Source organism: Mytilus trossulus, chromosome 14, assembly GCF_036588685.1.
Source record: "Mytilus trossulus isolate FHL-02 chromosome 14, PNRI_Mtr1.1.1.hap1, whole genome shotgun sequence".
Classification (NCBI taxonomy): Eukaryota; Metazoa; Mollusca; class Bivalvia; order Mytilida; family Mytilidae; genus Mytilus; species Mytilus trossulus.
In genome coordinates this window covers 50,864,029-50,936,117 of record NC_086386.1, presented here as the reverse complement: position 1 = coordinate 50,936,117, position 72,089 = coordinate 50,864,029, and the positions used below count along the sequence as shown (strand labels likewise).

Here is a 72,089-nt window from a genome sequence, read left to right as displayed (position 1 = left end):
GCCATGTTTCATTGTTGGCTGTAAGGTAGTTTGAGGTCATCAAATTGAACTTTGTACAAATTTTGATTTTGAGGTGAAGTATTTAAAACGGATGTCAACTTCAAATTTTACTAAATAGGCAAATGACATAATGTTCTAGATATGTACGTGTATTTTAGTTTTAATATAATTATTTACCATTAACAAATAAAAAAGATTCACAAATAGTAAATGATTTTATTGATTATGTTTCAAAAGGTTGGTGATCATTTGATATTCCAGAAGCAAAAATGCTTAGCAACAAATATCTCACATGGGAACTAATCACAGCAAACGATATATTTATATGGTAATCGATGATGATTTATTATAGACTGATTTTTACTAGAAATATTGTTTACACATGTAAAAAGCATAACATAAAACTATGTTGATATTATATTCAAACAGATGATACTTTCAGAAATGAAAACTGTTTGTCAAAGTTAAGGTCCATAGGTCCATAAAAATCATTGTATTAAAATTGAAACGTGCAGTCCTATGTTGATCTATTTCATCGTTGTAATTTGAGGGGGTCTAGCTTCGATGTTGTTTGGTCTTGACCCAACGTAGTTTGGTAGGATTCCACCAATTTGGACATGGTTATACATCTTTTCATCATATATGCTACTGTTCTTCTCGTTATGTATTGTTTCTTCATATGCCGTTGGCGCTGAGTTTACGGCATATTTAGTTTTTGCTTTCTCTGGAACAAAATCGACAGATCGATCTTGTTTGGTGTTTTTCTTGCATATTCTGTTGAAAGTATTAAAAATAACACGTATTTCAAAAAATACAAACGAGATATATTTTTTTAAACATTTGTTGTATTTTAATAGAATTTCTATAATAACTTTAAAGCTTGTTGTTCGGTGTGAGCCAAATCTCCGCATTGAAGGCCGTACATTGACCTATTATGGTTTACTTATATTTAAATTGTTATTTGGATGGAGAGTTGTCTAATTGGCACTCACACCACATCTTCCTATATCTATATTTTGTATTCAAGATTCAAAACTCAAAACTATAAATTCATACATCTATCGCTGACATTATGCGTTATACGTAATGCGATTTGTTTTCTTCCATGCATGCATAATACTGCTCGCCATATGAATTAAATTACCTGTTACAGAATTTCAAGTCATTGGTTTTCTTTTTTCATTTTTGTTTTTAAGTTGTTTCACATTTTGTCATGCTGAAACCTTTAAATTCTTACTTAAAGGTATTAATTTGTTTATTATTGACGGCTGGTCGTACAGTGACCTATACAAAGAATCGAGAAACATGAACTAAAAAATAAAAAACAGATAATAATGGATCGATTATATATGACAAATAGAGAATAACGGGCTATTTATTTTTTAAGAAAACAGAAAAAAAGGACACATTCTATCCCCTTCAACACCCTCACATATGACTAAAAGTTTTGATTGTTCTTAATATAGTGTGAGAGAGTGTCCGCTCTTCAATTATAACTAAGGCAAGCAGTAGTGTTTTCCTATGATGTATTATGAAATAAAATGCAAATATCAGATAGGTAGTAAAAATTCGTTCTTTTACTTTGATTTTCTCTTTTCCTTATTTTTTTATATGGTTCTATAGATTGCACTTTAATTAAAACTTTCTGAAGTACGACGATGATCCCCAATAATACTGAAATAACAGCTAAAATACTAACAACAGCCCATACAGAACTGTTAGATCTTTATCCGTCCTCTAAAATAAACAAGCAGAATATAAATGAAGTATGACTAAAATGATCCGCAAAAACCTTAAATAGTAAAAACTTAAGGGTTTATTTCGTGAAAATAAGTTGATAATGATTTCAGAGGTATACACTAACAGTACACTTAGCAAGTAAATGAAATAAATGTCACAAATAAGCATACACTACATTTTCTATGTAAAGTTTCCCTTTTTTCCCCATGTAAAGTCTTCCTTTTTTTGTCCATTCAAATTCACCCTTTTTTCCATGCACAGTCTCTATATAATTTAATATTTTCGAAAATTATATATTAATTGTGAATGCTGTTGCAATGTGATTTACTAAATGTTAATGCTTTTTGGGAGGAGGAGGAGGAGGAGAGGGTGAATATTTTCATTTACTCCAACCTATTTTGTCGTTTTACTATATTCAATTGAAAACAAATTATACCTTTGTCTGTGGAATCTCGTTCAGGTGGTATTATAGTAGTAGTTGGCGTACGTACTGGTAAGGTGCCTTCTAATATGAAACAAAATGTCGGCTATTTATTAAACACAATAGTTAAATTACAAAAAAATAATCAAATAAGTTGGAAAGAAATTTCAAATAGCCATGGAATAATCATTTTCATTTTTCTGTTAAATTTAAGAAGGTTAGATGTCTCAACCAAAGATTGAGTTGTTCTATTAGTTTTTTGTTGTTTTTAATTTTTCGATTGCTTTGTTATTGAAATCGTCATTATTTTGCAAGCCTTAATTTTATGCTTGATATATGACATTTCGATTTGTTTGTATTCAGCAGTTCTGTCAGTTTAAAATTTAAAAGAATCAGGAGATTCTTAAGAATGAATGCCATTTTTAATCAAAGATGTATACAATTTGATCAACCATATTATCTTTTAAACGGACTCATGTTACAAAAAGTAAACAATGTAATACTACAAGGAATACTTCCTCAATATAATTTTAGGAATACTTCCTTGATTAGTTCTATATAATCTTGTATCATTTTTTGGCAAAAAATCCTTTTATTTTGTAGTCCATCAACAAAATTACAAGAACATTTATTGGCCAATACCAAGATCAGTATTCATTGAATGACAAGCAGCCTCATATCAAGATCTACACAGTGCGAAATAATTAACCATCTAACCCTTCAGCCGTGTGTCCAAATTACGTTTTAAAGTCACAAAAGACTACACATCATTTGGAAATTTAAAGGAGCTTTGTTTTTGTCATGATATATTTCATTATCATACATTTAAATAAACGACATGTCTGCATTCTGTATAAATTATCATTCTTAATAAGATTTAAAAAAAATTAAACGCAATTTTAAAATCAGTAATGTATAATTATGGTGGTCTGAAACTCAGCGGAGGCATACTCATATTTCTAAAACTGATGTTCATTAAAAATGAACAATGCGTTATTTTTGCAAATTAGAACATTATCAATTAGAGCCCCATGGAATAAATGTCAATGATTATAGGTCTCCGGATAATAAATGAGCAAAACCGATACCACATAGTCAAAGGACCCGAAATGACAAATTTGGAACAATTCAAAAGAGAAATCAAACAGCCTGAGTTGATATATACAAATAAATAAACTAAAACAAATATGATAAACAGTAACAAACGATGATCACTGAATTACAGGTTCTTGACTTGGGACAGAACATTCAGAATATATTCAATCTAATTTTGAAAGCTGTACTTATTGTTTGATTTCATACAATCACTTCGTGAAAAATGAATAACGATAACCAATTTATACTGATAAAGATTTTGTTTAAAAGTTTGGTTGGACCTGTAGAAAACTTATTTCAAACGGAATAAAACACACTTGGAGGTGTTGTTAACCTTGCTCCGAATTTAGAAAGAAGTAAAATCACAAACGTACTGAATTCAAGGGAAAATGAAAAAAAGGCCCTCAATCAAATGGCAAAATTAAAAGCTCTAACGCTTAAACCTGGTCTGAAATCTAGCTAAACTTCTCACATGTGTGACAGTCGCATCAAATTCCATTATATTGACAACAATGTGTGAACAAAACAAACAGACATGATAGGTAAACATGTCAGAAAGAGGGGTACAGCAGTCAACTTAGAAACAATTCTGGTAAACTTATCGAACTTTAAAATAACTCATTCTAAAAGATTACAATTTCAAAACATTACTATAATTCGATCTTGAATATTGTTTTTTTTTGTTATTAATATTAGTTTTTGTTTATTAGTAAATTAAGCAAAATATTATTGTTATACACATATACACTTTCGTGGATTTACAGTTTGTCATTTCCTGTATCTGTGCAATGCACAATATCATGTGTTTTTTTACTGTTATAGTCTTTAGACTAAATCTATTGGATGTTGGATGTGTACTTATTCAGTTTTTGTTAATTTATACGTAGTCTTAGATGCTTAGTTTTCTGTATTTGTTGTTAGTGGCTTTGAACTAGCTGTCAATAGCTGTGAGTATTCTCAGATCTGTACTAATTGTTTTGGATTTTTTTTAGGGATGGAGGGGATGTACAAGTACCATAGCCTCGTCCACTCCGTGTTGTTGTTAAATGCATTTCTTTTAGCATCTTTCTGATGAGCTGTATTACACCACTGTCCCAGGTTAGGGGAAAGGTAGAGATCCTGTTTACACGTTTTACCCCGCCACATTATGTGTGTATGTGTATGTCTCAAGTCAGGAGCCTGTAATTCAGTGGTTTGTTTGTTGATGCGCTACATATTAATTTTTCGTTCATTTTTTGTTCATTGATTTGGCTGTTAGTTTTCGTTATTAAATTTTGTAGTTATTATGTAACTAAGATTTCTAGTCCCTTAGACAAAGTTGGCTCTAGATGAATTTGACTATTTATTTAAAGTATTTTTGACATGTACCTCATCAATAATTTTCGGTTCTTATCTATCTTTGGATTTCAAATGATTGGCTTTGAGCGTTCCCGATGAAGGTAAATCATGAAAACCGCTTCGGACGCAAGAAATTATTAAACGTGTTGTTTTCAATTTGTTATCTCTGTTGAATTGTTTTACCTTAAATTCGGGGCCTGTTATAGTTGACTTTGCGGTATGGGCTTGCATTTGAAGGAAGATCGTACATGTACGGTGACCTTTATCTGTTAATTTACGTTTCAGTTGGTCTAGTGTGTAAAGTAATCTCATTGGCAGTATTAGCACCATCTTTAAATTGAAAAAAGAGCCAAGAAAATTGTGTCTATCCAAGTAGTTTTGAATTGTTTTTTAGTTGGCTGTTTTTTTTTATTTTTGCACGGATATCTTACAGCTGTATGTTTAATCTACAAAGATACGATCATCTAATTTCACTGCTTGAATATTTGAATTTTCAAAAAATGAACATTTAACTTGCCACTAGAGTATAAACGACCTTCAGAGCAATCTTCATGTTTATGCTCAATATTCAAAATTGAAAGGGCAATACGTTGCACCATTTGCAAGCCCTTCAGCCTTGTTTCATTGTTGGATGTGAGGGGTAGTTTGAGGTCAGCAAATAGGACTTTGTACATATATTAATTTTGAGGTGAAGTATTTAAAACGGATGTCAATTTTTATTTTACTAAATAATTATGCAAATGACATAATGTTCTAGATACATGTATGTACGTGTATTTTAGTTTTAATATAATTATTTAACATTAACAAATAAAAAAGATTTACAAATAGTAAATGATTTTATTTTGTTTGTTTCACAAGGTTGGTAATCATTTGATATTCCAGAAGCAAACATGCTTAGCAATCAATATCGTACATGGGAGTTTACCACAGCAAACGATATATATATGGTAATCGATGATGATTTATATTGGAAAATGAGAAATATTGTTTACCCATGTAAAAAGCATGATACTTTCACAAATGAAAACTGTTTGTCAACTTAAGTTAAGGTCGTTATGTCCATAAAAATCATTCTATGAACACTGAAACGTGCAGTCCTATTTTGATCTATTTCATCTTTGTACTTTGAGGGGGTCTAGCTTCAATGTAGTTTGGTCTTGACCCAGCGTCGTTCGGTAGAATTCCACCAACAGTGTCAAACTGGCGATGGTTATACATCCTTTCATCATATATGTTACTGTTCTTCTCGTTCTGCATTGTTTCTTCATATGCCGGTGGCTCTGAGTTTACGGCATATTTAGTTTTTGGTTTCTCTGGAACAAAATCGACAGATCGATCTTGTTTGGTGTTTTTCTTGCATATTCTGTTGAAAATACAAAAAATAACACGTATTTTAATAATAAAAACGATAAATATTACTTTTAAACATGCAACTTTGAATTAAATTACGTTTAACTGTTACAGAATTACCAGTCATTGGGTTTTTTTTTCATTTTTTTCTTTTTAAGTTGTTTCACATTTTGTCATGCTGAAGCACTTAAATGCTTACTTAACGGTATAAAAAAAAATATATTGACGGCCGGTCGTACAGTGACCTATACAAGGAATCGAGAAACATGAACTAAAAATTAAAAAATAGAAAATATAAAATAATGGATCGCTTAAATATAACAAATAGAGAATAACGGGCTATTATTTTTTTTTAGAAAACAGAAAAGAAGGACACAGCATATCCCCTTCAACACCCTCACATTTGACTCAAAGTTTTGATTGTTCTTAATATATTGTGAGAGAGTGTCCGCTCTTCAATTATAATTATGGCAAGCAGTAGTGTTTTCCTATGATTTATTATAAAATAAAATGCAAATATCTGATAGGTAATAAAAATTCATTCTTTTACTTTGATTTTCTCTCTTCCTTATTTTTATATGGTCTAAAGATTGCACTTCCATTGAAACTTACTGAAGTACGACGATAATCACCAATAATACTGAAATAACAGGTAAAATACTAACAACGGCCCATACAGAACTGTTAGATCTTTCTCCGTCCTCTAAAATTAACAAGCAGAAGTATGACTAAAATGCTCCGCAAAAACATTAAATAGAGAAAATTAAGGGTTTATTTCGTCAAAATCAATTGATAAGGATTTCAGAGGCATACGAAAACAGTACACTTAGAATTTAAATGAAAAACAAATGTTACAAATAAGCATACACTACATTTCCTTTGTAAAGTTTCCCTTTTTCTCAATGGCATGTAAAGTCTGCCTTTTATTTGTCCATTCAAATTCTCCCTTTTTTCGTGCACAGTCTCTATATATTTTGATATTTTCGAACATTATATGTTTAATGTGAATGCTGTTGCAATGTGTTTTAAATTTGAAGAAACAAAACTAAATGTTTATGCTGTTTGGGAGGAGGAGAGATGAATAATTTCTTTCGCTCCAACCTCTTTTGTCATTTTACTATATTCAATTGAAAACAAATTATACCTTTGTCTGTGGAATCTCGGCCAGGTGGTTTCATAGTAGTAGGTGGCGTAGGTACTGGTAAGCTGCCTTCAAAAATAAAACAAAATGTCGGTTTATTTATAAAACACAATAGTTTATAAATTACAAAAAAAGTTTCAATAAAAATAAAAAATTCAAATAAGTTGAAAAGAAATTCCAAATAGCCATGGAATAATCATTTTCATTTATCTGTTAAATTTAAGAAGGTTAGATGTCTTAACCAACAGTTGAGTTGTTCTGTTAGTTTGTTGTTTTTGATTTTTCGTTTGCTTTGTTCTTGAAATCGTCATTATTTTGCAAGCCTTAGTTTTATGCTTGATGTTTGAGATTTCCGATTTTTTTTTATTCTGAGTAATTTACAAGTCGATGTATACCACAACAGATACAAAAAGCTGTCGTTAGAAAAAGATACTTACTTTTTTTTCAAACTGTAGGTCGATTCTAATTTCAAAAAACAAGCGTTTCCTTATTGACCATTTATGGGAATATATCAGATTTTCCTAACTTCTTTCTTTTGGTACTTAAATAGACTTACCAAAGCAATAACTAGACTTGTCTTCATTTAACTGTTGTAAAAAGTATGTCCTGTAGTTGCCACAGTTACGTACTCTGATATCATACTCAGCTTCACACGTGCTACTCAGCCCAGACTTGCAAACCTTTCTATCTACAGTTTTGTCGCCAATTTCCGGAATATTCCCTGTAAAAGTCATAAATAGTTATCAAAGGCACCAGGATTCTTATGATTATATACACCAAACGCATGTTCTTTCATCAGTGACGCTCAGATCAAAATAGCTAGAAATCCAAACAAATATAAAGTTGAAAAGTATTGAGGACCCAACATCTCAAAATGTTGTGCCAAATGCGGTTAACGTAATCTATGCTTGGGATAAAACAAAATCCTTGGTATTTTGATCCATAGTTTGGCAAACAGTTATTAATCCAACATGTCCAAGTGGCCATATAATTGAAATTCATGTCAACACCAAAGTGGTGACTATTGACCTGGGCTGGTGATAACGTTTTTTAATTGGCTGTTTAATTATCATTGGAAAGTTTCTACCAGAAGATTTTCGCTCTTTTGATAGTATCAGCAGGCCAGTACTTGTTGAGCGACGTTAAGTGTTAAACTTTGTTAAAATCCTCTGTTCTACATTTATATTTAGTTATAAATCATCACACATCAGATAATTTAGAACATGTATTTTATGAGAAAAAGAAATGAAATTGAAATAGCACAAATGAAACGCAGAAAAAAGTAGACGGGTTCCATTAAAATAACTGTTATGCTACTCCCATGGGGTAGAGAGTTTTATGTGTTGACATGAATATCAACAATGTGGTCATTTTTATAAATTTCCTGCTTACAAAACTTTGAATTTTTCGAAAAACTAAGGATTTTCGTATTCCAGGTATAGATTATCTTAGCCGTATTTGGCACAACTTTTTAGAATTTTGGATCCACATTGCTCTTCCACTTTGTACTTGGTTGGCTTTATAAATATTTTGATATGAGCGTCTCTAATGAGTCTTATGTTGACGAAACGCGCGTCTGGAGTACTAAATTATTATCCTTGTACATTTGATAACTTTATATTAGCTCTAATAGTGCAATCCATCACTCATGGTAAGAAAAAACATCGAGATTTCGTTGATGTAGGTAATATTGCAATCGAGATACAATGACAGAATTGTGACTATGACCGATGGAACTGATCTGTTGTCATCTGTTAACAGGTTTATTCAAAATAACGCATAATAAAATTAATAATTGCATCTAAAAAAAGGTTAAGAAATATGACTGTCCATTTTGATACTGTCGCTTACAGGGATATTAAATTAACTGTTTATTAATCATATTTATCGTCAGTAGCTTTATATATAGAAGTTACATATGCATTGTATACTGATATTTTACACATTACATTTACCTTGCATCCATAGCGGGTATACTGTACCACAATGCATCATATAAACACTTTGGTTGACTATGTCATTTCCGGTGACGCTGTCAATTCTGTACCATCCGGTTATCAGTCGACTGTCGTCTATAGCAGTATCATCATCATTAAGACTATAGTTTGAAGACCTCTTCACCTCCATTTGCAATACTTTGTAGTTTACACTTTGACAAGGATCAACTACAATAGATCGAAGAACAAATACAAATTATTACAAAAGGCTTATTTGGTAATGGAATATTGGTTGAATTATGCATGTTGATTGTTGATGGTGATAGTGTGTTAATCATACCGAAGTGTACAATGTTATAAGGTGTGGATAGGATGCAGAGAGAGAAATAATGGGCAAAAGATGCTAAACAAAGGGTCAAAAATATGAGGAATGGGAAAAAAAGAATAACCTTGAGCGATTAGCTTCCAACAGGAACAATAAATATGTTGGTATTGGATTGGCGTGAATCAGGAAATGTTTACAAATGAGTAATGCATTCATTAATAGCATGTTATATTCCTTCATTTTTCACAAGATAACGTTTATTATCATGTCATAACTTACATTCACATCCAGGAGTAAATCCACCATTATCTGAGGTCTCCCCTTTTGGGCATTTGGTTTCTGTCCCTGAATAAAAAGATAATATAGATCTTTAAAGTATGATTTAAGATTAGTAAAAATAAATAGATGTTTAATTTCAGTAGTTCATACTATTATATGGCTAAATACAAAAAAGAAGTATAATCTCAAAGACATATACATTTTTTGGTTCCTATCATTTATGTCACTTGGTACCTGGTTGATAGTTGTCTCAGCGCATGCCAAATCTCCTCTTTTGGATACATTTCATTTATCTACAAATGACTCATCAATGGCACTCAAATAAAAAAGGTAAAAAAAGACAACTATAGAATTTCATTTTGCAATTTTAAAAATGCTATATAGACCTGTGACCTAGAACCTTTTGTTCATTTGTTCGTAGCCAATGTTAGTCCTCAAATCTACATATTTTGTTTAAATGGGGTAAATGTAATTTATACTAGGCTTCAATGGAAAACGAAAATAACATTTAAGGAGATTGAGATGTTCAGACTTATGTGGTTGATTGTCGCTGTGTTATATTTGCCTCTCTTTTACAAGTTGTCAAGTACTTTCTCACTTCGCCCCTCCCCCTCCCCCCCCCGAACACTGCAACCTGTGCATATTAACTGATATTAAAATGCAAATAATAAGTTGAAATATGACAACATTTATACACATAAACAATAATTACCAAAACAGTACGCCTCGTAGAACCCATGTGTGTGCGTAAGATTATAAACATAGTAATCTCCACAGTTCTTAACCTGGATATCATATGAGCTGATACAACATCCTCCGTTGTAGTTACTTGCACAGGCAGTAACATTAGACACATCGCCAACAGAGGGGTATGAACCTATAAATTAACAAGCCAAACTAATACAGCATTTTCTTATACAATTTTCTTTTGAAGTTTCAATTCACTTTTTAAAAGTTTTTAAGATCATCATAATGGAGCAAATTTATTTAAAATCGCTTATTTTAAAAGTTCTACTTCTTTTAACAGGCAGAGGATGCATACATGGTTATTTGGATCTAACGAAACAAAACAAAAATAGGGGATTTATATATAGCCAAGAAGAATGTTATTAATAAAACATATAAAAATGTATCGTAAGTCAACAGATAAGTCTAAATATCAATATATTTTGTAGTATTTGTTTGCCTTTATATTTTCAAGAAGAAGGTTAAGTAAGTAAGTAAGTTTAGAATTTTTACTTTTCCCCTTCTCAATGTCTAACAAAAAGCTAATGTATTATACAGAATGTGTAACAAAATAATTGCTTCATACAAAGTTATCTATAGAATGCACCCATAGTTGTTTAGATTGTAACATACCATTCATCCATAAAGTGGAGGTTGTGCCACATCTAAAGCCGCCTTGTATACACTCTGTTGGCATTGTATTACCTGCCAAGCTTACTGGACGGTACCATCCCGAAGGTAAGAAATTGTCACAAATTCCTTTACGGACGTCATTTGCTACAGATCTTTCCCATTGATTTAGTTCTATGTAGTTTCCTTCTAAGCATGGATCATCTATAATATAAAATATGTTAAAATATCTCATTTGTACTTTAAATTTTATATATTTAATTAAAAAATTAACTGAACATGCGATATAAAGCTGATGTGTGTGTTGAAATCCGAGGCTAAATATGAATTCAAAACGTTTGCATTGACCGTCGTTGAGTAAAAAACAAATATTGAAAATGTATGATATATATATTTGTCAAATAAGAATGTTACATCTTCATCGGTTTAATTGTTGAAAAAAGTAAAATCGCAAAAATACTGATGTATAAAATAATATTGATAATGATGCGTGAAAAAAACAAACAGACACATAATGTAAAAATTTCAAAAATAATGGTAAAAAGTCTAATTCGGAAGGTCACATATGTGAAAAGAGAACGGGAACGGAAAATTAGAGGTATACAGTAAACCACATTTTAAAACTCGGTTAATCATTTGGTTGTATGATGAAGCACCCTCGAAAACTAGTCAGTAGCGGATCCATTACTTTTTTTTTATTAGGGAGGCTCATTAACTGCCTACGAGGGGCCTGCTTCGGACATACTTGAGTTAAATCATCAATTAAATTATTACAGAAAAAGGCTCGGAACACATGCTCCTCTTTAATTCTCCTCTGCTAGTTCAACATATTAACAGAGCTAATGTATTTTAAAACATCTTACCTTGTGAATGAACAACTGTAAAAACAGTAAAAAACGAAAATAATATGAAAGTAGTTATCCACATTATTATAGATGCATTGTGTAACAAATGTCAAATAGATTATATAAATAATGTCTGAAACAAAAAGTCCGACATTTTGTTTTGTTCTATCTTCCTTCTAATTCAATTGGATCGGTAAATTTAACTGAACAATAATTCCTTTAAACAATACATATATTGATTTGAATCATTATTTTTAAATGTTAAACGCATGCGTAGTTGTTAGTACAAATGCAATTTATAAATATGTTTTATTATGTCTTCACGGGTGATAAACATGAATGCGAAGATATGAATAAGATTTGTATAAAGACAAAACGTTTGGCACACTTGATATGATTAATATACAGGGGATATATAACATGATAAAAACGCAAAGCTGTGTATTTTTTTTTTTTTTTTTCGTGTCAACGTTTAAAAAATAAATGTTACATGTTACTGCTACTCAATGCTAATAGTTTATACTAAAACGAGTTGAAAAGGAATATTAACTTTTTTTTGCTTATAGAGGGAACTTATTTTTATCAAAGATATATACTAAAGATGCGAACGGATGTCAGGAATACATTCCGTTTAATGTAATTGTAACATATCTGCGATGTTCCTATGGTAGTTATGTAACATTATATGCTCCATTGTGATATTTTTTAATGATTGATTTATGTTTGATATTCTTAAAGGTTGCAAAGATAACTTCAATGTTTGATATAAGCCTAAAAGGAAGGTTCGAATTTGGGGGTTTACCTTCATATTTTTCTAATTTTTCTAATCTTACTATTAAAAATGCTTATCAAAATTGTGATCTGGGTTTATTTTGAAAAGAGTAGAGTAAAAGACATATATCTTACCCCATTTCTTACATTAACAAAAGCTTTGTATCCTATCGCATTTTAACCAAATATCAAAAAACGTTAATACACAAATTGAATACGACAAACATAGTCGTGTTCAATTACGAACGTATATTGTAATTATTAGTAGGGGCAGATAACGTCAAGTTTAAGTGTTAAATATTTATTTTTCATTCATTTTTCGTATATAAATAAGGCCGTTAGTTTTCTCGTTTGAATTGTTTTACATTGTCATATCGGGGCCTTTTATAGCTGACTATGCGGTATGGGCTTTGCTCGTTTTTAAAGACCGTATGGTGATCTATAGTTGTTAATGTCTGTGTCGTTTTGGTCTCTTGTGGACAGTTGCCTCATTGGCAATCATACCACATCTTCTTTTTTAAAGTTATGTTTGTCCTTTTACGTTTAGTGTATGGTCTTCAGTCTCATGTTCCCCAATGTTGACTTGAAAATAGAATATTTTCACTACAATTCTAAAACTCTTCCAATAGTCATAAAAAGCTTTGCCAGTAGAGAGAGTACCACGCTCTATGTGCAATAAGAACAACTCTTTGAGGGGTCTGTAGGTGGACTGCTGTACGGCAAAATATCATTACCTATCAAATTTAACCACATTTGTCTGTGGCACAAACAAATCCCCGACCAGAAACAATTTAATCAAGCCTACGCATGTTCTTGAAATATCATCATAGACCTCTATCATACATTACTACAACATAGTTATTATATAAACTAGGTAATCCTGTATGTACTTTTAATTTATATGTCAAATGTGCTCCTTTAATAAATGAAAATTACAATGTATGAATTTGGTGTGCGCGTAGTGTTGTTTTTAATAAACTTCACAGAATCCTTTGAAAGTAAATCCTTCAATGTAATAATCACTCAGAAGAAGAGGGGCGCTATATGACCAAAAAAGGATATATAAAGAAAAGCTTAAATCAGTTAAAGTCAACTTTCCCAGAGGCAATTGGGATCTAAGTTCCTTAATTTATCAACGAAAGTTTGCTGTCTTTTTATCATTTCTTTTTTGTGTTAAAAAGAAACTGTCCAAATGTAGCAAGTAACAGTAGTTTTCCGCAATTCATCTATTTCGAATAGACATATCAATGTGATAATAAAAATCTGTTGTTATTTGTGTTTATTCTATAGATCATTTCCATGATCATCGACAAATTATTTAATATGTTATAGCAATCGACTGGAAAGCCTTCCAAAGATATAGTATCCATGGCCAAAGCCGGCGGTAACGAGTACAAGTAGGTCTTTAGTTGGAAAATTATGTAATTATTTGAAATCTGCCAGCTGGCAGATTATATCACATTTGATAAGTTGATCATTTTTCTATTGTACTATCTTATGAAATTTTTCTCTGTTGTTTATTGTGTGTCACAGTGTAAATATGTTTGTGTTGCTATAGCATGTAACTACTGCTTTGCAAATAAAGAATTCATTCATTCAACAGTTTCATTTGAAATGAAAGTGCAATTGAATTGCATAGTTTTACTATGCCACTGCTGGTGAACGGTTCGTCCTCGAGGGTATCACCAGGTCAGTAGTCAGTACTTCAGTGTTGACATGAATATCAATTATATGGTCATTTTTAAAACTTTTCTTATCCAAGGAATAGATTATCTTAGCCGTATTTGACACATTTTTTTTGGAATTCTTGGTCTTCAATGCTCTTCAGCTTTGTTCTTGTTTGGCTTTATAACCTTTCTGATCTGAGCTTCTCTGATTAGTCTTATGTAGACGAAACGCACGTCTGGCTTTTTAGATTATAATCCTGGTACCTTTCTTTAATGACAAAGTAGTGAATCACCCTTCTCGAAACAGAAAACAATGTTTGAAAAACATTATTAAAGTGTTCCTTTGCTTTATTTCATAGTGACCAATTCTACAGAAACGTACTTAAGTTTTCGTCTTAAATTTTTAACAATTAACTTTAAATAAAAATGACACCCACGTATTCCAACATCAATCAAAATTCCGATAGCAAAGAATCTTATTCGGAAGACTCCGTATACATACTAATAGTATTGTATTGTAATTACATTACAAAATATTGATCACATGATGCTAATATTACTAGACTTGCAATTGCTTCACATCAATAACACCTTTCGTGAGTGTAATTTTTTGTGACAATTTCCCAAACAGTTTCAATCCAATTTGATTGTATAACAATCTTTTTTTATTGAACTTTTTATATTTTCTTGAAAAAAGCTGCCTTAAAACAAGCTGTTTTCTTGTAACTGTTCCGTTCATACAAGCCGCGTCGATAATATACTTAAAATCACCGTTATATACATTGAATAATAAAAAAAACTCTTACTTTTCAATACATACATGTTATACATTTAATATATATACTCTTATTTTTGTTATTGTTTTTTATATACAAAATACATAAGCATTGTTTTTCTAAAAATATATATTAATGTTTTTGTTTATTATTAATTTTTACTGGTTTTTTTGGAAACTTTTGATTACAAAAGCAGCAGTAGCATAAAGTCTTGCTTTAGTTAATGTCTTTACTAAGTGTTTTACTCGAACATTTTGTGTTCCCCAGTCATAAATTATAAACTTCCGGGGACTGCCATTTATCCTATTTCCTCTTTCTTCACTTGTACGAACGAGTATCTTTCTTCAAAATTTAGAGAATTCGAATATTTCGGGACGTGAACTATAAACTGTTTCCAAAGTTGATCTGGGTCTAAAAGCGAACTCAAATATGTTACTGTTGAATATGGTAAATCCCTGATATAAGTTTAATTATATATAACAACACGTCTGTTTAATGCCATTTTCTGTGTTCCAATAGTCCTTTCACGTTAAATATTCCACAAATCAGATATGGGATTTACCAGGTGAAAATACCCTAAATTGTGAACTGATAAACTGATTTCTAAATTTAGACTTTATTTCATATAATCTACCAGGGAGTGGTTTTACGAAGCTATCATACGACCTGTTATAAGATATATCAAAGACCTATGTTTTGATCCTATAACTAATTTAGGGCATATATAAAGGCAGCAGAAGTATACCGCTGTTCAGACCTCGCCGCGAGGCTGTCTTAGACAAAACTACAACAACATTGCCCTTTCAGATATCTTGTGATATTTTTTCATTCAATGTTGAAACATTTACACATTCATATAAGGTCTCATTTGTTATAGCGTTTAATATACAGGTCAGATGATCAAACAAATATTTTCACTTTTTTTTTTAATATTATGTGATAACCTCTAAAAGGTTGAAATTCTAATGTTTGTACATCAAATAACTCATTATTATAAACTGAAAAACGTATTGTTTTCCCCATCAACAAAACATTGTTTCTACCTCCTACCAATTGTCCAAATGTTCTTAAAGATGCACTAGCTGTCACCGATTTGACTCAAATCATCATACAATGTGTTTGATTTATTACAATGTTAAACAATTATCCCAATTTAAAAAAGTCTAAAATAAACTGTCAATATGTAAGTGAAATACAGATAAATAGGTACAAAATTTTAACAAAATTTCCTTCTATATACTAGCTTTTGATCATAACCAAGCTTCTGTCCAAGTGTAGTACAAATCAAGGATAGTATAAGAAAGTTATTAAAATAAATAATATATTGTTTCCAGGTAAAAAATTAAAGTCGATTTATAAGTAAAATACGGAAAAACATTACTTTTGAATACTATCTTATGATTAAAGACAAGCTTCTGTCTAAGTTTGGTACAAATCCAGTGGAGTTTAAGACAATTATTAAAATTTAAAAAAAGAACTTCAACCACAGAGTGAATGTAAAGTTTCCCGGTAGAATAACGAAGATCAGTTATAAGTAAAATACGGAAAAAATGGAATTCATATTTTACAAAATTTACTTCTGATTGCTATCTTATGCTCACTAACAAGCTTCTGTTCAAGTTTCGTAGAAATTCATGATAGCTTAAAAGTCAAAGTAATTAAAATTTCAAAAACTTTAACCACAAAGTGAATGTTTGTGGACGCCGACGCCGATGAAATATAGGATTACCTTATCGACTAAACTCTAAGGCTCGACAAAATATATTTTAATAATCGTTTTACCTGTATTTGTGGATCGAACTAGTTAATCCAATGATTTACTTGTTTTTCACTTTCAATGTTGACATTCTTTTCCTTTAAATACTTAAACACCCACAAAGCATGCGGTATCGATCTCTAGCTAAGGGGTTGAATTGAGTTCACATGAATACGGACTCAATGGGGTGGTATTATTCACCTGCAAGTGATATTTAAAACATGACTCAAATTGTAAAAATAAGAATTGTACGTAAAATAAATGAGAGTCATATTCATGTGTAATCTTTTGAAGTCGTAAAACCTAAGACACTCCCAGGAAAATTCAAAATGGAAAGTCCTGAAAATAATGACAAACTAATCCTTTGAAAAAAAGAAAAGCATACTTTTTTCGTTTGAATTGTTTTAAATTGTCTTATCGGGGCCTTCAATAGCTGACTATGCGGTATGGGCTTTGCTCATTGTTGAAGGCCGAACGGTGACCTTTAGTTGTTAATGTTTGTGTCATTTTGGACTTTTGTGGATAGTTGTCTCATTGGCTATCATACCACATCTTCTTTTTTATATTTAAAAAAAAAGGAATGAATCGCTTTTGGGCTATATTGACAATGTGTTTATTAAAAAGATTGAAAATGAAGAGATAAAATTTTAAGAAATTCATATCAAAGGCAATATTGTTTTAAATAACTTAATTTCATAGCAAGCTTTTTGCTGAATCTTTTTAACTTGAACCACTTAAAATAAGACTTCAAATTTTAAATAAATTGCTTCGCTGAGTGCAGCTAAATACGACTGCGGATGTCAAATCCTGCAACATTGATGGTAAAAATGGACATAATATTCACGCTTGATACAGGTCTAAATTTGGATTATAACTAAATTTTTGACACATCACAGGTTTTGGAGACAGAATAACTGTAGTCAAGAAACTTCAAATTGAATGTATAATTTGAATCTATATAGTTTTTTTTATTTTTTGCTATGCTATTGTGAATTGACATCCCCCTCCCATAAATACCCTGTTGTTTTTTTTGTTTGTTTTTTTGCAATACACTACTATGCTGTTGCATATAAAAAAACAAAAAATTGAAGATTTTTTTTTAAATTTGAAATCTGAAATAGTTCCTTACACAATTACATATTCAAACATCCCCTCCTCTAATTTTTTTTAACTCCCCCATTTCCCTTGTTCCCAAAATAAAAGTTTCACCTCAAAATATGGTCAGTATCTCAATTCAAATAATTAGGATTTTTTCAAAAATAATTACCCATTTTAATACATCATAACAGTTCAATAATATAAAATGACATACATAGGCATGGCTAAAATTAATATTAAGTAATAGTAACTGCTAAAAACAAATTGACAGTTTATCATTTCAACATAATCATTATTTCTAAATATAAATTTCAAGCAATGTAATGGAGGTAATCAAACAGTTTTCTTTAAATTGGTGAGGATTACCTCCCTTATACTGCTTCTAATTTGTCTCAAATTGTCCTTTAACCAGAAAAAAAACCTCGTTTTCCCCCTTTCTTTGCCCCCTAATTACTTAAAGTTTTGAACCATAACCTCCAAGGCCAATCCTCACCATTCCTTTGTAGTATGGACACTTGTGGTATAATTCCAGGGAGATTCATACACTCTAACACAAGTTATTGTCTGGAAACTTCAAAAATGTGTATTTGGGCCCTTTATTCCTAAGTAGTTTGGATCATCACCCTCAAAATCAATCCCAACCTTCTTTATGTGTTTATAAACCTTGTGTTAAAATTTTAATTGATTTCTATTTACTTATATTTCACGTGATACCAATATACCACCAACATATTTTTAAATTTTACGGTCAGTCATATAGAAATGTAAATTGCATGGCCCCTGTCATATAAGGAAAAAGAAATTAAAACTTCTTATGAAAATCTAACCCTTAAACAGACGATAAAGACTTATTTAAAACAGATAGGCTATACCACTTATAAATATGATAAGTCTTTTATCAGTGATATAGCCTATCAGGAGTTTTCCATGATATTTTATGATCTACCCAGAATATATTTTGTTATAGTGAGGATAAGATACCATTAAAATTGATCACATATATAGAAAGAACTTCAAGGACTTCCAGAAAACAAACCAGGTATAATGATAAACTTGAATAGTAAAATTAAAAGTCTTATAACAGATAAAACCAATAAGGGGAAGAATTCAGATAAATATCAAATTACAAATGGCATCTTTACACAACAAGACTTAGTGTAGAAAATGCTCATTGCACAGTTAAACAGGGTCAAAGAGTGAATTATTTTTTTGAGGTAGTTAGGAGAGTTTAGAAAACGGGTAATTCAAATCAAATCTTACACCATACATGCATTGTTGAGTGTTTCATGTTTCATTGTTCATATCAAATTATAGCTGCTTTTTAAGAAGACAGTCAGGTCAAGGTGTTGAAAGAGTAAAAACAAAACTATTTAGCAGTGTAAATCGTGATAATAGGATGGCCCGTGTAATGAATCGAAAGTGAAAAAATAACTTGAGTGTGCAAATGTGAGTATATTGCTCAACTAAAGTAACTATATTAAAAAAAAATGCAGATTGACTGGAAAAAAGACATTTCTCAGACTAGATAAAAGAAGAAAAATATTCAAACAGATATTTTAGAAGCTCATTACACTTGTAAAGCAAATGATTTGAATATAGAAAACATCACTGAACTGCGTTATAAGCTTCCTATTATGCTAAAAGAAAAAAAAATTGAAACTGCCAGAAAGAGTAATAAAAGACATGCGTTATTTTTTTTAGATATTGGTTGTGTAAATATTTGTTGATATGACATTGTTGTGATAAAAAAAAATTGTGTTGTTTAGTAAACTAGTCGTGTATATCGTATGCATTTGCTGAGTCAATAACAGGCTTTCGAGTAGTCTAACTCATACGTAAAATCACAAAAATACTGAACTTGGAGGAAAATCAATTCGGAAAGTCCATAATCACATGGCAAAATCAAATAACAAAACGCATCAAAAACGAAACTTCCATTGAAAGTCGAGATATCATTTGAGCAAATTTTGTCAAATTTAGCATATGATTGTAAAAAAAGAGATGATTTCTATCAAAAATGCAAATAATTTTATTGCTTACTTATCAATCATTATCAATGAAAATAATATTTGATGGATAGATCCTCCAATGAAATCACCAGTCATCTTTTTTCGCTGTTCAGATAACTAACATATAAAGAACATTTCAATAAGACATTTAACAAGTGTTTTTTTTATGATTTCAGCATAAATTTAGTCCTATTGATTTTTTTACACTCACTGAAAGGCTTATAATAATATTGTGTAATCTATGTCAAAATAAAATATGATGTTTAATAATTAATGTTATGTAACATTTTATAGGAAATACTGTTCAAAGATTGAAAAATTATACACTTTTAAGGCGATATTGTTATAAAGGAGAGACGAAGGATATCAAAGAAGCATTCAAACTCATAAATCGAAGAACACGACAACGCCATGACTAAAACAGAAAAAGACAAACAATATTACATAAGGCACAACATAGAAAACCAAATAAATGGTGCTTTAAGAAAACTTTAAGATATTATAATTTTGCCTTTATATACATTTGCATACAAAGTTATATATAATGCGTTACTTAAGTAACTTGTGGACTCACATAAGTTATGATACTCAACAGGATCAGCATGTTGGGTGCCACTATATGAGAGTGGTCACCTTTCCCTCTTGAGAACCTGTGCGGAAATTTAGTTTGGTTAAAGTCATCACTTTTTTATGTTATGTTTTGTGGACTTCTTTATCTTTCAGTTGTCTTTTAAATGTTTACTATTGCTTTGCCAGGTTTTTTCCCAATAGTGAGTTTTGAATTTCCATTGGTATTTACATCCTTTATTTAATAGACATAAATTACATTCAACATGCTGAAACAACTGATATGGTTATTTTGATATATATTTTAAAAGAAAAATAACCAACTATATCAAATTCAAAAGAGAGAGTAAAGTATCACATCCAACAAAGGAAAAAACTGTCATCTTTATGTTTTGATAGAGGCATTATCTTATGAAATGGTGGTTTAAACCTTGCTTTATAGTTTTAAATAAGCCATATAATGTGCAAAGTTCATCAAACATAACAATATCTTTCTATAAAATGAAGCATGGGAAAATGTCAACAAAAAGTCCCTCTGTAGACAATTTATTTTTTAATTGATAACAAAGATCACCTTTAAAATTTCCACTTGAACAGCAGTGAACTGGTCTGTCATAAATGTCAGTTGTCGTATATACTAGACAACCTATCCACAGAACCAACATTCTATATAGGAATTTTGAATGAATCTGTGTAGTTCCTTTTTTGCAAGTGGAAACATACAGGATATTTGTTTACCAGTACATGCTTTTCATATGCCACATCTGTTTTATATATTTTTTTCACTAATAAAGTAGAAGGGCTATATGTTTATTAGAAAGGAAAAACAATGTGTGTTACGTACTTTATTATATTACAGAGAAAATTAATATTATCACTACATATGTTTCTTCACATTTTTATGTATTGATTCCACTTTTTTTTGGTTAAATATATACTTCTTGACTAACCAATATATTTCCTTAAATGTTAGTTTTAAAGAAGGACATTTACAAACAAAACTATAAAATATTAAACAACAAATTTTTTATATTAATCTATTTGAAAGATTATTTTCATTTCAGATCTATTTCAACCAATAAAACAATCAGTATCTTTCCAGTAAAAATGTGTTTAAACGCTGCATAAAAGGAATGTTTTGATTCAAAATGAGTTTCCTGAAATTATTTGGCATCAATTAACATAATTAAGTGTTAGTATGAACAAGGAAATAAACTCTAAAACTACTTAATACATGTAAAAGATTGAAAAACCCTAGACTACAAATGAATATAGGTTTTTAAGAAAAATTATTTCTGTAAGGTAAATTCATTTTAAGAAATTTAGAGTCAAGTGATATGGACGTTAATATTTATATTTAAAGTTATTTTCATTCTATTTGGATTTATCAAAACATTAATTCGAGAATATGTATAAACAAAATTTTCAATAAATACTATTTTTTTTGACAAAGACAAAAGCAGAATTATGTTTTCTGTAAAAAAATGAATGAGATTCAAGATAGACGTCAAACTACAGATTTTGGCAAGGCTGTGTACTTTAAAGTTAACTTTAAAGGAAAAGGACATTTCTATTGGGTAGCAATCTTCTTATTTATCTTCAATTCAGATCATGATTCAAAAATTTAGAAATGTTTTGATTAAGGTTATAAAATTTTACAAAATTATTTTAATCATAAATATTCATAATACAATATACAAGACTTTCTTAGGGTCATTCTATGCAATAATGCAACAACATTATGGGATTACCAGACAAAATTTAAAATACAGCTTGCATAGAATTAAAAAATGATTAAATCACAAATTTTACAACAGTATACCATGAGATACAATACTTATCTCTCAATTTGATTGCTACATTTGAAAACAATCTGCAAGTCTAAACAAAAATACTTTCATAGAGGATGAATACCCCTTCATACATTACAAGAATAAAATATGAATGTATACTGTGTATATATAGTATACAGTCCTCAGAGAAGTATAAATCCTTGTCAAATAACTACTCTTTCTGAATACACTAATATTATTATCACAGTCTTATGCTATGTGTATTAAAAGAATTGCTCAATAAAATGTCAAAGTTGTCATTGATTCCATATATACACTTGTAACACTTTTACTACATGTGTTGTGTATATGTTTTTTAAATTGAGTCTAAATTGAAAACTACGTTCAAACCTATGATTGCGTTGGATAAAAACCGCAATTTTTATCCGTGTGCATGTCAAACAAATTTCGTTGTAGAAGGGTCTAAAAACAGCACAAACAACATTTTCCAAAAGACCAAAAAAGTGAAAAAGTATATTTAAACAAAACGCATTTAACAGGTCGAACAACTGATGTTCTTTAACCCTGCTGACTGCCATTGACGATTGCCAAATAAAATTGATCACAAGATGTAACAAAATGGATCTGAATATAAATTTAATACGTCACAGAAAAAAAAAATTGTTAACCTGTGGCTACGATGTTGCTTTTTAAATTGTACACACTATTCTTCCATCAATCAATCAATCATGTAGGAATATGTTATAATCATTATATAAATAGGCTTTTTATTAGTCCGAGATTACTTTGATGTCCAATAATGGTTTTGCAAGACAAGCTGGGGCTGTGGGACCAAAACAGCTTTGGACATCAGAGTAATTTAGAACTAGATTCTTATCACTGTCTGTTCAAGTCTGATGCACACTTTAATTTGGGAAATAGCTATTTCTAAATTAACTGATGGCACAGGAAAATGATAAGAAAATGCAGCTTGGAAAAGTATTTTTAAACCAACATTACTTCAAAAATGTGTCTATCATTTATAAAATACTTTGATTGTTTTATGGTTGCACTGTTTGATATGATTGCTGACACATACAAAAGAGTGGGTTGGAGGGGTCCTGATCCCGAAATCCCAGGCTAAAAAAACATGAAATCCTGAGGTCCCGAATTTAACAAAATTTAAACCCTGACATCACAAAAATCGAAAAAAGGAATTCCCAGATCCTGAAATCCCCCGCTTAAAAACACCTGATTCTGATGTCCGAAAAAAGGTCCTGCCCACCCTCATAAAAGCTAATTTTGAAACACACCAGTAATTTCAAACTTAAATCTTTGAATTTTCATATCTAATTATCAAATTATTTTTTTTCCTTTCCCTTTTTTTCTTACTATTTTATCAATCATGTATAATTTGTATAATCAGTAATTGTCATATGTCTAACATTATTTTGATGGATGGCAACCCTCATCATTTATAACTTCTGCTTCATTCAATTTTTGTTCCCCTCAATCATATTATCATTCATTATTATACAATCTTAAAAACTTCAAAATATTAATGCATCATACGTTATTTTCCCTGTGCCACACCTTTAGCCAACATTGGTCCAGTTTTGTGTAGATATAAAACAGGCCACACTAAATAATCAATTTTGCTGCCACTTTTTGTAAACACAATATAGTCATTTTTGTTTAAGTTTTCTCCTGAATTCACATCAAAATTTAAAAATAGAGGTGGATCTGATATCTGCATCATCCAACAAAGTTCAGAACATTTTTTGATATATTTTACAATGAAATTCTCCCTGGATAAAGTTTGTTGTGTAACACTCTTCGCATGACATATCTGTAAATAGAAAATATTGTTTATATTTCGTTTTGTGATAATATTATTAAGAATTTTGTGCTGATTTTGACATAAATCATCCCTTAGTCCTTACACTGATACTGTAAAGTAAGTAGTTCAAACATAGCAATCAAAATAGTATTTCAAAGGTTATCAAGAAACATGTGCTGTGCACTTGTTAATCATATAATTTATTTTTTTTAAATGTAAAACAATAAATAAAATTTAAACACAAGTGAACCAGTTGTGTTGTTTTGAGATTTTGTAAGGTCTCAATGTGACTTTGAAATGAAGAACAGCAATACAAGTGTTATTCCTTTGCTTGTTTGTATTGGTTTTTTGTATGCGATACAGATGAAAACTGACAATCCTATGTAATAAAAATCAGATTTAGCATAGGTCTGCATGAGCCGGTTTTGACATATATCCTTAGTGTTACCAAACTAGTTTACCATACATGAACTTCCTAGATAACATGGCCACCTAGGACCTAGGTATTTCTTATAAAAGTAAGATTGTACATATGCAAAAACTAAAAATGTCTGCTAAAAAAATAATCATATAATTCACCTGTCCAACAACTGCTAAACTCTCTGCTGCTATTTTCTTCTGAAACTCCTTCACAAAGATAAGACACCTGTCTGATAAAACTACTTTATGTCCCTGAAAGTGAAAAGATATAATTGGATAGTCAATCTCCTTGTGAACTACACCTTAGATACTATGGATTTATTAATATTTGTTGGATACCAATATTCGTTGATTTCCACATATATAAATGTTCAACAAATAACAGATTTTCTGAAGGAATGTATGCAGACTTTGCCAAAAACACGAAATCAAATAAATTTCCACATTTTGTGTTGTTGTAAAGGACGCTCAACCTCCATATTAATAAAAACTTAATCAATCGTAATACTTAGTACCTCTAGAATAGTGTAATTGATTTTTACAGGTAAATTGTTTTGTAAAAAAAACAGAAATTGCCACAATCAGGGATTTTATGGACCAATTTCTACTGGTCCGCAGGACCACCAGGTGACAAAATATACTGGTCCTACTTAAATTCTACTGGTCCCGGACCACCAGACCAGTGCTAATTTCGACGCCTGGACTCACAACTCTAATTTAGCATTAAATTAGAAAGATATCATAGGGAACATGTGTAATAAGTTCTAAGTTGATTTGACTTCCAACTTCATCAAAAACTACCTTGACCAAAAAATATAACCAAAAACTTTAACCTGAAGCGGAACAAAAGGGAAGAATGGATGAACAAAAAGGATGGACGAACAGATGCACAGACAAAAAAACTTAAGATGAAAAATATTATACTAACACCATGATCTTCCATGAATCCAATAGATCTGTTTATCAAGGTTTCTCTCTGTTCTTTGGCTAATCTTTGACACCAAGCATAACAACTCTGTTAAAAAAAAAAATCATAAAAAATACAGTAAAATACATGTAAGATGTCATGCATATCCTTCATTTGTTACTCTACAGGTATAAATTGTATTTTCCTTTACTTTGCTTTCACACTTCCTTTATAAAAGGACTTTGGGTAGTGATAAAATTCCATGAAATAGTGGGACAAAAATTAATTGGATTAGCCAGAGACTCATTCTAATTCATTCTTCACTTTCATGCATTTATTCAAAATTTGGAAATAAACATCAACTGTTGTTCAAATAACAATGTTGGTTTTTATGACCTGAAAAATTACTACCAGAATAAATTTGGTAGAATTTAATATGTAAAATATTAAGGTGGAACCCCACACCTTCACTAAAATTAATTTGGCTTGTTTAATTTTCATAAAATTTCAACAAAGTACTTACTTTGACCCATTGACAAAATATAAAAATGTCAAAAAAATTGAAAAAACAATTTTATCAAAAAAATTACACTGGTAAATTATATAGCAGTTTGACAAACACTAATTTTCATCATTGAGAAGCTTGATTTAATGGAGTTATCTCCTTGTAGTGTTAGGTAACACTTTAAGATACACAATTTATGATGAGATCAATATTTCTAGAGGTAAACATGTCTTGACTCTTCATGTTTTGAAAGTCAAAATCATTTGTTTAGGTACCAGTCTTGTATTACAACTCCAGTTTCCGGTGCATGTCAAAACATGGAGGGAAACAAAATAGTGCATTTTTTTCTGAATTTTTTTCTGAACTCATTTTTTTCTGTTTGATTATAGGTTTATGCTGAATTGAAACATATATATAGACTTAAAAAAATCTTGCAAATTTCTGGGGATATCAATCCAGGAAATTGGAAGGATATCATGTTTTCTGGAAGTGGTGCGGCCTGGTAAAAATAGCAAACAAAAGTAGAAAAAAATGTTTTGACTTCAGGATTACGTAACTTTTTATTCTTCGTGGCAACACCCCCATTTTTTTCGATTAAATCACAATTTCACATTAGTACATACATGATATGAACATGAAATATTTTATCTATGTAGCATTTTTTATTTTTTTGTTTTCAAAGATCAGCTGTTTTTTTATGTAAGCCTGCAACCTTTAGTAGAAATTATGTGAGTACTGTTTTCTGAAATGAATAGAGTTATCTTTCTTTGTATGGATTACTTTTATTTTTTGTATTACAGTGTCATTATATATTCCTACACAATAACTGTATCCCTTTAAAAATCCTGGTCACATACATAGGTTTTACAGAGGCTAAACATTTATGACCAATAGACATATGGATTTCTACCAATTGATATATTGCCTCTGCTTTGTTTTTTACCACATTGTCAGATATATTAGAAATTCCCCAAAAGTTGTTTGTAAACCTTTATTTAGGAAGAATTTTAATTTGAACAAAAGTAATTAAAATGATAATGCTTAAGAGGCAAGGATTTTGTGCAGTTTTGTGTGCTAAAAATATTCAAAAAGTTTACAAAGTACCTTTAACCAATCAAGCATGACCTTGACAGAAGCTGCCTCATTCATGTCATCTTCAATAACTTTCATAGCATCTGTGTATTCATCTGTGTACAAAGATGAAAACTTTTCGGCTAATGAAGTTGGACGGTTCATATCACTTAAGTCTGCAATGTTTGGAGTGTTATCTCTTAGTTTATTCCCAGCAGCTTCACTCAGTCTGAAGTTAAATACACATATAAACAATTGAGATTTTTTAGTATCGAATTTTTTTTTTAATACAACTTGTATCTTTTCTATTTAAATTAATTATATGTCATAAATAAATAAAACAAAACAAAACTAGTTGTTCTGTGTAATCTGCAAACATTAATCATATGCAATGTACATGTTCTTGATTTTCTTTTAATCTTAACAGATTTATAGTTTTTCCTGACGTGTTGATTTTTTTTAAATTAATCAAAATGTGATTTGACAAAAATAGTTCTATTTAACATTATCACATGTCTTAAGGCAACTTAGAACGTTTTTTGTCCTGTAACATTGAACTTTATAATCGGGGCCAGATATGGCCCTTACAGAACTTAGCTTACATTATAGTTTACCTTCTTTTTAATTCTGAGTTTTCAAAATCCAGCTTTTGCACTTGTCTTTTAAGGACCTCCAACTCCCGCAACCTTTTAAAATGAAAAAATAAACATTAATTTTTGAAGAATGCTTACAAGCAGATAGGGAATGAATGATTTCAACGTGCATATTAAAGTGTATACAGATATATATATGTTACAGGCATTTTCTAAATTTAGGCATTTTGTAAAATGACTGAATTTTTAGGCATTTTTCAAAATGCCTAAAGTTGACAGGCATTTTATAAAATGCCTAAAAAAACCTAGTCATTTTGTAAAATGCCTGAATTTTTTAATGAAAATTTTACAAATTGCCTGGTCTGTTTCAGGCAAATTGTGTAAATATGAAATACATGAAATAGATGATAACAAGAGGCTGTCACAAAGACAACAAACCGGATTTATTAGCATTTATTTGTGTCCTGGCAATATCACAAGAACCATTACTGATGATTGGTGAAAGTTAAAATTGTCAATATCAAATTTGACCTCTATTTTGTCATCAGTATCAACATATTAAAATTTGAAAAGCTTAGATTGAATGGTTTGTGAGTAAATGCAACAACGTGAATGGAAACACCATTTTACGATCTTTCAAGAACCATAACTCCTGAACGGTAAAAGTCAAAATCGTCATTATTGAACTTGACCTCTATTTTGTCATCAGTAACAACATATTAAAATTTAAAAAGCTTTGGTTGAATGGTTCATGAGAAAATGCACGGACACGATTTGAAACACCATTTTTCAATCTTTCAAGAACCATAACTCCTGAACGGTAAAAGTCAAAATCGTCATTATTGAACTTGACCTCCATTTTGTCACCAGTAACAACATATTAAAATTTGGGAAGTTTTGGTAGAACAGTTCATGCGTAAATGCACGGACACGACTGGAAACGCCATATTTCAATCTTTCAAGAACCATAATTATTCTTTAAAAATGTAACAACCGTTAATAAGAAAATCTAGGAGCCTGAATTGCTAAAAAAAAAAAGAGGACATAATCACATATGAAGATTGAGTTGACGACTTCTGTTACCACTAAGTTGCATCATAGGCCTATTGAATATGCATGAAATATGTGCCACTTAAAAAACAGAACTCAATGACAAAACAAGCTGTCAGGTTAGAAATCTATCTGACAGAGTTTTGACAGAGGTAGATATTGGAGCAAATGTATTTGTTGCAATTCCCCATGTGGATCGAGATAAGGGAAACCTGCACAACCTTATGGCTGTTGTTACTGGAAAGGAAGAGCATGGTTATAAACTTGGAATTAAAGATGGATTACTACGTGGACTTTACACCAGGAATCAGTTTGAACTATCTGACAGTAACTTTATTGCTATTCAATGTGTCAATTATGATAATGAAGTATCCTTCATTGAAGCTGTCAGTAAAGTTTCTTTGTGTGAAGGTCAGGTTTACACAAAATGTGCTGTAGTGCTCAGGCCCATAGCCAGGAATTTCCAAAGGGGGGTTCGTTTGACTCACAAACTCGACTTTAACAGTCACAATTCGAACAGAACATCGACTTTAACAGTGCTTATTTGTTTTCAAGGGGGGGGTTCGTCCAAACCCCCCGAACCTCCCTGGCTACAGTTATGATGCTAGTGGTAAGACTAGATGTAACATTAAACGTTATCTTTGCAAAAAGTCAGAAAAATGTGTAACAGTTGCTGTCATCCAATCATTACATATAGCAAAAATAATTGTCATCTTCAGTGTTAATGTAAATGATTTAATTACAATTATAAAACTGTAACTGTTTAGATTGCATGCTATATTTAATGATAGAGAAAAATAATCTGTGTTTGATATTTCCAGTCGTTAAAATTTGAGTACATTCCATTCAGTTTAAGTCTTTTAGGCATTTTGTTAAATCCCTTACAATTTTTTCAGGCATTTTCTAAAATGCCTGAAAAAAATAGTCAATTTGTAAAATGCCTAAATCATGCAGGCATTTTAGAAAATGCCTAAAAATTTCAGTCATTTTACAAAATGCCTAAATTTCGAAATTGCCTGTAACACATATAAACAAAAACAAGTCTGGTGCATGGACAAAATTAATTTCAGGAATTTCCAACAGAATTCTTAAATAGATCTTGAGGTCATTTCATGAATTTCTAACATATTATAAGGATCTTTAGGTCAGCGTTTGAAGTATATTAATCAAGAAACTTTGTAAATTGTGATCCAGCATCATGAGAAAAATACTTCGACATCTAAACAATAGTGTTTTGGCACAAAAAAGCTCAGTAGTCCTCAAAATATTTATTCTCTTACCTAAATTTCAAATGTAAAGGTTATTAAGACATTAATACAATAATATTTATATCTTTAAGACTTGTATTTAAATTAAGGGGCTGCTATGGCTTCTCATTGTTTCAGGTTCATGATTTAATTTATAACATTAGTACAAAATTGCAAGGAACTATTTGTAGATTATGATATCCAACACAATTTCATTTTTTTATCATGTTACTTATAGCCAAAGAAAACAAGGGCGAATGTAAACATTACATTATGACTCTTGTTCTGCATCTATCAGATCAGGATTCTTTTTCTTTTTTTTTCTCTCTTTCTCTCTCTCTCTCTCTCTCTCTCTCTCTCTCTCTCTCTCTCTCTCTCTCTCTCTCTCTCTCTCTCTCTCTCTCTCTCTCTCTCTCTCTCTCTCTCTCTCTCTCTCTCTCTCTCTCTCTCTCTCTCTCTCTCTCTCTCTTATTCTGTGTTTAACTAAGTGTGCCTTCAACATTTTATACTCATGTATATATATATTGAAAACAGTCAATACTTAATTAACAATAAGTTTTTAGCATTACTCTTATTAAAATGACATTTCATAACCAGTAGCCTTAAGGACAGTTTCACATTAATTACTATAACACTTAATTATAATCACTCATTTGATCTCATTCTTTGTAATATATTTTCATTTTACATTATTTTCCACACCTTCAATAAGAATTAAGGATTGAATTCTCTCCTCTTAAGGGGGCTCGCGGGTCTAAATGATTTTTTTTATTTAATATAGGATTTCGCTATATTTTTCTATAAATGAACTTTATCTTATCCTTAATAGGAAAATGAAATAAAAAATTGGGGTCACCGTTCATTTACGCTCACAATCTGTCTTTGAAAGAAGCATACATTTTTGTAAATGTCCTTTTTTACTGTTGAACTAATAGGAGAAATAGCGGTAATATCGAAATAAAAAAAGAACTAAATTACAGAAATCGCCTTAATTTTACAATTATTTAGTTTCTGTACAGCTTATTCGAAAACAACAATAAAAAATATAGGTCACCGATGAGTTAAAAAAAATATTTCAATTTTAATGCCAAAAAAAATGGCATTTTTGCACCAAAGGGAGATAATTTAGAGCTTTTTCAATGATATCGACTTTTTGAAAGTCACTTGGGGTCAACACGAATTATTTTTTTGGAATAATTTTTGTACCATATGATAAAGAAACAACTGTTTAAGGTAATTAATAAAATTTGTAATTAAAAATAAAAGTTTATTTTTTCTAAAAATCTTATACCCGCGAGCCTCTTTAACATGCTTAAAGTCAGTAATTTCAAAAATCAACAAATATTACAATTTTTGTATTGACATATAATTTGTCTCGACATCAAAAATGCTTAATTTAAAAAATCATATTTTGTAGTTAAAAAAATCCCAAGTCCTATATGAAATGATAAAATAAAAGTAGACGTCCAATTAATCTTGAGACAAATCACATATATTAAATGTATCTAAAGATATATTCTTACCTCTGATTTAAATCTGAATTTTCCTGCTTCAGACTTTCAATTATTTTATTAAGAACTTCTGAAGTTTCTTTTGAATCTGTGAGTTTCTGGAACCTTTTATGAGAATTAACAAAGATAAGAAGTTAATCTTTTCCTAAAAAAAATACCAATACTGCTCTTGCAATAATTAAAATTAACAAGAGTGCACACGCTGAAATGTCTCTCCTTCTTTACTTATCATTAATGTTATGTTGATAGTCCTAAATATAAAGCTTTATTACAACTGTCACATAAACCTAACATTAACCAAGAAAACTAAACATTGACCACTGAACCATGAAAATGAGATCAAGGTAAGATAAACCATGCCAAGCAGGCATGTACAGCAAACAATTCTACCATACAACAAATATAGTTGACCTATTGCTTAAAGTTTAAGAAAAACAGACATAAACACCAAAACTTAACAAAACTTAAAACTTAAAGCGCTTCGGACGTAAGAAATTAATAACGTGTTGTTTTCAATATTTTACACCACTGGGTCGATACCTCTGCTGGTGGACTATCAGTCCCCGAGGGTATCATCAGCTCAGTAGTCAGTATTTCGGTACTGACATGATTAAGCAAACTTTACTAAAATTGTCCGTTTATAAATTTATAAATTGTTAAGAAACTAAGGTTTCAACTCCCTCAGGCAAAGTTGGCTTTAGATAAATTTGGCTATTTATTTTAGGTATTTTTGACATACAGCTCTTCAACGGTTTCGGTACTTATACATCTTCGGATTTCAAATGTTTGGCTTTGAGCGTTCCTGATGAAGGTAAATCCAAAAAAGCGCTTCGGACGCAAGAAATTAATAACGTGTTGTTTTCAATATATTAACACTAAGCAATGAACTGTGAAAATGATTCAAGGTCAAATAAAACCTGCCCAACTGACATATAGATCATAAAATATGTCCATACATGAAATAAAGTTGACCTATTGCATATAGTATTAGAAAAAAAGACCAAAACGCAAAAACTTAACTTTGACCATTGAACCATGACAATGAGGTCAAGGTCAGATGACACATGCCTGAGCTAGACATGCTCACCTTACTATCATTCCATACACCAAATAAAGTAGACCTATTGCATACAGTATAAGAAAAACAGACCAAAAGAGAATTTAACATTACAAAATATCTTAACTATTTTTTAAAGTAGCCACTGAACCATGTAAATGAGGTCAAGAACATTGGACATGTGACAGACGGAAACTTCGTAACATGAGGCATCATAAACAAAGTATGAAGCATTCAGGTCTTCCACCTTCTAAAATATAAAGATTTGAGTAAGTGAGCTGACGCAACCACCCCCGCCAGATCACTATCCCTATGTCGAGCTTTCTGCTACAAAAGTCAAAGGCTCAACAAAAATTGTTTTATAGACTGTTGTGTTGTGTTTTTTTTTTTGCCATGGAATTGTCAGTTTGTTTTATGAAATTGAATATCCCTTTGGTATCTTCTTTCTCTTTTTTTTAAGCTTATTAGATTCATGGGAAATTTAAGTACAACAAGCATGTAATTACCTTGATTTCAAATTGTATAATTCTTCTTGTTTCTCTTGCAGAATAGTTTTCAATTCCTCACATTCTTTGCCTAAAGAAGCCTGTTCTTCATTGTTTAAGGCTAACCTAGAGGGAAATATATAAAAATAAAGATCAAAATACATGATGAACTAAAACAATTAAAATTATTTAATTAAATATTTGATACATGTTTAACATTTTTAAAAAAGTATTGTCTTGCTTTTGTACAACAATTGGACAGGCAGATATACTGACAAGTGACATACAATGGTACACAATAATATGCGTTTTCTACAATTGGCACTTAAAAATCACCTGAGTTTATTTTCCAAATCTTTCTTTTCCTTATATATCTCTCTGTTTTCTTGTTTCTGATCTTCAAGTGTTTCATTTTGTTCTCCCATCTGCCTCTCAGCTTCATGCAATTTTGAAGTGATATTTCTATACCTATGAAATTAAAATAAAATACATATCAATTGAATATGTAGGACAATCAATTTTACAGATAACATTAACTATGTAACAGTATTTATTTTTCAGAAAACTCAAACAGTCCATGATTAATATTAATACTTAAAGCTGATGCATGAACTGTTTCCCATCTCTGTTCAAACTTTGTCAACATGACACTGACTGATGTTCATGAGGATTACAAAACACATGGAACTCTGAAAGCATAAATTAAGGAGGAGTGTTTTACAGACTGATTCTTCATTTTTTTATCCATTTCAAAATTCCGTTTGTCATTACTATAACTCCAAATATGATAAACATTCAAATACATTACCCTTCTTCATGATCCTTAATTTCTTTCTTCAAATTAGATATATTCCTCACAGAATCTTCAAACTGTTCCAGTTTTGAGTTAAGGCTCCTACAGATAAAAATAAATTTCATTGAACTGTTCATTATAATTTGATGCAGTTAGCATGTACTTATAATTACAATTCATCGGGTCAGAGGTAGCAGGGAAAGTATCATAAGCACATTCAAGATGTCAGGATTTTTTTTTAACCGAGTACCGGTATATGTTTCACAGGGTCAAACAAATAGTACTTAGCACAGAACAAATTATGCGTAGCCTTCTCCAGTGAAAAATATACTTTTCTTTTTTCTCATAATAAAATTAAAGTATCTAAATAGCAATGTATCTGTATACTTCAACATCATCATATGCAGGTGGATTGACATTTTGAATTATTTTTTTAGTTTATTACATCATACAATGTTTGTTATTTCATTATTTTATTATTTTATTGACATCTACGGTTCGGAAATTTTTACACATATTTGTATTTCAATTATTCATTATAATAGGGGACATGATTGGCAAACATGATAGATTATATATTGCTATTATTAATTAGAATTTATGTTTACAAATAATGTTATAAAAATTAAAGTGCAAAATTTAATTTTTGCAAACTCTATCACGTCACATTTTATTACAATAATAAAATATCCCAACTGCAGCTTAATATATTGTGATGAATTTGCAAACATACCTGGTTCTTGCTTATTTTATAATCCAATTGTAAAGTCCAACAGAAAGAAATATCATTCATTCCCTTCATTTATTTACACATTGTTTTACTTTCGCTTTCGATCTGTTTACATTTTACTGGGTGATTAGTAATTGTTTTTGAGTCAGGAATTGACCTATAAAACCGGAATTCCCACGATCATGATCAGTTGTTACAAAGTATATAACCGTCACAATAGTGCTTTGCTATATCATACATGCTTAGGTGTTGTAAAACGTTTTAGTGATAAAGTCGCTTTTGGAATAGTCTATTGTGTGGACGAATCTACAATGTACTATATATACCAAGGTTTTCACAGTCCACGTTGTTCTGGGTTTGGAATTCAAGCTGAGCAGTTTGATTGTTAACAAGAGACAGAAGAAAGGTGAGATTAATCTATAGTTTTGAATAAGAATTATAAGCAGTGGTCCTGAATAAGGAGCCAAGTGATTAAATAAGTATAACTGCTGAAGAAGCAGTGGTTTCGGAGAGAAGCATTGGCGGTATACAAGGTTAAGCATTTCCAGTGGTCCTGAATAAGGAACCAAGTGATTAAATAAGTATAGCTGCTGAAGAAGCAGTGGCTTCGGAGAGAAGCATTGGCGGTATACAAGGTAAAGCATTTCCAGACGGGGAAGCATTGAGTCAGAGCAAAGAAGTGACTCAGACCAAACAGTCCAACACACGCACTGGCCCAAATAAAGTAGATATAAAGCAGTGGCTACAAGTAAAACACTGGCTCAGTATATTAATAATTCGTTGCTTTTAGAAAGCACTGGCTGAGCAAAAGAATATCAAGATATTAACTATCATCCTTGGCATTAATCGTCTATTACCCAAAGACTACTTAATTTTGAAGCCCAACATCAATATAAAGAAAATACGAATATTCAGTTGATAAAATAACGCTACCAATTCTTGAGCCTTGACTGTATCCTGAGAAACGACTCTGGTACGAAACCCAGAGTAACGCAGTTGCGTACCCCCGGTACGTGACATATTTTTTGTGGCAGCGGTGGGATACAGCAAGGCTCTGGATATATTTCAAATCAAATATTAAAAATGGACAAGCATAATGAGTTAGGTCAACAAATAAGTTTGTTAGAAGAAGAATAAAGCGATAGAATGCAGACTTTAATGAGCCAGGGACCAAGTGCAAATTTATATTCTACCCCAAAAATCCCATTTAAAGATTTAAGTGACTCTGGTATAGTTCAAACGCGTCACGGCGATTTCATGCAAAATACGCAGCTTGCCAGTGTCGGTACAGATCGGAATGTTCCAACACCCGAAGTGCCGCGTTTATATGGGCCATTTACCACTATAAAGACGGACGACAAAGGAGCGCGTCCAAAAGAACGGACAACGCAGAAGACACAGACCACAAAGGAAGAAGCAGGAACAGATGCAATGCCGATGCCAGATGTATCACCGATACTGATGGAAGAATTACGCCCAAACAAGCCAGGCCGCAACACTTATTCCGCTGACAAACCTAGCCACGGGAAGACACGGCGCGAAATTAAGCTTGCCAACTATGATGGAACGAGTGAATGGAGCGATTTTAAGTCACATTTTGATGCCTGTGCGGTGATCAAGAGAAGGGTCTGTACCTTGCAACAGCTTTAAGAGGACAATCACAGGGAGTGTTTAGTGATCTACCTACTGAGAAAATAATGGATTATTCTACCTTAATAAAAGCATTGCAAGAAAGATTTTCGCCTCCAAACCAGACTGAGTTGTACCGAGTGCAATTAAAAGAAAGAAGACAAAAAGCAAGTGAAAGTTTCCGGAGCTTGGTCAGGCCATAAGAAGATTGGTAAACAAGGCTTATCCCAACGCACCAAGCGAGGTTAGAGAAACTTTAGCAAGGGAACAATTTTTAGATTCTCTTGTGGATTCAGAGATGAGAATAAGGATAAAACAATCTAGGCCGGAAAACTTCAATCAAACAATATGTCTTGCCGTAGAATTAGAAGCTTTTTACAAGGCTGACAAGGGTCATTTGCGCGCCACATGCACAGAACCAAATGAGTCTTACGATAAAATGGAAAAAATGATGGAAGACTTTTCAACAAAAATTGAATTCCTCCAAAAGGACCTTGATAATTTTAAAAGCGATATGACAAGGAAAGACTCCGATACCAATATTTCTGGATGGAAAGACAAGATACAGTGCTACAATTGTGGAAGATTTGGACATTTTAGAAATGAATGTAGAGCTCCTAAGAAGCCTTACAATGGAAGCAATGGTAGGGGAAACGGAGCAGTGCGGCCTTTACACTATTACAGTCGGCACAGGCGGATGGAAAGAAGAAAAATTAACGTGGGAGCAGATGCTTCAAACATGGAAGCTGGAGCGTACATTGACGTCGCCGTTCATAACCAGCCTACCAAGTTATTAATAGACACTGGTGCCACGGTAACTTTAGTTTCGCACGCTTTGTTTTATAGAATACAGAACAAGGAACGACCGGAACTTGAACCAATAACCCAAGTCATTATTTCGGCAAATGGAACAGAGCTGAGCATAGCTGGTAAGGGAATGTTCTGTATAGAGATTGGACAAGACAAGTTTATAGTCGAAGCTTTGGTTGCCGACATATCTATCGACGGGATACTGGGTTTAGATTTTATGAAAAAGAATAATTGTAAAATAGATTTACAACAGGAAACCCTTCAATGCAAAAGTAACACATATCCTATGGCGTTTTCTGGTAAAATAGGCTGTTACAGAATTTCAGCCGCAGAGGATATAAGTATACCACCAGGAACAGAAGCTTTTGCACGTGGTAGGATTAATGACTATGATACGTTAACCAGTAAACTGCAGATAGGCATTATTGAGCCATGCGAGAAGTTTGTGAAAAGGGACAACGCTTTACTGGCAAAGACCTTGGTTGAAGCACGAGAACAGGTGCCAATTAGATTGCTAAATGTTGCAAATAATGTAACAACAATACGAGCCGGAACCATTGTTGGAGAAAAAAGTCCAGTAGAAGATGTAATCACCATGACTGGAAACACCAGAGAAGAACACAAAAATCCAAACTAGACAACGAACTGCAGAAGCTGGTCAATGAAGCAAGTTCCCATTTGACTGAGAAGCAGAGACATCAAGTTACTAACTGTTTGCAGCAATACAAATCGCTTTTTGCGCTGTTCGATAACGATCTCGGATGTACTAGTATTATACGCCATCGCATCAACACCGGAACAAATTATCCTGTCAAACAACCACCTCGGCGGACACCGGTAGCCATGCGCGATGAAATTGACAAACATATTGACGATATGTTAGAATGAGGCATGATCGAGCCGTCTGAAGGGCCATGGTCATCAGGGATTGTACTTGTTAAAAAGAAGGACGGGTCGACTCGCTTCTGTGTCGACTATCGTCGACTCAATGACCTTACGGTAAAAGACGCGTATCCGTTACCTCGAATAGACGATTCATTGGAGCAGCTCGCTGGCAACAAGTGGTTCTCAACTTTAGACTTTTGCTCAGGTTATTGGCAGGTAGAGGTAGAAGAGAGTGACCGCACTAAAACTGCGTTCGCGACACGGCGTGGACTTTTCCAATTTCGTAAAATGCCGTTGGGCTCGCCTGTGCTCCGGCAACATTTGAGCGGTTTATGGAAAGAGTTATGGCTGGTCTACAGTGGAACATTTGCTTGGTGCATTTGGATGACATAATGATAGTCGGCAGAAATTTTGAAGAGATGTTAACTAATTTGCGACAAGTTTTTGATAGATTGATTGACGCCGGGTTAAGGTTAAAACCCAAAAAGTGTTCGTTGTTCGCAAAATCAGTGTCCTTCCTTGGACATGTAATAAGTGAGGATGGTGTCGCAACGGATCCACAAAAGGTGGAGGTTATTAAGCAATGGTCAGAACCGAAAGATGTAAGCGAGTTGCGGTCTTTTCCCGGCATGTGCGGATATTATAGGAGATACATAGAAAAATTTTCAGGCATTGCAAAATGTTTGCACAAATTAACAGAAAAGGTTCGCGAATATTTGTGGACAGAGGAGTGTCAAGATGCGTTCAGATATTGAAATCCAAGCTCCTCGAGGCGCCAATACTGTCACATCCAGATTTTTCGAGACCTTTTATACTTGATACAGACGCAAGTCAGTCTGCAATTGGAGCAGTCCTGTCCCAGGAAATAGACGGAAAAGAAACGGTTATTGCTTATGGTAGCCGTACACTTTCGAAGACCGAGCGTAAATATTGCGTAACTCGAAAAAAGTTATTCGCCGTAGTTCATTTTGTTAAGCATTTTAGGCATTTTCTGTATGGAAGAACGATTGTTGTCAGAACTGACCATAGCTCTCTGCAGTGGTTAATGAATTTTAAGAACGCAGAAGGACAGCTTGCGAGATGGCTGGAAGTCCTTAGTTCGTATAACATGAAAATTAAGCACCGACCTGGAAATAAACACAGAAATGATGATGCACTTAGCAGAATGCCATGTAAACAATGTGGCTTCGAACAAGACTGGGAGAAGAAACTAGTACGTGTTAATGTTGTTACACAAGCACCACCTATAGAGGTGAACGAATCAGCTATCTGTACAAATGATGGTAGTGATGAAAATAAGACGCTGTTGGTGCTACAACAAGAGGATGATAACATATCATTGATAAAGAGTTGGGTATTAAATGGCAAGAAACCGCTTTTCAAAGAAATTGGGGAATGTAATTATGCAGTTAAGAGTTTATGGTCGCAATACGAAACATTGAAAGTTGATAACGGTTTATTGTGCAAGGAGCAAAGCACGGGAGGCAAACTACGCGTCATCGTACCCATGAAAGAAAGGCGCGTCGTTTTACAGCAATGCCATGACAATAAGACATCGGGACATCTTGGGATAAGAAAAACATTAGGAAGATTAAAAGACAGGTTTTGTTGGCCTGTAATGCGTCGTGATGTGGTGGCCCCTTCATAACAGGATGTGAGACTTGTGTAAGAAGGAAAGGCCCACAAAAACGAAAGAGAGCGCCAATGCAGATTCAAAGGTCAGGCTTCCCTATGGAAAGGATAGCCGTCGACATTTTGGGCAAGTTGCCAAAAACCGCCAACAACAATAAATATATACTGGTGATAGCTGATTACTATAATACAAAATCGACAGAAAGATTTCCCATGGAGAACATGGAAGCATCGACGGTTGCAAATATCATAGTAACAGAAATTATTTGCAGATTCGGGGTACCTACACTTATTCATTCAGATCAAGGAAGGCAGTTTGAGAGTGAGCTTTTCTCTGAAATGTGTAACCTCCTACAAATCAGCAAAACCCGTACAACACCATATCACCCACAATCCGATGGTATGGTTGAGAGGTTCAACAGTACTCTAGTAAAAATGTTAAGTGCGTACGTGGACGAGCATCACACAAACTGGGATCAGCTTCTACCTTATGTGATGATGGCTTACAGAACAGCTGTACACGAAACAACCGACAGCACTCCATGATGATGGGAGGAGAAGTAGCTACTCCTGTAGATATTATGTACGAGCTTCCAAGGGAAGTGAAGTCTATTCCGAATAATAAATAGGTATGGGAGTTACAGGAAAGAATGGAAGACGCCCACCAGTTTTTACAGAATCATGTTAACAGAGAAATGCTTCGACAGAAGCAATATCATGACAAACATTTAAGTTGGAATAAATTTAATAAAAATGATAAAGTGTTTGTTTTCTTTCCTGTACGTAAGCTTGGCCAAACCCCTAAGTTGACAAGTTATTGGCGGGGTCCCTTTAAAGTGCTAAAACAATACTCGGATGTAACATACCTAGTAAATTGTGGCAGAAAGGGCCGACCACACGTGATTCATATTGATCGCATGAGACAATGGATCAACGTTTGTTAGGTGAACCATTACTAGGTGAGCGTTTACAAGGGCTCGAGCCGTCAAATCAGGTATCTGAAATGAACGACCAAGCCCAAGTTGTTGACGGAAGTGCCCCAATTGAATTTGATTTTGAGGATAGATATGAGACCATTGAACAAGACGAACACATTAGTTTACCAAGATTAAGACGGGAAAAGAAGCCTCCCACTTGGTTAAATGATTATGTTCAAGATTAAAGTACTTATTAAAAGAAAATAGAAATAAAAATACAAAAAAAATATGAATGAATGAAACGTGTATAGAAAGTATAACTGTACATAACACTTAATTTTGTATATACATGTATATATTTAAAATGATGTCTCTTATATTACAGACACAACACAAAGAAGACACCACGGGAAAGATGGAGGTGCCCTGTTTGCCAAGTACGGTTCCAAACAGAGAAGGAGTTGGAGGATCATGTTATAGCATGTGCAAAGAGAAGGTCTTCAGAAGAAGAGTACTCGTGTGATCTGTGTCCTTACGCAATAACCAGGAAGAGTGACTTCACAAGGCACCACAGGAGGAGACATGCAGCATCCTTGTCAGCCATAGATGATACCGATAGTGAATGGGAGAAACAAAACCCAGGCACACTATCGGATGTCCTTGGAGAGCCTACAAACAAGAAAGGCACAAAAAGTACATCAGTGATGGTTACAGGATCACTTATCAAAGGCAAGGTAGTTAGGAAAAGCACGTCTCCTCTACCGGTGGCTACTTCGTCAAAGAAGAGACTATTAGATACCCTAAACAGTTCGTTAGGACCACAGCCAATAGCCAAGAGATTTGCATTGCCGAGGTTGCCAACCACAACCGCAACTGTAGTGGTACCTCCTGTTACAAACTCGTTTCTGATACCGAGAATGATGGATACTGATTCCGATGACAGTTCTGTATCAAACCCATCACCACCGTTGTTCTCGTCATCACCTATGGACTTAAGAACTGTTACGACAACTACGACTGGAACAATCCCATGCCTTGTGCCAGCACAGGTTGTCAGGCTAGTAGTTACCCCTGGATTGATGCTGGTTGAAAGAAGAGTGGTTAGAAGATATAAGGAAAACGGAAAAGATGTGGAGGAAACTGAAATCTGGAAAAGATGAAGTGACATTTGATAAATTAGGCATATAAATACCATAGCCAGGAAGGCTTGACTGAATTATTCAGTGATCAGTCCGACGCGATACGTTTTCTGATTGCTCTATCGTGTGATTTATTTACAAGTGAGTGTTCGCGAAGAACAGACAATACAGATATTTAGTTACTTGTTAAAGGAAAAAGATTTCTAAGAAATTATGAAAACTTTTGTGTTTTATTGTTTATATATAATGCCTTGTTTCTTTGAATATATAACAATAATGTCCATCGGTTGGGGACGTTAAATCCGAGGTCCCGTGTTCAGGGAGTACCACGCTTTGTGCCCGTAAAAGATCCCTCTCAAGAAGCTCTTTGAGTGGTCCGTCAGTGGCCGGTTGTTAGGCAAAATTATTTCATACCATGTTTTGGCTTTGTGATGTTTTCGGTGGTTTTCAAATGTACTATTTGGCTTGTTGGTTTTCATGGTCGAAATTACTTGTTCAAAAATCTGTCAGCATGCATATTTGAAATACAGATGGAAAATGATTTTTAGGGTTCTAAGGATAAAGTTAACTTCTAAAGTTGATGCCCATGTTAAGTAATAGTAAACAGTTGAGTGGGAATCTTGTCATGTCGGGTAGATTATACATTTACGAGTTGTTCTAGTGGTTCGTTACTGAATAAGTAACAGTTGTTTTAGTGATTAGTTACTGAAGAAGTAACAGTTGTTTAATGATATTTAGAATTGTGGTTTTTGGATGACATGGCTCTCGGCAATACCCGGATAGAGTTTGGGACTGACAAATTTCCACTTGATGTAGAAGTGCTCAATTGATTTTGGTAAATGCCGGAACGCATTTCTTGTGTGATGAATGTGATGAATTTGCAAACATACCTGGTTCTTGCTTATTTTATAATCCAATTGTAAAGTCCAACAGAAAGAAATATCATGCATTCCCTTCATTTATTTACACATTGTTTTACTTTCGCTTTCGATTTGTTTACATTTTACTGGGTGATTAGTAATTGTTTTTGGGTCAGAAATCGACCTATAAAACCGGAATTCCCACGATCATGATCAGTTGTTACAAAGTATATAACCGTCACAATAGTGCTTTGCTATATCAAACATGCTTGGGTGTTGTAAAACGCTTTAGGGATAAAGTCGCTTTTAGAATAGTCTATTGTGTGGACGAGTCTACAATGTACTATATATACCAAGGTTTTCACAGTCCACGTTGTTCTGGGTTTGGAATTCAAGCTGAGCAGTTGGATTGTTAACAAAAGACAGAAGAAAGGTGAGATTAATCTATAGTTCTGAATAAGAATTATAAGCAGTGGTCCTGAATAAGGAGCCATGATTAAATAAGTATAGCTGCTGAAGAAGCAGTGGCTGCGGAGAGAAGCATTGGCGGTATACAAGGTTAAGCATTTCCAGTGGTCCTGAATAAGGAACCAAGTGATTAAATAAGTATAGCTGCTGAAGAAACAGTGGCTTCGGAGAGAAGCATTGGCGGTATACAAGGTAAAGCATTTCCAGACGGGGAAGCATTGAATCAGAGCAAAGAAGTGACTCAGACAAAACAGTCCAACACACGCACTGGTCCAAATAAAGTAGATATAAAGCAGTGGCTATAATTAAAACACTGGCTCAGTATATTAATAATTCGTTGCTTTTAGAAAGCACTGGCTAGGCAAAAGAATATCAAGATATTAACTATCATCCTTGGCATTTATCGTCTATTACCCAAAGACTACTTAATTTTGAAGCCCAGCATCAATATAAAGAAAATACGAATATTCAGTTGATAAAATAACGCTACCAATTCTTGAGCCTTGACTGTATCCAAAGAAACGATTCTGGTACGAAACCCAGAGTAACGCAGTTGCGTAACCCCGGTACGTGACAGTATTTATACTTACTGTAACTCATTTTGCAGTTCAATATTTTCTTTCTGAAGTTCATTTCGCTCATCTTCAAGTGCTTTCTTTTGATATTTGCATGTTTCAAGATCATTCTTATTCTGCAGCATTTCATAAGCACTATACTGATTTGCTTTTTCTCCTGTTAATCTATTAAATGATTTTAAAAAGTAAAGTATGTGTGACATTGTGTGTACTAAAATGAAATTCCATTGATGAAATAGTATATTTACAAACTCCTGTAATTGACCCTGTAAATAGAGATCTTTTTTAAGTTGTCTCACATAGGCATGTTAGGTGGGACATAATTTTCAATGTAATTTATAGAGAGCTACTGTAAAGAGCAACTTAATCTGTGGGTAATGTGTGTTACCTTTTATTTTTTTATTTTGAATTAAAAACTTGTAAAGACTCAGATATATCACTTTCAACATATCATGCTTTGCGTGGACAAAAGCCATTATTATACTTCATTATGTTTTTTCTGTATAAAAAATAATGAAATAGTTGTGCTATTTCATTCCACAGACTATTTGCCAGTTAATAGTTTCAAAGACTGTTACCCCGGTTAATAGTTTCATAATCATCTTTCCCGTACTTTTTCGTGCTTATTTTTCATTGGACAATAATGATGTCATTGACTATTTTGCTTGGCAACGTCAAACTCTTATATTGATTGTGCTGTTCAGTATAATAAAACACCTAATGACTGGTTATGCGAGTAATAGCAAGTTTGTTATCCCTTTGCATATTAACTATTGTGCTCGGCTTTGCCTCGAGCAATGGTTGGTACCTCAGGGACAACAAACTTGCTATTACCCTCACACACAGTAAATAGGTGTGTAATACTGTCCTGTATAGAACCACATTATGATTGACATGCAAAGGGAAGTAATATGTTAAAAGATATCAATTGGCAAATGGACTATTTCACCTAAAATTTAATAAAACATATAAATTGATGTTTTCAACTCAATTTCAACCCCTGATTTGAGCAACAATGGATTATTTCTAACATAATTTACACATATTATATTCGTTCTCCTTTTCTCTTTCTTTTGTTAGAAAATTTTCCATTTATAACGAGAAATGAGAGAGAAAATGACGTCACCTAAATTCAAATTTGAACTGTGTTCAGTTGTAATAAGCATTGTATATACGTTTCAGAACATTTGGTTTCAGAAAATAAAGTAAGAGTCTCAGAGTGGAAACCAATATCAGGACATACCTATGGGTATAGAGACATACCAATGGACAAGCAAATGCCGATCCAGGGGAAGGGCCCTTTTCCCCCCTTTCGTGGAAAAATTTGGTTGATTATATAGGGAATCACTGAAGCATGACTGGAGCGGGCCCCCCTTATGAAAAGTTCTAGACCCGCCACTGACAAGGCTGGGCTTCAAGTATTTAAATTTGTGGTCACCACAAATTTCACGAGAATTGTATTTTATTAATAATTATGAATGGACATTTAGAAGGTTAAAATTTTGTCTTTCTCATGTTACTTTCATAAAACTATAATTCTGGTAAAAGTGATCAAATATTTAAAGTACCTTGATTTTAAATTTTCTAAGGATTTCAAAGTATAAATCTCATGTTCCAAATGCTGTATTATGTCATTGTCATCTTTCAACCTTGATTTTAAACTTTCAATCTCATGCTCCGATTGCCTCATTTTTTCATTGTCCTCTTTACACCTTGATTTTAAAGTTTCATTCTCACGTTTCATTCGCTGTACTTGGTCATTATCATCCCTGCAACTTGATTTCAAAGTATAAATTTCATGTTCGAATCGCTGTATTTTGTCATTGTCATCTTTCAACCTTGATTTCAAAATTTCAATCTCGTGCTCCGATTGCCTCATTTTTTCATTATCATCCCTACACTTTGATTTTAAAGTTTCAATATCCTTTTCAAATATCTTTAGTTTTTGTAAATCTTTTTCCTCCTTATTCTTAAACAAAGCAACTAACTCTAACTTTTCCCTCTCTTTGGTCTGAAGGTCTTCTCTAGCAAGATTCTTTTCTGTATTTAGGTTTTGATATAAAGATTCTTTCTTCTCCTTCAGTACCCTTTGAAGTTCTGTTCTTGCATCATTTCTTTCTTTCCTCAGTCGATCATTATCCTCTTTCAATTTGGTGGAAATATTATCAGAGCTCATTCTATCTGATGTCTCTTTTTGGTACCTATAAAGTAAGATGAAATACCTATTAGTACAGGTTTATAAGAATTACAAATAAATAGAAAAGGATTTTGGGATAAATATCAAGAGCAACAGAAAATACATTAACCACAATAGAATTCTAGAGGTTTTTATACAATATTTAAGGAAGTTCGCCTGACATGTTTTGGAATTCTCGTCAGATTTTCGGAATCCTCAGGTTTTATCAATTTGAATGTCTAAAAAAATGCCCATTGGCCCCATTGTCTTTTTATAAATCTGTTAGATGTATTAATCTTATAGAATCTCAGTTATTCTTTAATAGCTTTTGAGAACAGAAACTTGTTAATGATAAAGCTATATAAAACCAAGAGAGAACATTTGCCTGCCAAAATTTCAATGGCTAATATCTCGAAAATAAGCACATTGACCTATATTTTATTTTTGCTCTTTTAGTTCCTTTACTAAGAGTTTGGGACTGACAAATTTCCACTTGATGTAGAAGTGCTCAATTGATTTTGGTAAATGCCAGGACGCATTTCTTGTGTGATGAATGTGATGAATTTGCAAACATACCTGGTTCTTGCTTATTTTATAATCCAATTGTAAAGTCCAACAGAAAGAAATATCATTCATTCCCTTCATTTATTTACACATTGTTTTACTTTCGCTTTCGATTTGTTTACATTTTACTGGGTGATTAGTAATTGTTTTTGGGTCAGAAATCGACCTATAAAACCGGAATTCCCACGATCATGATCAGTTGTTACAAAGTATATAACCGTCACAATAGTGCTTTGCTATATCAAACATGCTTAGGTGTTGTAAAACGCTTTAGGGATAAAGTCGCTTTTAGAATAGTCTATTGTGTGGACGAGTCTACAATGTACTATATATACCAAGGTTTTCACAGTCCACGTTGTTCTGGGTTTGGAATTCAAGCTGAGCAGTTGGATTGTTAACAAGAGACAGAAGAAAGGTGAGATTAATCTATAGTTCTGAATAAGAATTATAAGCAGTGGTCCTGAATAAGGAGCCATGATTAAATAAGTATAGCTGCTGAAGAAGCAGTGGCTGCGGAGAGAAGCATTGGCGGTATACAAGGTTAAGCATTTCCAGTGGTCCTGAATAAGGAACCAAGTGATTAAATAAGTATAGCTGCTGAAGAAACAGTGGCTTCGGAGAGAAGCATTGGCGGTATACAAGGTAAAGCATTTCCAGACGGGGAAGCATTGAATCAGAGCAAAGAAGTGACTCAGACAAAACAGTCCAACACACGCACTGGTCCAAATAAAGTAGATATAAAGCAGTGGCTATAATTAAAACACTGGCTCAGTATATTAATAATTCGTTGCTTTTAGAAAGCACTGGCTAGGCAAAAGAATATCAAGATATTAACTATCATCCTTGGCATTTATCGTCTATTACCCAAAGACTACTTAATTTTGAAGCCCAGCATCAATATAAAGAAAATACGAATATTCAGTTGATAAAATAACGCTACCAATTCTTGAGCCTTGACTGTATCCAAAGAAACGATTCTGGTACGAAACCCAGAGTAACGCAGTTGCGTAACCCCGGTACGTGACAGTATTTATACTTACTGTAACTCATTTTGCAGTTCAATATTTTCTTTCTGAAGTTCATTTCGCTCATCTTCAAGTGCTTTCTTTTGATATTTGCATGTTTCAAGATCATTCTTATTCTGCAGCATTTCATAAGCACTATACTGATTTGCTTTTTCTCCTGTTAATCTATTAAATAATTTTAAAAAGTAAAGTATGTGTGACATTGTGTGTACTAAAATGAAATTCCATTGATGAAATAGTATATTTACAAACTCCTGTAATTGACCCTGTAAATAGAGATCTTTTTTAAGTTGTCTCACATAGGCATGTTAGGTGGGACATAATTTTCAATGTAATTTATAGAGAGCTACTGTAAAGAGCAACTTAATCTGTGGGTAATGTGTGTTACCTTTTATTTTTTTATTTTGAATTAAAAACTTGTAAAGACTCAGATATATCACTTTCAACATATCATGCTTTGCGTGGACAAAAGCCATTATTATACTTCATTATGTTTTTTCTGTATAAAAAATAATGAAATAGTTGTGCTATTTCATTCCACAGACTATTTGCCAGTTAATAGTTTCAAAGACTGTTACCCCGGTTAATAGTTTCATAATCATCTTTCCCGTACTTTTTCGTGCTTATTTTTCATTGGACAATAATGATGTCATTGACTATTTTGCTTGGCAACGTCAAACTCTTATATTGATTGTGCTGTTCAGTATAATAAAACACCTAATGACTGGTTATGCGAGTAATAGCAAGTTTGTTATCCCTTTGCATATTAACTATTGTGCTCGGCTTTGCCTCGAGCAATGGTTGGTACCTCAGGGACAACAAACTTGCTATTACCCTCACACACAGTAAATAGGTGTGTAATACTGTCCTGTATAGAACCACATTATGATTGACATGCAAAGGGAAGTAATATGTTAAAAGATATCAATTGGCAAATGGACTATTTCACCTAAAATTTAATTAAACATATAAATTGATGTTTTCAACTCAATTTCAACCCCTGATTTGAGCAACAATGGATTATTTCTAACATAATTTACACATATTATATTCGTTCTCCTTTTCTCTTTCTTTTGTTAGAAAATTTTCCATTTATAACGAGAAATGAGAGAGAAAATGACGTCACCTAAATTCAAATTTGAACTGTGTTCAGTTGTAATAAGCATTGTATATACGTTTCAGAACATTTGGTTTCAGAAAATAAAGTAAGAGTCTCAGAGTGGAAACCAATATCAGGACATACCTATGGGTATAGAGACATACCAATGGACAAGCAAATGCCGATCCAGGGGAAGGGCCCTTTTCCCCCCTTTCGTGGAAAAATTTGGTTGATTATATAGGGAATCACTGAAGCATGACTGGAGCGGGCCCCCCTTATGAAAAGTTCTAGACCCGCCACTGACAAGGCTGGGCTTCAAGTATTTAAATTTGTGGTCACCACAAATTTCACGAGAATTGTATTTTATTAATAATTATGAATGGACATTTAGAAGGTTAAAATTTTGTCTTTCTCATGTTACTTTCATAAAACTATAATTCTGGTAAAAGTGATCAAATATTTAAAGTACCTTGATTTTAAATTTTCTAAGGATTTCAAAGTATAAATCTCATGTTCCAAATGCTGTATTATGTCATTGTCATCTTTCAACCTTGATTTTAAACTTTCAATCTCATGCTCCGATTGCCTCATTTTTTCATTGTCCTCTTTACACCTTGATTTTAAAGTTTCATTCTCACGTTTCATTCGCTGTACTTGGTCATTATCATCCCTGCAACTTGATTTCAAAGTATAAATTTCATGTTCGAATCGCTGTATTTTGTCATTGTCATCTTTCAACCTTGATTTCAAAATTTCAATCTCGTGCTCCGATTGCCTCATTTTTTCATTATCATCCCTACACTTTGATTTTAAAGTTTCAATATCCTTTTCAAATATCTTTAGTTTTTGTAAATCTTTTTCCTCCTTATTCTTAAACAAAGCAACTAACTCTAACTTTTCCCTCTCTTTGGTCTGAAGGTCTTCTCTAGCAAGATTCTTTTCTGTATTTAGGTTTTGATATAAAGATTCTTTCTTCTCCTTCAGTACCCTTTGAAGTTCTGTTCTTGCATCATTTCTTTCTTTCCTCAGTCGATCATTATCCTCTTTCAATTTGGTGGAAATATTATCAGAGCTCATTCTATCTGATGTCTCTTTTTGGTACCTATAATGTAAGATGAAATACCTATTAGTACAGGTTTATAAGAATTACAAATAAATAGAAAAGGATTTTGGGATAAATATCAAGAGCAACAGAAAATACATTAACCACAATAGAATTCTAGAGGTTTTTATACAATATTTAAGGAAGTTCGCCTGACATGTTTTGGAATTCTCGTCAGATTTTCGGAATCCTCAGGTTTTATCAATTTGAATGTCTAAAAAAATGCCCATTGGCCCCATTGTCTTTTTATAAATCTGTTAGATGTATTAATCTTATAGAATCTCAGTTATTCTTTAATAGCTTTTGAGAACAGAAACTTGTTAATGATAAAGCTATATAAAACCAAGAGAGAACATTTGCCTGCCAAAATTTCAATGGCTAATATCTCGAAAATAAGCACATTGACCTATATTTTATTTTTGCTCTTTTAGTTCCTTTACTAAGAGTTTGGGACTGACAAATTTCCACTTGATGTAGAAGTGCTCAATTGATTTTGGTTAAAGCCGGGACGCATTTCTTGTGTGATGAATGTGATGAATTTGCAAACATACCTGGTTCTTGCTTATTTTATAATCCAATTGTAAAGTCCAACAGAAAGAAATATCATTCATTCCCTTCATTTATTTACACATTGTTTTACTTTCGCTTTCGATTTGTTTACATTTTACTGGGTGATTAGTAATTGTTTTTGGGTCAGAAATCGACCTATAAAACCGGAATTCCCACGATCATGATCAGTTGTTACAAAGTATATAACCGTCACAATAGTGCTTTGCTATATCAAACATGCTTAGGTGTTGTAAAACGCTTAAGGGATAAAGTCGCTTTTAGAATAGTCTATTGTGTGGACGAGTCTACAATGTACTATATATACCAAGGTTTTCACAGTCCACGTTGTTCTGGGTTTGGAATTCAAGCTGAGCAGTTGGATTGTTAACAAGAGACAGAAGAAAGGTGAGATTAATCTATAGTTCTGAATAAGAATTATAAGCAGTGGTCCTGAATAAGGAGCCATGATTAAATAAGTATAGCTGCTGAAGAAGCAGTGGCTGCGGAGAGAAGCATTGGCGGTATACAAGGTTAAGCATTTCCAGTGGTCCTGAATAAGGAACCAAGTGATTAAATAAGTATAGCTGCTGAAGAAACAGTGGCTTCGGAGAGAAGCATTGGCGGTATACAAGGTAAAGCATTTCCAGACGGGGAAGCATTGAATCAGAGCAAAGAAGTGACTCAGACAAAACAGTCCAACACACGCACTGGTCCAAATAAAGTAGATATAAAGCAGTGGCTATAATTAAAACACTGGCTCAGTATATTAATAATTCGTTGCTTTTAGAAAGCACTGGCTAGGCAAAAGAATATCAAGATATTAACTATCATCCTTGGCATTTATCGTCTATTACCCAAAGACTACTTAATTTTGAAGCCCAGCATCAATATAAAGAAAATACGAATATTCAGTTGATAAAATAACGCTACCAATTCTTGAGCCTTGACTGTATCCAAAGAAACGACTCTGGTACGAAACCCAGAGTAACGCAGTTGCGTAACCCCGGTACGTGACAGTATTTATACTTACTGTAACTCATTTTGCAGTTCAATATTTTCTTTCTGAAGTTCATTTCGCTCATCTTCAAGTGCTTTCTTTTGATATTTGCATGTTTCAAGATCATTCTTATTCTGCAGCATTTCATAAGCACTATACTGATTTGATTTTTCTCCTGTTAATCTATTAAATAATTTTAAAAAGTAAAGTATGTGTGACATTGTGTGTACTAAAATGAAATTCCATTGATGAAATAGTATATTTACAAACTCCTGTAATTGACCCTGTAAATAGAGATCTTTTTTAAGTTGTCTCACATAGGCATGTTAGGTGGGACATAATTTTCAATGTAATTTATAGAGAGCTACTGTAAAGAGCAACTTAATCTGTGGGTAATGTGTGTTACCTTTTATTTTTTTATTTTGAATTAAAAACTTGTAAAGACTCAGATATATCACTTTCAACATATCATGCTTTGCGTGGACAAAAGCCATTATTACACTTCATTATGTTTTTTCTGTATAAAAAATAATGAAATAGTTGTGCTATTTCATTCCACAGACTATTTGCCAGTTAAAAGTTTCAAAGACTATTACCCCGGTTAATAGTTTCATAATCATCTTTCCCGTACTTTTTCGTGCTTATTTTTCATTGGACAATAATGATGTCATTGACTATTTTGCTTGGAAACGTCAAACTCTTATATTGATTGTGCTGTTCAGTATAATAAAACACCTAATGACTGGTTATGCGAGTAATAGCAAGTTTGTTATCCCTTTGCATATTAACTATTGTGCTCGGCTTTGCCTCGAGCAATGGTTGGTACCTCAGGGACAACAAACTTGCTATTACCCTCACACACAGTAAATAGGTGTGTAATACTGTCCTGTATAGAACCACATTATGATTGACATGCAAAGGGAAGTAATATGTTAAAAGATATCAATTGGCAAATGGACTATTTCACCTAAAATTTAATAAAACATATAAATTGATGTTTTCAACTCAATTTCAACCCCTGATTTGAGCAACAATGGATTATTTCTAACATAATTTACACATATTATATTCGTTCTCCTTTTCTCTTTCTTTTGTTAGAAAATTTTCCATTTATAACGAGAAATGAGAGAGAAAATGACGTCACCTAAATTCAAATTTGAACTGTGTTCAGTTGTAATAAGCATTGTATATACGTTTCAGAACATTTGGTTTCAGAAAATAAAGTAAGAGTCTCAGAGTGGAAACCAATATCAGGACATACCTATGGGTATAGAGACATACCAATGGACAAGCAAATGCCGATCCAGGGGAAGGGCCCTTTTCCCCCCTTTCGTGGAAAAATTTGGTTGATTATATAGGGAATCACTGAAGCATGACTGGAGCGGGCCCCCCTTATGAAAAGTTCTAGACCCGCCACTGACAAGGCTGGGCTTCAAGTATTTAAATTTGTGGTCACCACAAATTTCACGAGAATTGTATTTTATTAATAATTATGAATGGACATTTAGAAGGTTAAAATTTTGTCTTTCTCATGTTACTTTCATAAAACTATAATTCTGGTAAAAGTGATCAAATATTTAAAGTACCTTGATTTTAAATTTTCTAAGGATTTCAAAGTATAAATCTCATGTTCCAAATGCTGTATTATGTCATTGTCATCTTTCAACCTTGATTTTAAACTTTCAATCTCATGCTCCGATTGCCTCATTTTTTCATTGTCCTCTTTACACCTTGATTTTAAAGTTTCATTCTCACGTTCCATTCGCTGTACTTGGTCATTATCATCCCTGCAACTTGATTTCAAAGTATAAATTTCATGTTCGAATCGCTGTATTTTGTCATTGTCATCTTTCAACCTTGATTTCAAAATTTCAATCTCGTGCTCCGATTGCCTCATTTTTTCATTATCATCCCTACACTTTGATTTTAAAGTTTCAATATCCTTTTCAAATATCTTCAGTTTTTGTAAATCTTTTTCCTCCTTATTCTTAAACAAAGCAACTAACTCTAACTTTTCCCTCTCTTTGGTCTGAAGGTCTTCTCTAGCAAGATTCTTTTCTGTATTTAGGTTTTGATATAAAGATTCTTTCTTCTCCTTCAGTACCCTTTGAAGTTCTGTTCTTGCATCATTTCTTTCTTTCCTCAGTCGATCATTATCCTCTTTCAATTTGGTGGAAATATTATCAGAGCTCATTCTATCTGATGTCTCTTTTTGGTACCTATAAAGTAAGATGAAATACCTATTAGTACAGGTTTATAAGAATTACAAATAAATAGAAAAGGATTTTGGGATAAATATCAAGAGCAACAGAAAATACATTAACCACAATAGAATTCTAGAGGTCTTTATACAATATTTAAGGAAGTTCGCCTGACATGTTTTGGAATTCTCGTCAGATTTTCGGAATCCTCAGGTTTTATCCATTTGAATGTCTGAAAAAATGCCCATTGGCCCCATTGTCTTTTTATAAATCTGTTAGATGTATTAATCTTATAGAATCTCAGTTATTCTTTAATAGCTTTTGAGAACAGAAACTTGTTAATGATAAAGCTATATAAAACCAAGAGAGAAAATTTGCCTGCCAAAATTTCAATGGCTAATATCTCGAAAATAAGCACATTGACCTATATTTTATTTTTGCTCTTTTAGTTCCTTTACTAATCCCCTATCAATATATACTAGTGTTATGAAAAGCTTGTGTAGCCAGCTTTCTTAACAAAGAAACATCAACCACCAATTTGCTAATAACCCCCTATAGTCGACATTTTTAAGTTATAAGTCATTTAAGATGACAAAATACCTTACCTCATTTTATCTATATAGAAAAACATAAATGGACAGCAATATCCATTCTGAAAACACACAACAGTAATGTTTTTCAAATTTTATTATTTTTTTCATTTTCTGTGCAATAAAGTTATTGCAATAAAGACAAAGACAAATACTCTAATACCTTTTTTCTACGATCTCAAATTCCCTTTTTACCCCTTCTATTTCAAGTAATGATTCTTTCAACTGATCATTTTCAGTTTTTGTGTTCTGAAGAAATAAGATATCAGCTTCCAGTTTTCTAATTCTGTAGAAACAAAAAACCTGACAATTAAATTTTCATTTCATATCCAGCTCGAAAATATTCCAAACGAACAAAGTTCCTTTTGATGGCTCTTTTCTTTTTCTTAGTGAATTACACAATTATATGCCATGTGAATGTATCAGAACAACACCTGAAAAAATGGTTGAAAATATAGAAAATGTACCACTCTTTTGGCTAATAGCACCAAACAACTGTGAATGAATCTCTTAGTGTTTATAAATTTCTAAAACCAAGGGAAATATTTTGATCAAAATAGATCTACTACAAACAAAAAAACATGTATTATTTACACATGTTACAACATGGAACTATATTCCAGGTTGAAAAACATTTAAAACCAAAATGTGTCCATAGTACATGGATGCCCAACTCACACTATCATTTTCTATGTTCAGTTGACCAAGAAATTGGGGTCAAAATCTATTTGGCATTGTTATTAGAAAGATCATATCACAGGAAACAAGTAAATTAAGTTTCAAGTTGATTGGACTTTTAAATAGCTTCAGCCAAAATTACCTTGACCAAAAGCTTTGGCCTGGAGCTGGACAGATGGACAGATGGACTAATAGATGAACGAACGAACTGACACATAGAACAGAAAACATGATGACCCTCTACTATTGTTGGTGGATTATAAAAATCTTCAATAAAAGCAATATTTTAGAAGAAAAGGATGTGGCATCCTGATTATAAATATAAGATTTATTCCTTCTCTAAAAAAAAAATTACTTTCCTGCAGAGAATTTTTAGGGAAAAAATAAAGAATGTATTCATGGGACGCAGATTATACCCCAGCTTGTATATTATATTATGAAGAGGCATAACCATAAAAGTGACAACCCCCAAATTCCAACGTAATCTGTGTTTTGTGGAAATAAGCATAGTATATAAGTTTCCTAACATTGCCTAAGGTAAACTAAGGTCATAGAATGGAATTTGATTTTGGCACGTAAATACTGAGGGACACTAAATGCCTACTCAGGTGACGATGAAGGCATACAAAAATAATAAGAATATTAATTTGGTTCAAAACAAACAAGAGTAAATTTCCCTGAAAAAAAGTTAAAGATATTTATTAAGAATGGATTAAATTAAAAGGTAACAAGAATGTGTCCAAAGTACATGAATGCCCCACTTGCACTATCAATTTTCATGTTCAATGGACCGTGAAATTGGTTGAAAAATCTAATTTGGCATTTAATTAGAAAGATCATACCAAAGGGAACATGTGTACTAAGTTTCAAGTTGATTGGGCTTCATCTTCATCAAAACCTACCTTGACCAAAAACTTTAACATGAAGCAGGACAGACGAACGAACGCACAAACGGACGAACGGATGGACGAACAGACGCAAAGACCAGAAAACATAATACCCCTTTACAATTGTAGGTGGGGCATAAAAAAAAGAAAATAAATAAGATTTTAACCTTAGGGCTAACTGCCCTAATAGCAATTTTCTCTTGTGTTTGTGTCCATGCATACCTGGCTTCTGAATCTTTGAGCTCATTTGATTTTTCTCGTAAATTGTCTTGCAATTTATCTTGATCTCTTTGCAATTCCTTACGATCTTCCTTACTTTTATTAAACCTGAAATATTACACAATTACAATAAAATAAAACTTGATGCAGCATAAATATTGTTATTATTTTTTACTGGTAAAATTGTATTGCATGCTAAAAAAACACCAATATTAGTTAAAATTGGTACACAATGGCTTTTTGCAAAAACTTAGAACGCAAATAAATGTTACATAGTAGTTTTAAGCAGGAGTTTTCCCCAAATCGTAAAAATTAAAATCGCATATGAGTCTAAAATGACAAAATCGCAATAATATATGCATGCAATAATTTCTGAATTTACAGTTGATATAAAGAACTAAAATTTCATGTAAGCTTTACTGTACCATATGTATTCATGATTGTGTATATCTAAATATCTTTACCTATGTTGAAACACGTGCATAATATCAAATCATAAAAATGCAAATTGTTTAGTCTCTAGGATATCTTGTAAGATTTCCACTGCTATTTTTACTAAATAAGTGCAATTTGGGTACCGTTATGTTAGCAGTTTGACAAACGCTAATTTTAATCATTGAAGAGCTCAAAAATTCAATAACAATATAACAATAAAACATGATTAAATGTTCGGCTGATTTTAACAAAGTTATCTCCCTGTAGGGTTTGATACCACCTTAAGAAAACTTATGTTTGTTAATTGTAAAAGTCCATTATTATAACCTATTTGTGTCTGAAAAGCATTTTTCAAGTAACTAGTTTTTATCACAGTGCAATAATTATACCCATAATATTAAAAGTATTCTGATTACTGGGTGCAATCTTTACAACACTGGTCATCCTATGTATTCAAAAACTTCTGTTCAAAATTCATACCTGTCAACTGACACGTATTCTGCGGGTGTGACCCGAGATTTTCACAATTCTGGGGGATCACCGGGACACCCGCCGGTTCAATGAATAACACAGGAATTCCTAACATAACCCGTTTTCACCAGGAATTTTAAGCCTTGAGATTGATTTCATAAGTGATTTTCCTTTGAAATACCGCCAAATTCGTAATTCTCCCATCATCAGAAATTCAGCTTACTGCTAGCTGTGTAAACTGTCAAATTTAGTGACCCATGAAGTGCATGGCTTTACTTGACAGCTTAGGTGTCAAACACACTGTTAATAAACACCAAATTCCCATTACCTTAGCTTTAGCTATATAGGTCGTTAATAAATTTCACTGTTGTCACGTTTTCAATCATTTTTCAACTTGAGTTACTTCCCCTTTTTTGTCACCATTCAAAATTGTTCCTTATATTTACGTTTCTTGGGCGGAAAAAGAATAAATCTATTACAAATATAATTCAAATACATATTAAAATGTAACTTTTCATCAAATTCACACCTTAATATAATTATAAAAAAAAACTTGAAAACTATTTTTTTTCATTTATACTTCCTTTTACTGTTTAACTTTATTTTAATATAATCTACTTAAAAATCAAAAATGAGGACAAGGGCTGTATAGCAAGACAAGGTCTTTATAAACGTGCATATGAAACAGCTAATGAGCAAAGGCTAAATAGCCATTAAAAGCCAGTCACATATTAATAAAGATAAACAAAAAAAACATGTTGCAACTTGACAATGAAATACTCTACATACTGAACAATGTAGAAATATCAATAATATCATTAACCAAAGCAAAGGGGATGAGGAAGTGGCATACAAATTTATCGAAGGCTTTTCAAATTGCAATGAAATAATAAATTAATAAAATTTTAAATTACTTTACCAAGTGAACATGTTTTGGAAACTTTGATTTAAATTATAAAAAAAATGTCCCCTAATTATTTAAATTCAGCTCGAAAAAGTTCGTACGCGTTGTGACCTGAGATTTCATTATTCAATGCAGGTCATGACCTGCATTTTCATCGTCACAATTTGATTGGTATGTCAAAACGACAACATGTTACGGATACAAACAAATATCTCATATACTTTGGTATCAGTCATTAAAAAAAATCACAATGTACTGCATAATTACAATGTAATCAATAGTAGGTCCTGAGATTATTAAACTAAAGGCTCAAAGACGCCTGTGTCGCTCATCTTGATATTTTGTTTACAATTGATGCATGAAATAATGCAACCGTTATACTTTTGTTTTAGTTTCAGAGATATCAGCCAAAACTGCATTTTCCCCCTATGTTCTATTTTTAAACATCTTTAACATGATGGTTTGCAGACAAGGTCATCAGACACATTTTTTAAACTAGGTACACTAATAATGATTGTGGCCAAGTATGGTTTAATTTGTCTCAGTTGTTTCAGAGGAGAAGACTTTTATAAAAGATAACAAAAATTTATGAAAATTGTTAAAATTTTACCTTAATTGACCATTTTGGTCATGTTGACTTACATGTAGATCTCACTTTGCTGTCTCTATCTATAATAATATTCAAGATAATTACCAAAAACTGACAAATTTCCTTTAAATTACCAAGTATGGGACAGCAACCAAACAATGGGTTGCCTGATATCGTCTGAAAATTTCAGGACAGATAGATTTTAACATGTTGAACATTTTAATCCATTTTCAAATTTGCTCTAAAAGCTTTAGTTTAAGAGATGTAAGCCAAAACTGCCTTTTAACCCTATGTTCAATTTTTAGTCCTGGCCCTTATTGTATCGGATCGATAAACGTTATAACTTTGATTGATAATTAATTTTGGATTGTATGGCGATTATTTTAATCTGATAACTTTTCGATATTAGTATTGATTTTATTACGGATTTATCCTGAATTGTTTATGTGATAAAGTACATTATACGTTAAAGTTGCGGTGCTCCAAATTATGGAGGTATTATCATGAGTAGAAGTTACTGTATACAGACTCGTTTCTTTCCCCTTACTCGATTTAACACTGAAATGGTTTTTGAACTTCTTTGTTCATTCTGGAAAACCTACAAGTTAATAGCAAATGATTGATATGATATAGGCCGTCAATGCGTAAGTGATATGCACATTATTAGTTAACGAATGTTTGAACTGCTTATTGTGTCTAATTAACGGTTATCAATCGCGATGTCAACATATCAAACTTGTGACTTGTGTGTTAGTTGAATATTGTCATATTGTGTATTTTTAGGTTGAAACATCATTTTCAATAAAAAGTTACAGCCTTTGACGAATTGTCTTCATACATTTCAACGCAAGGCAAGATGTCTGTTGATGCCGATCACAAAAGAGTAACAAAGAAGAACAGAAGTACGGCCAAAGGGAGAGTTCATAGAATATATGGTCGCTTACTAGAAGGGATACAGGATGAGTCTGGGATAATTGTGGTTGAAAAAATACTTCAAGATTTGGAAACAGCTTACACAGAACTAGAAGCAAGACATGAGGTATTTTTAGAAACATTTGATTCTGAAAATTAAGAAGACAAACCAAAGATAAACGAATATAATCTTGATTTAACTGGTATGTACCGAGAACTTTGTAAATCAAAATCATTGTGTGAGAATATAAGACAGAAGATAAAGCATGAACAAGACAGTAAGTTAAAAGAACAAAACTCCATGAAGCATGCTAAGAAAAATAAAGATACTGAAACGTTTAGGGTGAAAAAATTAGAGGCTCCAATTTTTGCTGGCAGTATTCGTGATTATCCAAGTTTCAAAGTTGATTATGAAAGACACATGATATCGTCATACGGTAAAGATCCTTATGCTCTGAAGCAATGTTTAAGTGGTGAAGCCTTAACTGTTGTGAAAGGTGTTGACAATGATTTCGAGGAAATGTTTCGGCGTCTTGATATGAAATATGGCAGGGCAGAGAAATTGATTGATCACATATTAAATGAATTAAAAAGATTAAAGAAAGTTCAAGAAGGTGACAACATGAAGTTTATTTCAGTAGTAGAAACTGTCGAGAAATGTTGGCTTGATTTAAAACGTATGAATCTCGAATCCGAAATGAACACAGCAACTATGGTGAGTCAGATAGAAAAACTCCTACCCCCTATACAAAAACGTGAATGGGCATTGCGAAAACAGAAGACAGAATCGAAAAGTATTCCCCTGAGTTTCAAAGAGTTCTTAAATGTTTTGTTAGAGGAAAAAAGTGCTCTAGAGTACATGGAGTCTGATTTGCGTGAATATGGAACAGCAAAAGGAAAGATCAATACTTTGGATGCAAATGAATTCGAAAATTACGAAAATAATAATGATGTAGCTGTAGATCCCTTACAAGTACAATTAAAAGAGAACCAACAAGTGATGAAACAGGTTGTTGAAGGTCTTGCACAGGTAGCGCAAGCAATGTCAAACAAACCAACAAGTCGATACAATTCAGACAAATATACCGGTACAAATAGAAATACAGAAGGGAAGTTTAAATGTTGGTATCACAAATCAGATAATCATGAAATAGGTGATTGTTCTATATTTGCGAGATTAGATAGTCAGACAAAGGTTGATTTAGTGAGAAAAAATGGTGGATGTTTCAGTTGTCTAAAGATAGGACATTTGTCAAGACATTGTCACAGCCGTAAACCTTGTGACATACAAAATGAACTTCATCAACCATGTGGGAAAATACATCACAAAAATTTGCACACTGCACACATGGATGGCATATCCTTTCATAACTCTACACAGGTGATAAACGATGACAAGAACAAGAATGGAGTACTATTGATGATCAGTTCAGTTCAGTGTAAGGACATGTCTTTGACAACACTTTGGGACCCTGGAGCGAACATGTCACTGATCACACACAAAACTGCTAAACGATTAGGATTATCTGGACAAGATATAACATTATCTGTGACAAAGGTTGGAAATGTAACCGAACATGTACAAAGCAAAGAGTATGTTATACCGTTGACTGACCTTGGAGGTAAGATATGGACAATAAAAGCATATGGCATGGAGGAAGTTACGGCCGAGGTTGCAAGAGTTGATATCAGTAGAGTCGAACAACTGTTTAAAGGTATCAACAAGAATGATATACAAAGACCAACTGGCCAAGTAGACATATTGATCGGAACAGATTGTTGTATTTTAATGCCTAATAAAGAAGAACAAATTGGAAATCTACAGTTAATGAGAAATCAGTTTTGGTACTGCATTCGTGGCAGTCATCCTCTACTAGAAGTGCCAAAATTGTCAAACCATGGCATAGTCCGTATTTACTGGGCATCTGGAAAAATCATTCCGTTAAATGATATTTATGTATTGGACAGAGACAGTATTTAAAGACAAACTAGATTCACTTTTTGACATAGAAGGGCCAGGAAAACAAACAACATTAAAATGTGGTTCATGTAAGTGTGGCAAATGTGCTGTGGGACAATCGCAACATAGTTTAAGAGAGGAGAGGGAATTAAATATCATTAAATCAGGCATAATACATGATGAAGAATCACAGCAATGGATAGTGAATTACCCCTGGATAAAAAATCCAAACAACCTACCAAATAACGTGAATTCAGCCGTATCAAGACTTGGATCTACCGAAAAACGACTACTCCGAAATTCATTAAAATATGCAAGTGCCTACGATGAACAGATTATGGATATGGTGAAACGTGGCATAGCAAGGAAATTAACCAAGGAGGAGATGGAGAGACATAACGGTCCGATACATTACATACCACATCATGAGGTATTAAAACCCAAATCAAAATCGACACCACTAAGAATTGTATTTAACTCCTCATCATCTTATATGGGACACACTCTGAATGACTATTGGGCAAAAGGGTCCAATGTGATCAATGATTTGTTAGCGGTCTTAATTCGTTTCAGACAAGAATCTATAGCTTTGGCTGGTGACATTTCAAAAATGTACAATGCGATAAGACTTTCACCGTTAGATCAGCACACACACCGATTTGTGTGGAGAAATTTAGAAACACACAGAGATCCAGATCACTATGCATTGTTGAAAGTTACTTTTGGCGACAGACCGAGTGGAGCTATTTCGACGCTTACATTACATCAAACAGCGCAAATGTATCAACACATTTACCCAGATGCATCAAAAATGGTGATAAGAAATAGTTATGTAGATGATATATTACAGTCAGTTGAAAGTGTAGATAATGCTCGTTTGATAACCCAGCAGACCGAGAAAATGCTGGCATGTGGAGGTTTTCGCATTAAACATTGGATTATATCTGGGAATGAAAAATGCGGCAGAAATCTACAATCCCCAGTTAGTGGTGAATCCGTGGAGGTTGATTTAGATGAATTTGCGCATGAGAAAATTCTCGGAATGAGGTGGGATCCAAAACAAGACTTGTTCGATTTCAAGGTGAAGATTAATTTTTCTTATAAGTACAAGAATGTTCGGAAAGGGGAAAATATAACGAAGTCACAGCTTGAAAGTAGCGTACCTACGTCATTAACTCCTCGAATTGTACTCAGTCAAGTTGCTAGTGTATATGATCCGTTAGGACTTGCTACTCCGTATACCTTAACAGCTAAGGTTCTAATGCGAAAGCTATGCATAGAAAACAATACAAATGACAAGACTATACACAATTCTCGATGGGATTATGCCATGTCAGCAGAATCACGGTTAGAATGGATGGATTTTTTCAAAGAGCTTTTCGACATAGAACAGTTGAAATTTCACAGATATTTAAAGCCAAATAATGCTGTTGGGGATCCTATGCTAGTCATATTTTCGGATGGAAGTAAATTAGCTTATGGAACATGTGCATATGTCAGATGGGAAACAGCACATGCGGGATTTTAATCACGGTTAGTGATAGCAAAGAACCGTATAGCACCAACTAAACAGATGTCTATTCCTAGACTGGAATTATGTGGAGCTGTATTAGCAGCTAGAATTAGACAAAAGTTGGTCGAGGAGATGGATTATAAATTTAGTCGAGTTATACACATAGTCGATTCAATGATTGTTAGGGCACAAATTCAACGAGAGAGTTATGGATTCGGCACATTTGTTGCTACAAGGGTAGCAGAAATTCAAAATAAGACTGAACCGTCCGATTGGTGGTGGGTGCCAAGTGAATTCAATGCAGCGGACCTCGCAACAAGGATTACATCTCCTAATGATTTGGTTAAGAACTCAATATGGAAAAATGGACCTAAATTTTTGAATGATCCAATAGACCAGTGGCCTTTAAGGCAAGATTGTAATTTAGGTAATGACGAGTTACCCGACACGATAGTTATTGTTATGTCATCTGATATCAAGAAGATGAATGATACAAAGTCTGGAAACATTTCATCATATTCAAAACTTTTGCGAGTAATATGCATACTGATGAGAATCGCCATTACAAAAGCATTCAAAGGTGCTTCAATGGGTGTAACTGCCGAAAGCCTAAATGCTGCAGAATTTGAATGGATTAGATATTTACAAAGAGACATTTCGGATAATTGGACAAAAACATTTCGAAGACTATCTCCAGAAAAGAATGACGCGGGTATAGTTGTTGTTGGTAAAAGATTAGCTGATTGGCTGAAAGCCACTTGGAACAGAACTGATTTAATGCTGTTACCTAATAAAGGTCATTTTGTGTGGTTATACTTAAAGTCAGTACATGATCAGGATCACTCAGGAGTAGACGTAACATTGGCTAAAGTGAGATCCAGATTCTGGATTCCAAAGGTGCGCAAATACATTTCTATGATTAGGAAAAAGTGCATTATATGTCGAAGACGAGAAAATAAATGTATTGGACAACAAATGGGACCATTACCGTTGGAACGACTTCAACCGTCACCAGCGTTTTCGTACTGTTCAGTAGACCTCTTCGGACCTCTTACAATTAAGGATACCGTTAAGGGGCGAACTCACGGAAAAGCTTATGGAGTGTTGTTTAACTGCATGAGCAGTAGAGCTGTATATGTAGATCTTGCTGATGGATACGATACTAGTAGTTTCATAATGGTTTTACGACGATTTACCTCTATTAGAGGATATCCTAAGAAGATCAGGTCGGATCTTGGATCACAACTAGTATCAGCTAGTAAGGAACTAAAGGGAGTAGTAAAAAGTTGGCATTGGGATACGATCAAAATGTTTGGGAACGGTAATGGCATGGAATGGGAATTCATGAAAGCAGCTGATGCTCCTTGGGAAAATGGATGTAGTGAAGCATTGATTAAATCCGTCAAGAAAAGTTTAAGTCTTGCCATTGGACAATCAATCATGACATTTTCTGAACTACAAACCGTGTTACTTGAAGTAGCCAACATTTTGAATGAGCGACCTATAGGAACTTCAACGTCTGATCCGAACGAGGGAACTTATTTATGTCCGAATGATCTTATTCTCGGAAGAGCATCTTCGAATGTGCCAGTAGGACATTGGGATCAATCAGACGATTTCAAAAAACGTTGGAAATTCGTGCAACAAGTAGTTAATACATTCTGGAGAAAATGGCACAGGGATTATTTTCCATCGTTGATTATTAGACAGAAATGGCATGTGAGTAAACGCAACCTTCAAGTTTTGGACCTTGTTCTTGTACAGGACAATAAATCGTTTCGTAGTAATTGGAAATTGGGACAAATAGTTGAAGCAAACTCAAGTAGAGATGGCGTGACGAGGGATGTAACCGTTCGATACAAGAACATTGGACCAGGAACTAAATACACCGGAACTCAGGACTTATTGATCCGAAGATCTGCACACAGAATTGTAGTGTTGCTTCCAGTTGAAGAACAATGTTAGTAACAAATGAGAGTTAATGTCACACAAACTTTATGGCGGGGAATGTATCGGATCGATAAACATTATAACTTTGATTGATAATTAATTTTGGATTGTATGGCGATTATTTTAATCTGATAACTTTTCCGATATTAGTATTGATTTTATGACGGATTTATCCTGAATTGTTTATGTGATAAAGTACATTTTACGTTAAAGTAGCGGTGCTCCAAATTATGGAGGTATTATCATGAGTAGAAGTTACTGTATACAGACTCGTTTCTTTCCCCTTACTCGATTTAACACTGAAATGGTTTTTGAACTTCTTTGTTCATTCTGGAAAACCTACAAGTTAATAGCAAATGATTGATATGATATAGGCCGTCAATGCGTAAGTATATGCACATTATTAGTAAACGAATGTTTGAACTGCTTATTGTGTCTAATTAACGGTTATCAATCGCGATGTCAACATATCAAACTTGTGACTTGTGCGTTAGTTGAATATTGTCATATTGTGTATTTTTTGGAATTTTGGGTCCTCAATGCTCTTCAACTTTGTATTTGTTTGGCTTTTTAACTATTTTGATCTGAGCGTCACTGATGAGTCTTATGTAGACGAAACGCGCGTCTGGCGTATAAAATTATAATCCTGGTACTTTTGATAACTATTTACACCACTGGGTCGATGCCACTGCTGGTGGACGTTTCGTCCCCGAGGGTATCACCAGCCCAGTAGTCAGCACTTCGGTGTTGACATGAATATCAATTATATGGTCATTTTTATAAATTTTCTGTTTACAAAACTTTGAATTATTCGAAAAAACTAAGGATTTTCTTACCTCAGGAGTAGATTACCTTAGCCGTATTTGGCACAACGTTTTGGAATTTTGGGTCCTCAATGCTCTTCAACTTTGTATTTGTTTGGCTTTTTAACTATTTTGATCTGAGCGTCACTGATGAGTCTTATGTAGACGAAACGCGCGTCTGGCGTATAAAATTATAATCCTGGTACTTTTGATAACTATTTAGGTTGAAACATCATTTACAATAAAAAGTTACAGCCTTTGACGAATTATCTTCATACACTTATCTTAGTTGGCCGGGCTGGTCATCAGACACATTTTTAAAACTAGATACCCCAATGATGATAGTGGCCAAGTTTAATTTGGCCCATTAGTTTCAGAGGAGAAGATATTTTTGTAAAAGTTAACGACGACAGAAAACAATGGACGCCATGTGATGAGAAAAACTCACTTGAGTTAAAAACAGACAATCTAAAAATGTTCAAACTTACAAATCATCAAGTTTAATTTTCTCATTTTCCAGTGAAAAGATTTTTCCTCTTAATAGTTCTCTGTCATTATCTAATTTTCTGTTTTGCTGAAGAAGATTATCTATTTTTCCATGTGAGGAATCCTGTTCATGAACTTGTTCATTTTTGTAATGATTCAAATCACTCTGAAGCTGGTCCAATTTAGCTCTAAAATCATGCTTTTCTTGTTCTAAGCAATCCTTTTCCCGTTGTAAACTTTCAATAGTCCTTTTAGTAGCAATTATCCCTGTTTCATATCTGATGATGAAAAAGTATAAAAAAAAAGAATATCGGGTCGTTTATTATTTTGTTACTGGCTTTACACTTGTACTTGTTAAATCTATTTACTTTCATACACTATAGATATTTTGTAAAAGTATTTTCATTAATTTTCATAGATTGTACAGCCATAAAATACAGAAATAACAGAAATAACAGAAAATTTAGAAAATGGAAAAAATTCACAAAAATATTCAGTGTTTTTTATACATATTCTATATGATTATAATCCTTACTTTTCTGAAAGATCACTATATTCTCGTCTTATTTTTTCTATATTTTCCCCTGCTTCTGTGAGTTCATTTCTCAAGCTAATATTTTCTTTCTCAGTATCTAATCTACCTCCACCTGCAGAATAGCTGAAATAGAAAAAAAAGAAATTGTTTGTTGTCTTCAATTAATTAAAATAAGATTTGAATTACAATAAATAAAATGATTCCAGGAGCCTGGTTTACTAAGCATGCATGTTTAAAAAAAAATACTTTTCTATGAAAAGTTTTTCTTCAAAATTAATGTCATTTGAAGAAAAGGTAATTTGTAAATCAATATGTAATTATTAATGCAAAGTAAATTGTAAAATTTTTTTTAGAATAAAAATATATTTTCAAAGGTTTTCTAACTTTTAATGAAACAGAGAGAAAATACAATTTCTCCGTTCTGAACAGATGTGGTTGCATACTTGCACATCATAAACACCAAAAGAGATGCCCAACTTTAGCAAGTGTTGTTTTTCCTTTCAGAAGAAAACATAAATATTAATATTTATGTTTCCCAGTTACCTTTGGGAGTTTATTTCAGTGTGTCCACTATATGTAAACTCAATCTGTTAAACAGTGTTTGATGATTATGAGGAGAATCTGTCACACATTGATTTAGACAAGTGCCAAATTTAACATGTTTTAAAAATCACCACCCGCTTTTTAAAAACACTTGGCAATGCTGCTTCAAAGCAAGATATGTGTATCATTCCTGAATATCCCAACCTGATCTCTTTTGGTTTTAATTGGAAAGAAGATTTGCATTTTTGTTTTAAATATTAAATTCCAGTATTGTCAGATGTTGTGAATAAACAAATGGCCTGGTTTAACCCAAAGGGTCACATCTGCTCAAGACTTAAGGCATGATAACTAAAGATCAACACTTCATTAAAGCATCATATATGTTATTCTCCCTCTGTCCAAATATTGATATAAATCATGAAACAAATAGTTTTGAACTTCTTAAAAAAAATCTTACCGCTCTGGCAAAGGCAATGTGTTTGTTTTCCACATATTGAAATTTGTGAACTCTTTATCCTCCTGTCCAAACACATGTCTCTTTGCTGACCTCGACCTATGTGTAGAAACAATGTCTGTTGAATAATTCGTATTCTAACATGACGTCCTTCAAACGCTTTGAGTACACACCCGTGGTAAAATATGAATATATTGTTTGGGCTATTCCGATCATACTCCCACGTCATATGCGTTTTTATGAATGAGATAACCGACGTCATAAAACGATGACGTTAGAATATAAGCATTTTACGGGAAAATACACGCTTGTGAAACCGAAAATCATCACAACAAGGAAACGTAAACTAACGATGGTAAAATGTGGTGTAAGCCATTTTTTATTTACATATAAGACCTGCAAGTAAATTATCATTTACATTCATCCAAAACGATCTAAATACGTTATTTGCCTCCACCTTGAACGCTTCGATTCAAAAGAATTGCCGTATTTGTCCTATTAGAAACGAAATAATTCATGGGGGCTTGAATATATATCTAGATTTTACCACGGGTTGTCCCTTTATGCCGGTATGTGTCATAAAGGGCCAACCCGAGGTTAAATCACGATATATTCCATGAATTATTTCTTAAATTGAATACTTATATATATAAATTATTTTAATACCTGACTAAATCATGTTACAGTTACAAAGATGTCAGATGCGACAGCAAACCGGATTTATTAAAAGTGAAAATCGTCAAAATTTGACCTAAATTGTGTCATCAGTAACAAGATATAAAAATTGTAAAAGCTTTGGTTAAATGGTTCATGAGTAAATGCTACAACATGGCAGAAAACACAATGTTTCCATCTTTCAAGAACCATTACTCCTGAACAGAAAAAGTGAGAATCTCCATGATTGAACTTGACCTTAATTTTTTCATCAGTAACAACATATTTAAATTTGAAAAGCTTTGGTCGAACGGTTCATGATTTAGTACATGGACACGACTGGAAACACTATTTTTCAATCTTTCAGGTAAAACAAAAAAATCTGCAAAATTGTTGATCTAGTCTTCCTTGGTCTAGTCTTTTGCACATTTCCAATATGTAATTTTCTGGTGTTTAACCTTATCATCAGACATTTTAAAAGTTCATCTATTTATTTATTGAAATTAATGAACCAGAGCATTATTTGAAGAACATAAGTGAAAGGTGTTTTGTACTATCCCCCATTCTGTATTTACAATTTCAACAAAAGAGGTTAACAACAGTTGCTGATGGTGAACAGTCACCATAAGACTTTAAAAAAAATGCCGATTAAACTGGTAAATGTAGATAAAACATGTATTTTTTTACTCTACAGTCAGGTTGGTATTTTACTCTTCGGTCGGGTTGTTGCCTATTCGACACATTCTCCATTTCCATTCTCAATTTTCAATTCTATGTATAATGTAATGCATCATTAAAGTGCTAAACATTTAATAATTTGAATCATAAAATTGAGAATGGAAATGGGGAATGTGTTAAAGAGACAACAAACAGCAGAAGGTCATGTTTTTGTATTTAAGGGCTTTTCAAGAATTACTTGTAAAGGGGGGGGGCACTTGTATTTAAACTCGATGGGTGGTGGTTATCTAAGAAAAATTGCTTAAACATTTAAAGGAAATATTCAATTGAAAATGCATGCATTGGGAGGTCAAATATAAAGTGAACCCCACCCCCAACATTTATTTTTGGAACAGCCCTAATCCACTTTGTTGTTGAAAATGAAGAGTAAAATTATGAACTGCCAGTACAGGAATCAGGATAAACCAGTATAAGTTTCAGAATAATAAGAACAAACATATACATATCACTTACTGTGTTTCCAAACTTTGATTTCTTTCTACAAGTTTAGTATTTTCAAATTCTTTCTTCTGTAGATTCTGAGCTAGATCATTCCTCTCTCCTGCTAGACTAATGAAATATATAAATATCAAATCATCAATTGACATGTGGATAATTACATCCTATATATATATATATATCTTTTTTAATGCAATATATTTCTAATAGACTAAGGCCGTGTTCACACCAAACATGTTTACAATTAGTTTAGTGTAGTGTACACTGGTTTCACATTACATTTACTCACATCTATAAACCTAGTTTAGCTACCTGTACATAAGATTTGTTCCCACATGTAAACTATATGTCATTCAAATGTTCATTACGTTGAACTGAATTCAAAATTTTGGGATTTTTTTTTCTAGCGGTAAGGGAACAACCTTTTGACTTCAGAAGGGGGGTGGGGATGGGAATGGAAATATTCCTATCCCCAATTTGATAAAAAAAAAATGGTATTACAGATGATAAAAAAAATTATTCTGAAGCAAGAGTTTCCCCATACATTTTAGTGTTAAATATTGATCACCAGCATCGAAAAAAAAAGGAATAAAAACGCGAAAAAAAATCTAACTCAGATAAAAAAAAAAATAACCCTCCCCTTCTTTTTAAGTTAAGTGGTTGCTACTTTATGAAAGCTATTTTTATCATTTGCAGTAGTTTGAATATACTAGAGATATCTCGATAACGCATTAGAAAACGTTAGCTGCAACAGCGTGCTTACAGCCGGAAAAAAAGGATTGAGATATTAGGGATCACTACATTTTTATCTTTTCTGTTCGTTTCAAATGGTATTTCTTTACCAACCCTGAAGGAGTATTTGGTAAAGGAATATGGTAAGGGTTTTTTTAATTTATTTTACGTGTTATTTTACGGATCTGAGATACTAGACAAACATATCATTTACCTCACACTTTTTTTAGTCATGCATTTGTGCGTGAATAATTTTTTGAGTAAAGACCAGTGGCGACTATTTCTGTGTACGTCAAGTCGATTCGGGAAGACCATTTCAAATGAATTAGGCAGCAACTGTTTACTTCATTTTTTGTGGAAGGGGAGGGATGCGTGAGCTATTGATTTTTTTCAGGTCAAATTTTAGTGACAAGTCGAATTCAATTTTAGCATTATATATAGTTCCAAAACAAAATCCATAGCTCACCACCCCACCCCCTTGCCTTTATGTTTTATACTCAACTATGATACCCCCCCCCCCCCCCCCCCGAAAATCGATTGGTTGCTGCCTTATGGGTTCGGCAATGATGCTGCTTTGAGTCTTTATTAGGGGTTAATAAAGTACGTTAAAAAAAATTTAACAAAAAAAATCTGTAAAATTCAGACAACTAATAATAATCAAAAATATCAACTTTACTCAAAAGTAGTTTCCTCCTTAAATATATACACGATAAAACTAATGTCCTAAATGCCTAGTTTTGTGTACACTTAACCTACACAAGGCCTACATTGACTATCGACTGTGTGTAGGTAAAACATGATTTAAACTACATGTAAACATTGAGTTTTATCAATGGGAAGGCAATTGTGTTTAGTTTACGTGTGAGTTACACTAACACAACACCGAATTTAGGTCAATGTGAACACGGCCTAATACATGTAATATGACATATGTAGTTGAAGTGAATTCTAGCTAGTTAAAAAAAATGGAGATATATAATGATAAAATTCTTAACATAATGAAAACATTCTTAATTTAGTGAATGCCTTTATGTAACTAATTCTTTAAATTTTCAATAAAATAAACGAATATATCTGAGTATATATTTCTGTTCTTTTTTACTTTTAACAATACCGTTCATCAGTATAGAATACATAAATACACAATTTACAAATGTATAACATTAACAAAAATGGAAAAAATAAACGTCAGAAATATAAGTCACATTTAACACAGCTTGTGAGTTTCTAAATGCATATGATATAATGTGAATATGTCTTAAATATTGTTTCTGCACTCAAACACATAGAGAAAATACTTTTCAAAATTACAAGTTCAATGTTTTATATAAAAAGAAAATAACACTATTAGTTGAGGACCTCCTGGTAAAGATGTTAATAAAAAAACTTGTCATTACTTAACCAAAAACACTTTACAACTGCTTTTTCTCGTATTAAATGGTATCTTTCATAAAAATAGACCATATCAATCTCAGTTATTAGATAGGATACAGATTTTTTTTTTTATTTGACTCTTTTTCCTTTGAAAACAAAGTGTCTATCTAATGACTTTTTTCATGTAATTTTCAGGAAAAAAATCGATATTTCTAGAGTGTGACAAAGCTTTTTGCTTTCCTAACAAAATATGCAAATGTATTTCACATATAAATATATATTAAGAAACTCAGTCCTCTATACCATTAATATTTGATGAAAAGATAAAAATCTACTTTGAAAAGACAGGTTTTATTTTTAGTCATACTTTTCTTTTGTAATTTGGACAAGAGATTAACTTCTTAATCTTACTTTGCCAAAAGTTTTTCCAATCTCTGTCTGTCTACTTTCAATTCATTTCTCTCTGCTTTATATCGCTGCATATGCTGTTCCTTCATTTTACAATCAGGACATGCATCTATCTTCCTACAATAAGAAAAAACATGTTGATGAAGCATAGATATTTTTCTTTCAAGGGAGGGATGGTAGGGGTCAGAGCAGATACAAATGTCCTGTTCTGTACAGAACCATTTGCTGTGTCATTTCCTAAATTCCATAACTATACAAGGTATTACAGTAACCATGATTATATAGAATAGTTCTTTGAAAAAAAGATTTGCGTTATCTATATGTGAATGAATAGTAAAATATAAATGCTAATATATAAATTGGCAACACACATTCAAAATGAACTTTTACTGAAACTACAAAGAGAAACAATTTTCAGGCATAAGAGATACTGTAAACAAATTTATTTTTGCGAATACTTTAGTTCGCCTTTTATTCTCTCTAGTCTACTTTGTTGGTACTTATTTTAGCGATTTTCTAATTTACTTGATGTATTTTAATAAGGAAAGATACAAATGAAAAATATTCGCAACGACTCCTATTCGCGTTATTTTACTAAATGCCAAAATCATGAAAATAAATCACTCGCAAAAATAAGTTTGTTTACAGTATGCAAATGCTGATACAACCAAATACCATTGTATTATCATATATTAAGTTGTTCCTTTAAACTCATCTTATCTAAACTTTAACA

The 72,089-nt window shown here is 32.7% G+C and overlaps 3 protein-coding genes across 3 annotated transcripts; 1 reads left to right on the top strand and 2 right to left on the bottom strand.

The window, feature by feature from the left end:
* Nucleotides 1-5,681: 5,681 nt before the first annotated feature.
* LOC134697842 (uncharacterized) lies at nucleotides 5,682-12,037 on the bottom strand. Its single transcript, XM_063560129.1, has 10 exons — nucleotides 11,849-12,037; nucleotides 10,989-11,189; nucleotides 10,325-10,506; nucleotides 9,864-9,922; nucleotides 9,630-9,718; nucleotides 9,044-9,253; nucleotides 7,645-7,809; nucleotides 7,092-7,157; nucleotides 6,560-6,650; nucleotides 5,682-5,960 (listed from the first exon to the last, which is right to left on the bottom strand). Exons 1-10 carry the CDS (start codon nucleotides 11,910-11,912, stop codon nucleotides 5,705-5,707), a joined length of 1,383 nt encoding a protein of 460 aa, XP_063416199.1. The 5' UTR covers nucleotides 11,913-12,037; the 3' UTR covers nucleotides 5,682-5,704.
* Nucleotides 12,038-23,631: 11,594 nt separating this feature from the next.
* On the bottom strand, nucleotides 23,632-49,327 carry LOC134696652 (myosin-9-like). The gene is made up of 13 exons (XM_063558562.1): nucleotides 48,704-49,327; nucleotides 47,151-47,300; nucleotides 44,939-45,571; nucleotides 43,386-43,535; nucleotides 33,741-33,827; nucleotides 33,269-33,400; nucleotides 32,954-33,058; nucleotides 31,403-31,495; nucleotides 27,604-27,675; nucleotides 27,023-27,218; nucleotides 25,435-25,521; nucleotides 24,666-24,758; nucleotides 23,632-24,095 (listed from the first exon to the last, which is right to left on the bottom strand). Exons 1-13 carry the CDS (start codon nucleotides 49,309-49,311, stop codon nucleotides 23,820-23,822), a joined length of 2,682 nt encoding a protein of 893 aa, XP_063414632.1. The 5' UTR covers nucleotides 49,312-49,327; the 3' UTR covers nucleotides 23,632-23,819.
* Nucleotides 49,328-62,786: 13,459 nt separating this feature from the next.
* Nucleotides 62,787-65,282, top strand: LOC134696717 (uncharacterized). The gene is made up of 2 exons (XM_063558641.1): nucleotides 62,787-64,576; nucleotides 65,218-65,282. The coding sequence occupies exon 1, from the start codon at nucleotides 62,791-62,793 to the stop codon at nucleotides 64,204-64,206; it is 1,416 nt and encodes a 471-aa protein (XP_063414711.1). The 5' UTR covers nucleotides 62,787-62,790; the 3' UTR covers nucleotides 64,207-64,576; nucleotides 65,218-65,282.
* Nucleotides 65,283-72,089: the final 6,807 nt, after the last annotated feature.

Coding starts and splice junctions, on each gene's coding strand:
- LOC134697842 (XM_063560129.1), bottom strand. CDS start 11,912: ATGTGGATAACTACTTTCATATTATTTTCGTTTTTTACTGTTTTTACA. Junction 9,719..9,863: donor CTGAGACAACTATCAACCAG/GTACCAAGTGAC, acceptor CATACTTTAAAG/ATCTATATTATCTTTTTATT. Junction 7,810..9,043: donor ATACCCGCTATGGATGCAAG/GTAAATGTAATG, acceptor TGACTTTTACAG/GGAATATTCCGGAAATTGGC.
- LOC134696652 (XM_063558562.1), bottom strand. CDS start 49,311: ATGAGCTCTGATAATATTTCCACCAAATTGAAAGAGGATAATGATCGA. Junction 33,401..33,740: donor ATTAAGGATCATGAAGAAGG/GTAATGTATTTG, acceptor TTAATTTCATAG/GTATAGAAATATCACTTCAA. Junction 24,759..25,434: donor GATTCATGGAAGATCATGGT/GTTAGTATAATA, acceptor TTTCACTTTCAG/GGACATAAAGTAGTTTTATC.
- LOC134696717 (XM_063558641.1), top strand. CDS start 62,791: ATGAGAATCGCCATTACAAAAGCATTCAAAGGTGCTTCAATGGGTGTA.